The sequence below is a fragment of the Lactuca virosa genome, chromosome 5, assembly GCF_052849685.1.
Source record: "Lactuca virosa cultivar CGN04683 chromosome 5, Lactuca_virosa_CGN04683_v6, whole genome shotgun sequence".
Classification (NCBI taxonomy): Eukaryota; Viridiplantae; Streptophyta; class Magnoliopsida; order Asterales; family Asteraceae; genus Lactuca; species Lactuca virosa.
In genome coordinates this window covers 400826430-400898518 of record NC_136430.1, presented here as the reverse complement: position 1 = coordinate 400898518, position 72089 = coordinate 400826430, and the positions used below count along the sequence as shown (strand labels likewise).

The following is a 72089-nucleotide window of genomic DNA, read 5'->3' as shown; positions in this document are numbered from 1 at the left end:
GTTATGTGATAGTTATATGTTATGTGTTATGGTATGTGGCAGTTTGGGGGAGCTCACTAAGCTTCGTGCTTACGGTTTTAGTTTTGGTTTCAGGTACTTCATCTAGCAAAGGGAAGGGCTCGGGTTGATAACATGGCACACACCACAGTCTTTTGGCCTGGGAGATTACTCTGATGTTCTTATCATATATTTCGATTACATTATTTGACATGGTGTTTTGAGATACAGGATACATGGTTTATGATTTTTATACTATGGTGATGAGGTTTATGTTTTGATAATGATTTTAAAAATATAAGTTTTGGACCGTATTTTTGGGATGTTTCAAGTTGGTATCAGAGCCTTGATTTGAGGGATTCGGGCACACGTTCGGGTGTGTCTGAACTCAAACTAAGGAAATGGTATAAAGATTTTCAAAAAAAAAGTTTTTTAAAAAGCAAAAGAATTTTGGAAAAGAGAATTTTGAAAAAAAAAGAGTTTGAAAAAGATAAAAGGGTGTGGTGCATGCAATCAGCCGAGCTCAAGTAAGCACTCCCAAAGTACCCATACAAGTTTATGTTATGATATGTTTTTCAACTTTATGAGAAAGGCATGCTAGATTAGGACTAAGGATCTAGGAAGGATGCCTTATGTGCCTGTTATATGTGTATCAGCTCTAAGAATTGCATGCTAGTACAGATTATATAGTATGATAGCCGAGTAGTATATGCTTGATTATATGTGCTCAATGCCCAAATGCTGCTTGCTTTGTGCTTTTAGGAGTTCTAGTTGTCTTTCACTAACTAGTAAACGAATATGTTAAGTTGCATATTGTGAGAACTAAATAATTTCAGAAGGTTAGGTCTAGCTCTATTGCGCAGCTCTTTTTTGAGTCTAACCGTTGTAGGGTAGGATCTCTTATTCGAAGAATTATCTAGTCTAAGTGATATGCAATAGTATTCACGAGCTAGTTAGGGGAAGAAAACAGGGACTTCTTATGCAGCTGATGGCGGAGCATGGGATAGTGATTTCCCTAGGGAAAGCCTAGGATAGTATGAGATCAGCAGTAGTAATAGTAGAAGGGACTTGGTGGAGTCGAGGCAGTTCTTGAGGAAAGTACGGATAGATGTGGAAGGTAGTAGGGGCCCATACTACTGAAAGCATAGGATCTGTACTTGAATCAAGGAAGGCTGAGATAAGACCAAGGAACTTGTAGTATATATGATCCCTCTAGCTATGATTAGTATTCTGACGTTGTTACGATTTGTTTTTCATAATGGTGGTTTTACGCCCTAGACCAGCAGTCGGCATTTCAGTTGTCGGGGAGGGATCGGGCTCAGGCTCTGGAGCCGAGCAGCTAGATGAGCAGACCAGGGAGTTTCTCTCCTCAGAGATCACTCGTAGTATACTTGAGTAGACCCCTGTGATCTTCGGTTCAATCAAGGAGGGTAGTCTGGAGCTTATGGATGAGAGATTGAGTGTGTTTCGTACTGAGGTGGCGGCCATGATGGGGTCGCGCACGGTCACCTTCAGGGAGTTCAGAGCATGTGGAGCTCCCGATTACCATGGGGCTCGAGACCCCATTGCTAGTACCAGATGGTTGGCAGATGCCGCCAACGCATTCCGCACCAACAGATGTCCCGAGGGGGACAAGGTTAGGCTTGCGTCCTGTCTTCTAAAGGACAAGGCACATGATTGGTGGGAGGAGGCTGGGAGAGCCATAGCAGATGATGCAGTTTTGGATGCGATGACTTGGAGTGATTTCACGACCAGATTCAGAGCTGAGTTCGCACCGGCTATTGAGGTGCAACAGCTTGCTAGGGAGTTCCAGGATCTCCAGCAGACGACGGAGACAGTGGCGGAGATTACCGCCAAATTTAGGGAGAGAGCCCTCCTTGTTCCGCAGTATGTGGCGGACGAGGAGATGAAGAAGGCTCGGTATCACGAGATGCTGAGGAGTGATATTAGACAGTTTGTGAGCCGCTCCAGCTGCAAGACGCTGGAGGACATGATCGACAGGGCTCGAGAGAGGGAGTTGGATTTAGAGATGGAGAAGTAGAGGAAACCCGAGGGGGTTCAGTCAGGTGGTTCGGGCAAAAAGCCCGAGGTAGAAGACCACAGATCTCAGAGCCAGAAGAGTCATGGTCGTTGTGGCAATTGCGGCAGGATGCACGAGGGGACGTGCAAGGCGGGGAGTTCGGGCTACTACAAGTGTGGCCGAACTGGTCATATGAGCCGACATTGCACAACCACTACTACCACCATGACAACATCGGATCTGATTTCCTTTCAGTGCAATCAGAGGGCACACAAGCGGTCCCAGTACCCGAGTTTAGCAGCAGCAAGGAAGGTGGTGGCACCTTCTCCTGCCACATTGAGGATTACAGATGGCCGTCAGGGCCGGGCTAAGGCACCTATGGTGCAGAACAGGGCTTTTCAGCTCACTGCAGAGGAGGCACGAGCAGCTCCTGACGTGGTGACGGGTATGTATCTTTCTCTTATCTCTTTATTGATATTGTCTATTACTCATGATTTCTTGTTTGGTTATAGGATCGTTCCTAGTGAACGGTATATCAACCTTAGTACTATTTAATTCGGGTGCCACCCGATCTTTTGTGTCGCTCGCGCTCAGCAAGCGGTTTGGAGGAGATCGAGGGGAGCTGGGTTGTCCACTGGATGTAGAGATAGCAGATGATAGGACAGGGTCACAAGGGTTCACAGCGGATGTACCCTTCAGTTGTTTGATCAGCAGTTTTCAGTGGATTTGGTTCCTATTCCCCTACGAGGGAATAAGGTTATAGTGGGTATGGATTGGTTGAGCCCCAATGGGGCAGTGATATATTGTGAGCATCAGTTGGTTAGAGTTCGCACTCCTAGTGGGGGAGATTTAGTGATCCAGGGCGAGAGACCGCAGCGCGGACCGATTCTCTGTTCAGCAGCGAGAGCGAGTCGCTACTTTTAGCAGGCTCACGCAGGATACGTCGCCTATGTCATGGATACCCGGGATAAGGGTAAGTCAACAGTGGATGATGTACCAGTAGTGAGAGAGTATCCGGATGTATTCCCGAAGGATTTTTCTGGAATACCTCCTGAAAGACAGGTAGAGTTTCGGATTGACCTGGTCCCTGGTGCGGCTCCTATAGCCAAGGCACCATATCGTTTGGCTCCTCCGGAGATGCAGGAGTTGTCTACGCAGCTGCAAGAGCTGCTAGACAAGGGTTTTATCAGGCCGAGCAGTTCGCCATGGGGATCCCCGATCCTATTTGTAAAGAAGAAGGACGGGTAACATCGCATGTGCATAGATTACCGGGAGCTGAACAAGGTAATGGTGAAGAACCGTTATCCACTCCCGAGGATAGATGATTTGTTTGACCAGCTTCAGGGAGCATCTTGGTTCTCCAAGATTGATCTACGGTCCGGATATCACCAGATGCGAGTCAGAGGTGATGATGTGCAGAAGACCGCTTTTAGGACCCGCTATGGTCATTATGTGTTTGTGGTGATGCCTTTTGGGCTCACCAATGCCCCAGCCGCGTTCATGGATCTCATGAACCGTGTGTGCAGACCGATGCTGAATCGGTCTATAATAGTGTTCATTGATGACATCTTGGTTTACTGCAAGACAGAGTAGCAGCACGAGGAGCACTTGAGAGAGGTACTAGAGACCCTGAGGAGGGAGAGACTTAATGCGAAGTTCTCCAAGTGTGAGTTCTGGTTGCGCGAGGTGCAGTTCCTTGGGCACCTTGTCAATCAGAAGGGTATTTTAGTAGATCCGGCCAAGATAGAGGTCGTGATTTAATGGGAGACTCTGAGGTCTCCAACTGAGATTCATAGCTTCCTGGGTCTGGCAGGGTATTACAGGAGATTTATTCAGGACTTCTCCAAGATAGCAATTCCGTTGACCCGACTGACCAAGAAGTCAGTGGTGTTTCGCTGGGGTCCTGAGCAGCAGACAACCTTTGAGACACTCAGGCAACGATTGTGTGAGGCGTCGATTCTCACCCTGCCAGAGGGAGTAGATGACTTCGTAGTCTACTGTGACGCTTCGATCACAAGTATGGGAGCAATGTTGATGCAGCGAGGTCATGTGATAGCTTATGCTTCTAGACAGCTAAAGCCTCACGAGGCTAACTATCCAACACATGATTTAGAGTTGGGGGCTGTGGTGTCCGCCCTCAAGATTTGGCGGCACTACCTCTACGGGGTCCGGTGTACCATTTACACGGACCACAAGAGTCTGAGGTACCTCATGGATCAGCCGAATTTGAACTTGAGGCAGCGTCGGTGGTTAGACGTGGTATAGGACTACGACTGTGAGATCCTTTACCACCGGGCAAAGCCAACATAGTGGAAGACGCCCTGAGTCGCAAGGCGGTAGCATCCCTGATCTGAGACATCTGTATGATGATGACAGTGATTACACCATTACTGGAGCAGATTCGAGAGGCGCAGGTTGAGGCCCTGAAGGAAGAGCGTCGGAAGTGCGAACGGATCGTAGGCCAGTTGGCCTCATTTGACTATGACAGCCGCGGATTGTTGACCCTGCATGGGAGGGTCTGGGTACCGTACTGGGGCAGGGTACGACAGATATTGATGGATGAGGCCCACAAGTTTAGGTTCTCCATCCATCCAGGGGCGACGAATATGTACAGAGATCTTCGACCCGATTAATGGTGGCCCTGCATGAAGCGGGACGTTTCTTGGTATGTAGAGAGGTGCCTGACCTGCAGGAAGGTCAAGGCAGAGCACCAGAGGCCGCATGGTATGATGCAGCCTTTGGACATCTCCGTGTGGAAGTGGGAGGACATTACTATGGATTTTATCACTAAGCTTCCCAGGACCGCACGTGGGGTCGATTCGATATGGGTCATAGTGGATCGGTTGACCAAGAGTGCCCATTTCATACCGATCCAGGAGAGAATCTCGGCCGAGAAGATGGCCGAGATTTATGTGCGAGAGGTAGTGACACGTCATGGAGTGCTTGTCTCGGTGGTGTCAGACCGAGATGTTCATTTTACTTCCAAATTTTGGAAGCGGTTTCACGACGAGATGGGTACTTGTATCCAATTCAGCACCGCTTTCCACCCCCAGACGGACGGACAGAGCGAGAGGACGATTCAGACTCTCGAGGACATGCTTCGGGCATGCGTTCAAGTTTTTGGGGGCAGTTGGGATACGTATCTTCCTTTAGCAGAATTTTCGTATAACAACAACTACCACTCCCGTATTGACCGGCCTCCCTTCGAGATGCTTTACGGGAGGAAGTGTAGGACCCCAATCTGCTGGGGCGAAGTCGGTCATGTTGGGTTTTAGTATACTACAACATCCTATGGTGTACATGCAACCCTAAATACCTTGGATCTATGTTTTCTCTATTATACATGCAAATATGAACTTTCCAAGGTATTACCCTATCTAGCATACAATCTTTGATACTTGGGTAATAAAATAGATAGAATACATACCCTTTTGATGTAACTTGTCTTCATGAAGCTTGAGTGCCTAGTGCCCTAAGTGTGACACCTCAAATGGTTCACACAACACCATGAACACTTGGAATAACCTTGAGAATAAGGATACTTTGGTTCTCTCTAGTGAAATCGGCCTTGCCCTTTTGTGTACACACACTAGTGCCAATTTCACCAACCAAGGACATCTTTATATAGTGTGGAGATTAGGGTTAAACCCATGACCCTTCATTTCATATGATCCATGGGTTAAACACTCCATGGACTATCCATGAAAGCTTAGCCCAACCTAAATGAACTTGGCCCATCACACATATATATCTAAGAGTTCATATTTAATTAGTTCCTTTTGATCACTTAATTAATTATAAATTAATTCTTGATCAATACTAATTAAATAATATGATTATATATTAATATATTAGAACTTATAATATATTAATATAAATCACTAGTATCCTTTTTTTCCTCATCTTGTCTATCCAATTGTCCCGATGCCATGCAACCCAAATGGACCATGACGGGTCGGGTCAAGTACATACCAAATATAGTTATGGACTTAGACATTAATCCAACAGTCTCCCACTTGGATAAGTCTAAAACTATTATTGAGTATGACTTCAAAACCCGACTAGCAATCGTAGCTCTCAAAAGCTTCTGTCGAACTCTGACGTGTTAACTAAACTCTGATCTTGTCAATGACTTGTCCATTAGATAAGGGATCATATATTCCTCCATTCTAGATATCATATGGACTGAGACATGGATTATAAATCATTCTCTCTGTCCATTTGTTGTTTCCCGATTTCCGATTTATGACGACTGACTGATTGAACAAATCAAATCAGTCCTGGCTTGGCCAAGCACTCACATGTGTCATCACTAAATCATCGAGGGGCCCACAAATATCGATTTTATCCCGAAGGTAAAAGGAATGGATAAACTTCGACTCATATGGCTTGTTCTACTACTTGTTGAATCATACACAAAGGCATGTTTTATAACATCGAGTTACCAATGCGTTTTCATGCAATCAATGTATAACCAACTCATAGTAACAACTCATATCTCTAGGTTTGAAGAATATAAGATATTATCGTCTCATGATCACTCGTGATAAAATCCATGAAGTGATTCAAATGAGCGCGGGTTGAATCCAATACTCAGAACTTATGAGCACTCATGAGTGTTGTAGCACCACTTTGTCCAATATCTTAGACCTCTACAAGCGAACCCATGACAGTCTTGATTCATATCTACTTCCAACATATGACCGACTGTGGATGGTTTGAATAACTTAGTCATTCGGGAAGAATAACCTAGTTTATTCTGGAAGTCAAAACATGCAAAATGAAACACAAGAATAATTGAATCCAATATGGTATCAAAACCTATGAATATAAATAAGACACTTTTATTTATCACCATATTGATTACTCATTATTCATTGTTTCAGTTTTATCAACTTTATACTTGAATTAAAAAACACTAGTTGTCCCATGCTCCAAGCAAGTACACTATGTTTTTCAAAAAAATAGCTTTGCCATACACCAAGTATGCACTCTATGTTTGTCTATGATCCTTACTTTGTGAACTAGATCGATTGAACATACTTTCAATGATTCTTTTTTCACACTCCCAACTCCTTATCAAAAAATGTAAGAATTCCAAATTCTTATCATTTACTAAAATCTGTTTAGATTTTAAACTTGTATGCACTGACCCTCTTGTAATGAATATGTACAAGGTCATAAAGACTTGTCAACAGTCATTACAGGGCATTCCAATGAAGATCAACTCCATGGAAACTAATTCAAACAACATTGCTTTGAATATCCTTCTTGCATTAAGTTTTCTAAACTTACACAGATAACTTCCACCAATGGAGACAACTCCATATTCCCATTTTGACTACTACTTCTGAATAAGAGTTGCCTCTTTTCAGACTATGTCAATATGGTCCTCTAGAATAACACTATACTTCCAACTGTCCCTGAGCAACCAATCTTTGGTAAACCTTAGATTGTCCTCGACAATTGCTTAATCACTTTAGTCATATCCACTTCTATACCTTTTCCCCTTCTTAATGCCCCAAGGCATTTGGAAAATTTATAAAGGATAAATATTATAGCACATGTAATCGATCTTGTACCCAAAGCAAATGGGACACGATTCATGATGTCTCACAAAAAGACATGATTCTAGACCAGTCTTTTGCTACAATATTTTTTGTTTGCCATGTTCTCAAAATTTGACTATGAAGAGGGATGCCGTAATCATAATCGAATTTTGAGAACGCAATATATATAATTTCCTTAAGTTGAACCAATCCAACATGAAATTCATATATATATATTCTTGACTAAAGATGATTAAAATATCTATCTAAGCCTTTTAGAATTGAAATGAAGTATAATATCCTCTCCCTTAATTATAGCAAAACAACTTTTTCAACCCCTGCAACCTCATGGATTGAAACTTTTGCTTTCCATAATTAACATTGCTAACACGCAATACTTATCATAATTATCATGCTCCCACTATACATGATGATTACTCTACATCACACTTCACTAGCTTTGACATGTATCCAGAAATTATCATGCTCCCACTATACATAATGTCGGCCCGTTTAGATGATAGTAGTTCTGGAGTTCGATCCGATGTCGGGGTTAGCCCGATGCAGTTTATATGTTTCTAGACTTCGGTCTGATGTCGGGGCGGTCCCGGGAAGTTGTTATGTATGCTTGATGTCTTTGTGATTCACGCATGTTATATGTTATGTGTTATGTGTTCCGGGGTAAGCCCGATGTCGGGGCAAGCCCGATATATGTTATTTAGTATGCCATGCATTATATGTTCCGGGGCAAGCCCGATGTATGCTAGTTTATATGTTATGATTATATGTTCCAGGCTTCGGTCCGATGTCGGGGCAAACCCGATGCAGATCACGTTATTATGTTATGTGTTTATGATATATGTTATGTTGTGTTTGTGCCGGGGTAAGCCCGATGTCGGGGTGAGCCCGATGCCCGATGCGGTCGGATGTCGGGCAGAAGTCCGATGCCGGGATTCGTATCGATGCAGTTGGGAGTAGTCCCAAAGTTATGTGATAGTTATATGTTATGTGTTATGGTATGTGGTAGTTTGGGGGAGCTCACTAAGCTTCGTGCTTACGGTTTCAGTTTTGGTTTCAGATACTTCAGCTAGCAAAGGGAAGGGCTCGGGTTGATAGCATGGCACACACCACAGTCTTTTGGCCTGGGAGATTACTCTGATGTTCTTATCATATGTTTCGATTACATTATTTGACATGGTGTTTTGAGATACAGGATACATGGTTTATGATTTTTATACTATGGTGATGAGGTTTATGTTTTGATAATGATTTTAAAAATAAAATTTTTGGACCGTATTTTTGGGATGTTTCAACACCCTAACACTGTTCTATTTTCCTTGCCACTCTGGTTCTATAATTCCTGGGATCCTCGATACCCTACCTTGACCCTACGGTCTCTACCAGGTCCCATCCGCGCTGCTATAAGTACACGGGCCTCGCCCACGGGTCTGACCCAAACTATATTTCGGAGCGACCTCTCCCACAGGTCTCACCTATCTAGGGCTATGCAGGCCCACTCCTCCTCGAATCTCAGCTTGCTTATCCTTTCTTGACTCTTATTATGCTAACTAGGAGATACGGGCCCCCGCCCACACTCCGCCGACTAGGAGATATGGGCCCTCGCCCACACTCCTCTAACTAGGCTGCTAATGAATGCTATGGCTTACCCGCAGTCTTACAACACATCACACCCTGTCTAACTGCTGGTGATTGCTACGGCTATCCCGTAGTCTTACATCCTGACTAAACTTGCGTCCTGCCGGGAAAAATCTCCAACCTGGTTTCCCAAACCTGTTATCGGCTAATCGTGAATACACGAACTCAATGTCGGGAAGTTTCCCAAACTCCGAACTCACGCGCTCCTCTATGAAAACATCCACTTGGGTTGTTTTCCTTCCCAACCAAGATGCGAACCCAACCCAGTTTCGTACGTACTTCCGCTTCTGATTACTCGGGTGGTTCTCCCCCACTTTGATCCAACTAATTTCTTACCGCTCACAGCTTGGAAAGGATTCCCAATCCTTCTTACCATCCAATGATCGATCTACTGGCAATCCGCCGCTTACCACTACTAGTGATCTAACTGAACAATACTAATCAATACATCTCTTGAAAACTAGCGAAACACATCCCGAGTTCCAAACACACTTGCTACAGTTACTGCATCCTGAGAACCTGCTCTAAAAGGGGACGTCCTCAAACTACTACCCTATAATCCATGGTATGCAGATGGCATATAACTCAATCATAAGCAGGAAACAGAATTCTAAAGTTCATTCACTAGTATCGATGCAGTACCATAACAAATAAATCATAAATAAAAATTGATAGGAAAGTAAGAGATACACACCTGCAACATCGGAAGTTGCCCGTGCCTCCCCTGTGGTCATCTGGAAAGCCCTGCTCCTAGCCGAAGGTGCCTCTGCCCGGCCCTGACGGTTGTCGGTGATTTTCAACGTCGCAGGGGCAGGTGCTATCACCGGTCCTGCGGCAACCAAACTCGGACATTGGGCCTTCTTGTGGCCCCGCTGACTGCAGTGAAAGCAAATCAGATCTGATCCCTGGGTGGTGGTAGTAGTACAATCCCTGCTATAATGACTGATCCGGCCGCACTTGAAGCAGCCAGACTCACCATCACTATCGCTCCTACACGCACCCTCGTGTGTCCTGCCGCACTTACCGCATCGACTGCGGCCCTGATAATATCTCGACCTCGAATCTGACCTCTTGGGCCTCTTGCCCAAACCCGCTAATATTTGTGCCTCATCCGGCTTCCTCTTCCTCTCTGACTCCAAATCAATCTCCCTCTCTCTGGCTCGAGCGATCATATTCTCCAGCGTCTTGCAGATGGACCGGCTCACAAACTCTCTGATGTCGCTCCTCAGCATCTCATGGTACCGAGCCTTCTTCATCTCCTCGTCCGCTACATACTGCGGAACAAGAAGGGCCCTTTCCCTGAACTTGGCGGTGATCTCAGCCACCGTCTCTGTAGTCTGATGGAGATCCTGAAACTCCCGTGCTAGCTGCTACACCTCGATCACTGGTGCAAACTCGACCCTGAACCTGGCTGAGAAGTCACTCCATGTCATCGCGTCCAACGCAGAATCGTCTCCAATGGCATGTCCAACCTCCTCCCACCAATCACGTGCTCTGTCCTACAAAAGACAGGAGGCGAGTCGGACCTTGTCCCCCTCGAGACATCGGCTGGCACGAAAAGCGTTGGCGACATCGGCCAACCATCTGCTGCTAGCAATAGGGTCCTTCGACCCATGGTAATCTGGAGCTCCACATGCTCTAAACTCTCGGAACGTGAAGGTGCGTGCCCACATCATGGCCGCTATCTCAATACGGAAGGCTCCCAGCCTCTCATCCAAAATCTCCAAGATGCCCTCCTTGACAGTGCCGAAGATCAAAGGAGTCTGGTCCAATATACTGCGCGTGACCTTAGACGAAATAAACTCCCTCGTCTGCTCATCATCTGCCTGGCTCCAGAGCCCGAGCCTGATCCTTGTCCCACGCCTGAACTGCCAACTGGTCTGGTACGTAGCGTCACCATTCTGCAACATATCATAGATCTATCATAATAATCATCACTATCGAGGGATCACACACGCACTACAAGTTCCTTGGTTTTATCTCAGCCCTCCTTGAATCGAGTACGGATCCTCTGCTTTCAGTAGTATGGGCCCTTACTACCTTCCAAATCTATCCATACTTTCCTCAAAGGTTGCCTCGACTCCACCAAGTCCCTTTCACTACTACTATTGTTCCCAGCACTAATCCCATCCTAGGCTTGCCCTAGGGTATCCTCCAACTCACTATCTGCCATCAACTGTATAATAAGTCCCTGTTATCTCCCTTAACTAGCTCGCAAATACCATTACATATTACTAAGACCAAATAATTCATCGAATGAGTGGTCCTGCCCTACAACGGTTAGACTCAAACGAGAGCTGCGAAATAAGGCTAGACCTAACCTTCTGAAACTATTTAGTCCTCGTAATATGTAACTTAGCATATTCGTTTACTAGTTAGTTAAAGATAACTAGAACTCCTAAAAGCACAAAGCAAGTATCATTTGGGCATTGGGTAAACAAAACCAAGCATATCCTAATCAAGCCATCATATCATTGACTAATCAGTACTAGCATGCAGTTCATAAAGCTCATACACATATAACAAGCATTTAAGGCATCCTCCTAGATCCTTAGCCCTAATCTAGCATGCAGTTATCATATACATATCATAGCATAAACTTGTATGGGTAATTTGGGAGAACTTACTTGAGCTCGGCTGATTGCATGTACCACACCCTTTTCTCTTTTCAAAGTTCTTTTCTCTTTTTTAAAAATTCTTTTGTAAAAATGATTTTCTTTTGAAAATTTTTTCATACCATGTCCTTATTTTGAGTTTACACACCCGAGAGTGTTCCCGAATCCCTCAAACCAAGGCTCTGATACCAACTTGAAACATCCCAAAAATACGATCCTAAAATTTCTTTTTAAATCATTAATAAAAACCATAATTATCAATTCATTTCATTCATAAACAAAAGTCGTTATTTCAAATCAGAGTATCATCTCAAAACATGTTTCTTTTATCAGAGTAAAACATACCAGGCTAAAACTTCTAGGTGTGTGCAGCGCAGTCATCCCGAGCTCTTCCCTCCGTTACCGGAAGTACCTGAAACCAAAACTGAAAACTGCAAGCACGAAGCTTAGTGAGTTCCCCAATCTACCACATACCATACACACAAGCACATACAATGAGCCCGCCCGCTGCATCGGGACTTGCCGGCATCGGACTTGCTCTGGCATCGGGCCCCGCCCAGCATCAGGCCCCGCCTGGCATCGAGCCCCACTCGGTATACATATATGTTTCTCTTAGGCCCTGCCTATCTCTGGGCCTCTCCCGCTATACACATACAATAACATAAACATACTAGCACATAAAGAAACATACTCTAATGTATTCAAGTTCTATGGCCTCGCCTAACTTGGGCCTCACCCATGTCCTGCTACTGATGCGTCATGCAACCCCATCCATGCTCCTGATGTAAGTGAGATACGGGCCCCTGCCCATAATCACTTCTCTCCTACCACGGGCCCCACCCTTGCTCTGCTAATGATGAGATATGGAACCCCGTCCATACTCAGCTAGTGATGAGATATGAGACCTCGCCCACACTCACCTCCCTACCAGGCACATACAAGTATCACGTAGACAACATGTATAATCTAACATGCAACGTATAAAAGTTCCTCGGGATTGCCCTGACATCGGACCCTAGTCTGGAACATTCTACCATATAAGCATTCCTCGGGATTGCCCCGGCATCAGACCTTAGTCTAGAAACTACAAATACTGATACATGCAAGAATCACAAAGACCTATAGCATACTAACATTCCTCGGGCCTCGCCCGACATCGGATTGTAAACCGCAACACATATCATAAAATGCCTAGGGCTAACCCCGGGTCTTCCTACTATACGCAAACATAATGGGCCGACATTGTGGCCGTAGACCCATGCACACAGTGAGGAGACTCACCTTGCACTGCTAAAGCCCTGTTGATGCTCTTCTGGCTGCTAACTTGAAATTCCCCGAACTGCTACTCCTTCGGCTCCCTGAGCTATCAGTACCAAAATAACACTTAGACCAAAATACCCTCAAAAGTCAAACTAAGTCAACCTTGGTCAAAGTCAAAGTCAATGGTCAAAGTCAACGCTTTGAGTTGACTAAACTCGCCGAGTTTCTCCATCAACGCGTCGAGTTCTAAAACTCAGATTCCTGAATTCGCGATCCAACTCGTCGAGTCATCCCCTGACTCATCGAGTTCCCTGACTACTCATGGTCGCGACTTATCACATCAACTCGTCAAGTCATTCCTCAGACTTGTCGAGTTCTAACATAGCAGAAAATGGGACAACTCACTTCGACTCGTCAAGTTCCTCCCTGGACTCGCCGAGTCCCTCAGTCTGTTTGGGCTATCTTAATGGATTAAGCCCCTACACTTCAGAACTAATTCCCAAACTTCGTCTACATGCTGGAAATGACCTCTTAAGGGTAAAGTGTCCAACTTTACCTATTACGAGTCCTTCTTAATGGGTTTAGCTCAAACCCTAGCTACTTAAGACACAAATGCTTGTCCAAAACCCTTAATACTCCAAACCAAAACAGGAGGACCAAGATCTAGGCCCTAGACACCCAGTAAACATGTAAAGCTTCAAACTTTACTTCCATGCATGGCCCTTTGGGGCTTAAAAGGCCATATTATCATCCTTAGGGTTTGCATGGGACTTCAATGGCATAAAGTTTGCACCTTTATGCCTTCACAACCTTCAAAGACCTTAGATCTGAAAGTATAACCAACTTGGGACATCCATGACCTATAAGTCAAGCTCCTTGAACCTTCAAGCTCATTCTTCTTCTTCAAGGCTTCAAGAACACACAACTAACTCAATAATGGCTCACACACTCAATGAAGGCTCTAGGGTTTCGTGGATTAGGGTTTTGGGATCTGGAGGCTAAGAATGAGGCTGATGGGAGGAGAATAAGATGCTTAAATAGGGTACTAAGACCCATATTTAGGGTTTCCCAAACCCAGACCAACTCGCCGAGTTGGTCCTCCAACTCGTCGAGTAGGCCACTTAACCGGCAACCCAAAATTCGCTCCTACTCGTCGAGTCATCCCCCAGGCTCGACGAGTTGCCTTCTTGCCTTGAAGCTTTTCTTTTCCTTTCTTGGTCTTCTGGATTCTGGGTGTTACAACCCCGATGATGGTCAACATGTGAGGCTCGAGTATGCCCAGCGTACCTTCGGAGTACGCCCCGCATACTCGTAGTGGGTCGATTCAGTTGAGTTGACTCGGTTAGGTTGACCCAGTTTACTTAGTGGGTTTGACCAGTTGACTTTGACTTTGACCAAGATTGACCAAGTTTGACCTTGAGGGTATTTTGGGTATTTTGGGATTTTGATGGAAAATAGTCATTGGTGGGATTAGGTGCCAGTTATAGAGCTGAGATTCAGGGTCAGGACCTCATCAACTTTTGTTCAGTTTGTGAAGTGAGTTTCCCTCACTGTACTTACGGGTCGAAGGCAGCAAGGCCGTCCCTTTGGATTTGATATCATGTTATATATGTTATAGTGTTGTAGTGATCTGTTAGATTAATATCCTGGTATATAGGATGTTGCTATGCTTAGTGATCGGTTGATATGTCTGTTGTCTGTTGGATGATTATATGTTTATCTGTTATGTATATATGCACATACTTGGTTGGTGGTTGAGGCTTTACTGCTTTGTGCATGAGCCAACAGACTGAGGACATTCCAACCAAATGGTTGAGTGGGCCTGAGGGTATTTCATCCCGAGGATGACATGACCCATTGTGTATTGGCATTCCAACCCGATGGTTGAGGGGACTGGGGTATTCCAACCCGATGGTTGACTGGTCCCATAGTGTATTGTCATTCCAACCTGATGATTAAGGGGCCTGGGGTATCCCAACCTGATGGTTGACTGGACCCGACATGCTGTTATTATATATGTTATTGTTTGTGTGTTGGTACTTTCGGGGATCTCACTAAACTTTGGCTTACAGTTTTGGGTTATGTTTCAGGTACTTCATATGACCGCGGAAAGGCGAAGGCGTGACCGCACATATCCTCATGTTTTGACTTATGATTTTGGGAAACTCTGATGTTGAAATGTTTTTGGAAACTATATCTATAAACATTTTGTGGATTAAGTTGGTTTTAGAAAGTTTAAATTTATTATGATTTTTATGAATGTTACATTAGTCCACAACACTTTCCATGTCTCTCAGCTGCAAAAGTGTTTGGATGATGATTCTGAAGTAGTTCCATTGGAGGATATTCAGGTGGATGAGCGTTTGAACTATGTGGAGAGACCAATGGTGATTATTTATAGGAAGACTAGGGCCTTACGCAACAAGGTAGTGGAGCTGGTGAAGGTGCAATGGCAGCACCGTAAGGGTTCTGAATGGACATAGGAACCCGAGGAGGAGATGAGAGAGCATTATCCCGAGTTATTTGCAGCAGTGAACTTTAAGGACGAAATCTGATTCAAGTGGGGGAGAGTTCGAACACTCGTTCCTCAGGTACATTTCCTTATATTATTTCAGTTTATTTTTTTTTGGGAATTATGGCTCTACACGGGGCATAGTTCGCTTGCTACGCATGGCGTAATTCATTAAGCCCATGCATGGGTTTTATGCCCTACGCAGGGTGTAACCGCGCAGAGTGTAAACTCTAATTTTCGGGGGTTTAAGCCATATTTAAGGGCTCTAACCCCTTGAGGTCATTCTTACCATCAGCCTCCACCCTCTTTGACACCTAACTCGAAACCCTATTCCTCTTGAGCAAAATTTGAGCCTTTTTGGTGTGTTTTGAAGAAGGAGAAGTCCAAGCTTGTGGATTAGTGACGCTTAAGCTTGTAGATCCAGAGCCTACATTGCATTACTCAGCTCCAGAAGGTATAAAGCTTGTACCTTACTGGTCCATGTGTTAGATCTCATTAGCTTCTTGGTTTTCATGTTGTTTTGTCCCATAATCTTGACTCTTGTGAGTATGTGTTACTCCAGACCTTGTGGTTGTCATTTCTTGTTGTTTCTGAGGTTGATGAGACGTAAATATGGGATATTGGTTGTCTTCATTCAATTATGCAAGAGTATTGGGTCATTAGTAAATGTTATGAGACTAGGGTTTGATTTTGAGCTACATATAGCCATGCAAAGGCATAAAGTTATAGACTTTATCACTTAAGATGTTTATTAGGACCACATCTAAGCAATCAATGGTTGGTATTTATGGATTAAGAGCTAAAAATAGAAATGAATTAACTGCGTGGTACGCAGAGCGTAAATTAGGCTACCCCCAGCATAACTTGATTTTTCCCTGATCTTCCCTCTAAGGCTCTACGCAACGTGTAGAGCATGATATACGCAAGGCGTGTAACACCGGAGAGTGTAATTTGTCAAAATTAGACTTTTGGTTAAGTTGGTGGGGCTAAGTCATGGAAGGGTAAAATGGTATTTTACCCTTCAAAGAAAGAATGAAATTAGGACCCTTGACTATGGATTACCACCTTAATTGTTAATTAGGGTTTGGTTTTGGTTATGTTTAGTGGGAGGGATTTTAGCGCCGATAGCTCGTACGTGAGATCTATTCGTTTACCGATTGAGGTGAGTCTCTTCACTATACTCGTAGGTCGAAGGCATTAATGTTGACCCACTTGATTATGTTTGTAGAATGATAGTTGTCTTTGTGGCACTTGCTGATATACATGTATGCGATAGTTGTCTTTGTGACACTTACGGATATGCCTGTATGTTCTTATTGTATTTGTGAATCTTGCTAATATGAATGCATGATTTATGTATGTGGGGTGAAATAGACCTGTTCGGTTGGAAAACACTTGTTGATTTGAAATAGACTCAAGGGTGAAATAGACTTGTTCATGTTGAGTCTAATTGTGTTGCGTCTTGGGCTTTATGTTTTGTATCCGGAATGGGCCTGTCCATCCGTGATTATCTGATAGGGTTATACTATAAATATACATGCATGTATGCGTAAGAGGTTGTTGATTATTACGTTCATTGTTTTGTAACCCTAAACACCTCTACAGTCGAAGTTCTTAATCGAGCTCTTCTGAGGTGTTGAAGTTTTAATCATTCGACATATTCAAAGCCATTCTTGTGTTCTTGATTACGTTCTTAATTGTTTGCTTGCATAGAATCTAACGATCCTAAAAGAACCGTGTTCTAACAATTGGTATCAGAGTAGGAGACTGTGTGATCAATACGCATTCCTTCTGTATTCAGAATTCTTTAGGGTTTCCGCTTTTATCGTATAAATAGAAGTCGTCTTCTTCGTATCGACGGCAACTTTGTTTCAGATAAAACCCTAATCCCAAGTTTACAGGTTTGATTCTATCAGCTCACCATGTCTCACGAAGATTCGCAAACAAATCCCATCAACATCTCAAACAGCATTGGATCAACAACCAGGATACCCATACTCTACACTCAAGACTATGAAGTATGGGCGCATCACTTTGAAGACTACGTGGTTGGATCTGAAGATAATGGCTATCTCATCTGGGAAACTATCACACTTGGGCCGTTTGTTCATTCAGGAATGAACACGACAGTTAAGTCCCAAAAGGAATATAACAAGCTGGTGGCGGATGTAGAGAAGATGCCACAGGATGAGAAAGACAAGTTGCTGTGTAACGTGAAGGCCATGAGAATGATCAGATTCGCCTTGCAATCTGACACTTTTCGATTGGTTGGATCATGCACGACGGCCAAAGAAATATGGGATAGGTTGAAAGAACTTTATTCAACTGATGAAGATCTGGAACACTCCATTCAAACCTTGCTGTTGTCAGAATTTGGAGTTTTCGAACAGAAACCAGAAGAAAAACTCATACAAACTTTCGATCGGTTCAATCATCTCCTAAGTAAGATGATCAAGCATGGAATAGAAAGAAAGTTGATCGAGCAGAAGGTGACCTTCATGAACGGTCTGAGACCAGAATGGATGGCTGTGGTTTCAACCGTGAAAGCGCATGAACAGTTTAAATCTTACTCGCTAGCGAAACTTGTGGGAATACTTAAGTCCCATGAGAGTGTAGTAACCAAATAAGCGAAGGTAGTTTCAGGTGTGGGATCGTTAGCGCTTGTCTCAAAAGGAAAAAAGCATTGCAGAAGAAGAAGAAGAGTCTGATATGTCTGAGTGTGATCTTACAAGCGAAGAGTATGCTATGATGGTCACCAATCCAAAGAAGTTTGCACGAAGAAAATTTCCTGTCAACAAGAACCGAAACTGGCAGGGAAGTTACAGTTCTGAGAAGATGAAGGATGAAGCGAAAGTCTCTTCTTAAAAGGATGAAGACAAGAAGGAGAGCAAGCTTGCGGGAGACTCTGGGTTCGACTGCAATTACTGTCACGGCAAGAACCACTTTGCCAAAGATTGCATGCTAAGGAAAATGGCTGAGAAAAGAGATGGTGAAGATGATGAGGCGTACTATATGCGCAAGTTGGAAGAGATCAAGAAAAAGAAGGCGACTAATAGTTCTATGAATGCCTTAATTGTGCAAGAAAATACAGATAAAGATGAGTTCGGTGGCGTTGAAGTTTGGTTAACCGACTCTGAAGATGAAGAGGTGAGAAAGCCCACTCATGGAAAGGCTTATGTGGAAAAGGAAGTAGGTTCGGCTGGAAGGTGTTTAATTGTCACAGCTGGTTCATCAACCGAAAGTGCAAGTGAGGAACCGAACCTGACTGAGGACAAGTGTTTTGCGGCCAAGCCTGTGAGTGAGAAGATCAACGACTGCGATCAGTTGATCAAAAAGGTACAATCCATCCTTGAATCAGTTAAAGTTCCAATAACAGATTACGAAGAAGAATTAAATGAATTAAAATTTAAATTTTCTAACTAAAGTGGTAGTCTCATGCAAACTCTCTTAGTGAATTCTAACCTAACTGACCAACTCAGCAGGGTGTCTTCAAAAAGTGAGGAGAGAAGGATGTGGATTGAGCTGAAGGAGGCGGAGTTAATTAGGGCTAGGGATGAAAGTATTTATTTGCAAAGAGACAATTTAAAGTTTTTAAAACAAAGGAATGTTTTTTGTTTAATTGCTAAGTGTTTATACTTTAATATTGCTCAATTGCATTTAAGTTGTGAGATAGGAAAGAAGATTCATAAGATGATGTTACCCTTCCTTGAATTTAAGGAGGATGAGGTCATAGCAGAATGTGAATCAGTAGTATCATCAGAAGAGACATCCATGTCTTACAAAATAGGTCTAGACAAGATAGAAACCTTCATTGATTCTAAGGAACACAAATGTATGCTCAAAAATATTTTAGATGAAAATGATAGGTTAAAAATTAAGTCTGAAACTATTCAATCCTTTGACTCATCAAATGCCAAATTAACTTCAGAAAATAAAATGAACTTAGATAATACGTCTGAATTTGATGAGGAAAGTGAGATGAGTGAAATCTCAGTAGAAGACGAAGTTGATTGCTCTGAGTTCATGAAGAGTGAAACCGAGAATGAGAAACCCCTCATTTCTGAAAATTCGGTTGAATTCGCTCACTTGTCAAAAGAAAAGCCACAGAAACTTAAGGAAAAAGCTATGGTCTATCAAAAGGTTCAAACTGTGCTGAATCAGGTATATGCAGTTACAGGGGTCACTGCTAAACAAACGGCAGAATTAAAGATCTTGGTCGACAAAGACAATGCTGAAGGATGTGACGATTATTTCTGGTCTGTCCCTATTGACAACGCAGACGAAACCGTAGGCTTATCTGAGCAAACTTCATGGAGGGTTAAAGGAAGATATGTTGCTGAACCCATCAACAAACCCTCAAGTTTCGACAAACCAAGCACAAGTGGAACTAAAGAAATCCCTGAAGAACCGATGACAGAACCAACTGTTCCAACAAATACAACCGAAAGTAAAAAGGAGAAGCCAAAGGCTAGCTTCAATATCCACAAATCACAGAAGGAGTTAGCTGAACAGAAACGCTTAAGAAATCAAAGATACGCAAGGAATCTGAATGAGCGAAAACGTCACTGGGAATCCCAAAATCCCAACTACGTACCTCCTAAGAAAGAATCAACGGATAAAGGAAAGGAAAAACTGAAAGGAAAAGAAAATTTCAGCCCAAATTCCTACTATTCCAAATGTCAGAACCGAAGATCTACTTTCGGTTCCCAAACTAGCGTACCAAACCGAAAGTCAAGCTTCGGTCCCCACATTGGCTCTCAGAACCGAAAGTCAAGTTTTTGTCCCAAGTGTAGTTTCGGTCCTTCTAACTCCCATAGCAAAACAAATTCAATGAAGGACATCAAAGGAAAGGGAAAGCTCGAATCAAAATCTGAGTACCATAATAAGAAAAAGTCAGCTAACCCTAAGATTCAAAAGAAAAGTCCCAAACCATCTAACAACACACCAACTAATGCACCAAAAATTAAACAAGATAAAACTAAAATCAAGGTGTATACCATTAAAAGAAAAGATCAAACCACTCTAGTAAAAAGAACATATTTAGTTGATATTTCTTCTGTACTTCCTTTTTCTGTGAAAAACTCACCAGGACCCAAGAAACTTTGGGTTCCTAAATCTGCTTGAATTTGCAGGTAATCAGTGATGAGCAGTTCGATGATGAATGGTATATAGACAGTGGCTGCTCGCGTCACATGACAGGAAGGAAGGAAGAGCTGAGGGAGTTTCGATCCCTAAAAGATGGTGGGTGTGTAAAGTATGGAAATAACTCCTATGGAACAATCAAGGGATATGGTATGATTACCAATGGAGATTTCTCGATTCGAAAAGTGGCGTATGTGGAAGGATTGCAGCATAACCTCATCAGCGTGTCACAATTAGTTGTGGGAACAGGTCTGAAAGTATCATTTGATGATGAGGGCTCTGAAATAATAGAGAAGCAATCGAAAAAGGTTCTGCTAAAGTCTGAACGCAAAGGAGAAATGTATCCTTTAAATCTCAACCCAATACGAGGAAAACCAGCAATATGTCTGCTGTCAAAGGCGAACACTGATGAAAGCTGGTTGTGGCATCGACGTCTATCTCACCTGAACTTCAAAGACATTAATAAGTTGGTGCTTGGTGATCACGTTCGAGGACTCCCTCTTCTCAAGTTTGACAAGGAACATCTGTGTGCAGCGTGTGAGATGGGCAAACAAAGCAGAAAGAGCCACCCTACACGAATCAATACAAAGATTGTTGAAGCTCTTGAACTATTGCACATTGACTTATGTGGACCTTCAGCTATTGAGCGCATCGATGGTAGTAAGTACATCCTTGTTATTGTAGATGATTTTTCGCGCTTCACCTGGGTTTTCTTTCTTAAACAGAAATCAGATACAACTCCCAAGTTGAAGACTTTTATCAAGCAAGTGGAAGTGCAGCTGAGAAAGACGGTGAGGAATATCAGAAGTGACAACGGTCTGGAATTCAAGAATAACGATTTTGAGGACTTTCTGGCTGACAAGGGGATAACTCACAATTTTTCGGCCCCCTATACACCACAACAGAATGGGATTGTTGAAAGACGAAACCGTTCTTTGTGTGAGGCAGCCAGAACCATGCTCAGTTTCGCTTCTCTTCCGTTATACTTTTGGGCTGATGCAGTTGCATCCGCGTGCTACACTCAGAACCGATCTTTGCTCAACAAGAGATTCTCAATCACTCCATACGAGATCATAAACAATCGAAAGCCCAACATCAAATTTTTCCATGTGTTCGGTTCAAGGTGCTTCATCTTTAATTCAAAGGAGAACCGAAACAAGTTTGACGTCAAAGCAGATGAAGGAATTTTTCTTGGTTATTCACTCACTTCAAAAGCCTACAGAGTGTTGAACAAACGCTCCAAACGAATTGAAGAAACATATTATGTCACCTTTGACGATAACTACATGAAGAAAGTGCAAAGGAGTGAAAGTGACTTAGATGAAATATTTCCGGAATCTGGACAGGTCTCGGTTCCAATATCCAACTTGTTTGAAGAGTACATTCGGTTATTCGATGAACCAGAGAAAGCGGCACACTCAGAGGCGAAAGCAGTAGATAACAAAATTGATAATCTCAAAAAGATCATAGATGAAGCTGCCAAAGAAATGGAAAGTGAACCTCCTAAAACTATAGGTGTTCAATCCTCAACTGACTCTCCCATCAACGGCTCAATATTCAAGGGAGAGAGTTCTTCAGCACCAAAGACAACCGAAATGTCTTTCGAGGGGGAGAGTCCTATTCTATCCCCAACTCCTAAAGGTCCAAGCGAGGGTGAACATACTGCTCCAAACCCACCCAATAGTAGTCCAATCGAGGGAGAGAATCCAACTCCCACAAAGGATGCAAATTCTGATGCTGCCACAGGTTACACTTCGCCAGTCGAGGGGGAGAAAGAGAATGCAACTGACGAAGGCGAAGGTGATCAATCAGAACTTGAAGAGGAAGTGAATGCTGAATTGGATCCAGCATATGACCCAAATTATCCTCCGTTAGTCAAATGGACCAAGGACCATCCCAAAGCTCAAATTATTGGAGAATCATCTGAAAAAGTACTCACTCGCTCACAGTTGAAAGCGAAACAAACTGCATTATTCTCTAAAGTTGAATTCTGTATGTTTAATTCGTTCATATCCAAGATCGAGCCGAAAACAGTTAATGATGCACTTGATCATTCTGATTGGGTTCAAGCAATGCAAGATGAGCTCCATGAGTTTGAACGCAACCGAGTTTGGAGGCTGATTCCTACACCAAAGGATGCTTCAGTAGTCGGCTTAAAATGGGTCTTCAGAAATAAATTAGATAAAGAGGGGAATGTCATTCGCAACAAGGCTCGGTTGGTGGTGAAAGGTTATTGCCAAGAGGAAGGGATAGATTATGAGGAAACCTTCGCTCCAGTAGCTAGGTTGGAGTCAGTTAGAATCTTCCTGGCATATGCTGCTCATAAAAACTTCGAAGTTTTCCAAATGGATGTCAAATGCGCTTTCTTGAATGGGGAACTAGAAGAAACAGTGTATGTTGAGCAACCTCCCGGGTTCGTGAATGAGAAATTCCCTGATCATTGCTATGTGCTGGATAAAGCGGTATATGGTTTGAAGCAAGCACCGAGAGCATGGTATGAAACTTTAACTCGCTTTCTGAAAATGTCGAAATTTAAGCAAGGTTCGGTTGACCCAACCTTCTTCCGAAAGAAAGAAGGCGAACATCTAATGATAGTTCAAATTTATGTCGATGACATCATCTTCGGCTCCACGAATCCTAGCTTAACAGCTGAATTCAGGAAGTTGATGGAGACTAAATTTGAAATGAGCGCAATGGGTCCGATTAATTTTTTCCTTGGTTTGAATATTAGACAGGGACCAGAAGGTATTTTTATTAACCAGGAGGCATATACAAAGACCCTGCTAACAAAATTTGGCATGACAGGAGACTCAAAAGTGAAGGTTCCTATGGCATTTGGCACCAAGTTAACACCTTCTCTGGAAAAACCTGCTGTTGACATAAACACTATATCGACAAATGATAGGGTCCCTTATGTATCTAACAGCTAGTAGACCGGACATTATGTTTTATGTTTGTTATTGTGCTAGGTTTCAAGCTAATCCAAGAGAACCTTACATGGTGGCGGTGAAAAATATTTTTCGTTACCTGAAGCGAACCTCATCTCTCGGTCTCTGGTATCCTGCTAGATCTGGATTCTTCATTCAAGCCTTTTCTGATGCTGATCTTGGAGGATGTGGTCTGGACCGAAAGAGCACTACAGGTGGATGCCAATTTCTTGACGAAAAACTGGTTAGCTGGCAGTCCAAGAAGCAAACCTGTGTGTCACTTTCAACAGCCGAAACTGAGTATATAGTTGCAGCATCTTGTACTTCTCAAGTCATATGGATTCAAAGTCAACTAAGAGATTACGAGCTAAGTATGAAGAAGATTCCTGTCTATTGTGACTCAGAAAGTGCAATAAGGATATGTCACAATCCAGTACAACACTCAAAGACTAAGCACATTGCACTTAGATATCATTTCATCAAGGATCATGTAGAAGATGGGAACGTGGAAGTGCATTTTGTTCTATCCTCTGATCAATTGGCTGACATATTCACTAAAGCCTTACCTGAAGCGAGTTTCAATAAAATTATGCAAGGCTTGGGAATGATGGAAGCAGAGTCGGTACCGAATCCTTAATTCAACACCTAAAAATTAGACAAGCGAAATGGAGCGAACGCTCGGTCTATTTCGGCTCCATAATTTTCGGGAACCGAAATGAACCGACTGCTCGGTCTATTTCGGCTCTGGAATTTTGAGGAACCGAAATGAACCGACCGCTCGGTCTATTTCGGCTCCATCATTTTCGGGAACCGAAATGAACCGACCGCTCAGTCTATTTTGGCTCTGGAATTTTAAGGAACCGAAATGAACCGACCGCTCGGTCTATTTCGCTTCATTCCTTTAAGATAAGGTTTCGGTTGTACATTTTGTTCAAAGAGTGTTTTATGCAACTTTATTTTTTTTTTCTGTTTTTATTATTTTTCAGAAAAATTCAAAAAATCCAAAAATATTTTCTCTTTCTGTTTTTATTATTTTTCAGAAAAATTCAAAAATTCAAAAATATTTTCTCTTTCTGTTTTTATTATTTTTCAGAAAAACTCAAAACATAAAAAAAATTTGTTTGTTTTTGTTTGTTTGTTTTGTTTTTGTGGTGTGTTCGTGTGCTTGTTCTTTTACATAGGTCCCAAGTATACCAGTATAACAGAGTTTGGAGCTAAGGCATGTATAATCATTTACATAAGAACTAGTTAAGGGTCCCTAGAAGCATGTTGTTGCATGTTGACCAATGCCTCTACGACTTAGAGCAAGGCCTTAATGATTCGATCACTACCTATCGTTTCTTCCCAATCAGGCTGTTAAAATCAACTCAGTCTAGAGCTACCTTACTCTTCTCATATGAGTTCAGAGTTTTCCTGCTTAGTCACGTCTATATAGCAGCAGGTACTTTCGGTTCTTTAGCCACCCTCCTTATATTCTCCATCTACTTTCGGTTCACCAACTGTAACCCTTGAGACTCTCGGTCTTTACCACTGAGGTTTATGGTTGCACAAAATCTGTGTTTATGATCTTAGATATGTATACCACGTACTGAGTGAAACCCACAATCCAACACCAACAACGAATTGACGGTGAATTGTCATATTCAAGATGTTACTGGTTACCGAATGAAATCTCATTTTTATTTTTGAGTGATCTTTTATGAATTTGTCTAACACCAAGGCTTTTTCTTCCCATAAAGATCCTGTTTCTTTTTGTTTTTGAGATTTCTATATCTTCTTTAGTCACTATAAAATATATCCCACCTACTTGTTCAACAGACCACATCGGTCTCACAAGTACTTCTTCCAATGTTCGGTCTTATGTTAAGCATCGACGTTCGGTTGAAGATAAGCCACCTTAAGCCTATAACTTAAAAAGAAGCCTTTCAATGTTAAGCATCGACGTTATGTCACGGGAACCCACACAAGCACTTCAAGTCTCTCTTGACTTTGAAGGAAGCGATTCTTGCCCGGAATCCCCTGCTTTCTGTCTTATAATGAGACATCACTCACATCCAATACACATTTGCTTTATTTCTTTATCTTTTGTCACTCTATTGCACGAAAATTTTAATTTTCCAACATTCTGGTTGCTTTGGTTCGATTTCTGTTTATCTTTTGGCGAAACAGGGGTAATTCTACATCTTGGAGCGAAAATGAATTTCAAACGACGATTGAGGATAAGAATTTGGGCGCGTGAATTTGAACGGTCTCAATACCCACGCGTGTTGACGTATACCTGGGAGTAACCAACCTGTCACATCGCGCTTTTTCAGGCGACGTTTTAGTGACCGCGTCATTATCATGATGATTTTTCTCTCTCCTAGCAACGGTATATAAAGGATTTCTAATTTTATTTGTCTTTTATCAGCAACAAATTCTCTCAAATTACAAAGCAAGTTCAAACTGTTCATCTTCTTCCTTCGATCCACAATGGCGACTTCTTCATCAGTTCACGATCAGACTGCTTCGTCTACATTGCTTTCGATCAAGCCTAATCAGAACTTCATTATTGAACTCAATCCGTTTCTATACGACGCGTATATGCTACACGTGGTTGAATGTTTGAAATATTCACCATTAGTTATCGCCCTAACACAGGTGGAAGCTGTTCTGATGTCCCTTTTATCACAGGTTTACTCTACTGCTTCTTATGACAAGAACAAGGAACGAATGTACTTCCAAATCCACTCTCATAAAGCTTCTATGTCAAAAGGAAGATTTTGTTCCCTTTTGCACCTGGCTGTGGATTCATCTGTAATTTCACCCGACTTCATCACCACTACTCAAATTTTCTCAATGCTATATGAAATGGGCTACACTGACGTGCTTACCACGATAGCGAAGGTTAAGAAGTCATGCCTACCGTCTCCGTGGAATGGAATGCTTACTCTTCTTATCAAGAGTTTGGCAGAAAGAAGTGTTGGATCTGATGGCACTAGCAAGGGTTTTCTAACCCTTCTCTATGGCCTTTACAATGGTCTCAATCTCGATTATGGAAGTATTATCTGGTCTCAAGTGGTTCAAAGCCTCAACACATCAACGAGGCATTCTGAAATCTCGTGTGCACGATTCTGGACTATCGTTGCTACGTTTCACACTAAAAAGATTATAATTTCTGATCCTAAGAAGTTCCCTCACATTGGCTCTATCCCAGGGACAATGTACCGGTGTGTCACAACCGAGAGTAAACTCTTTGCTGAATATCGCAAGCTTCCTCCTACGGAACCGAGAGTCCTTTCTCCTGAACAAAAGGCTGCCCTAGATGCTGTTGACAAGCCTAGTAACCGAGGGAAACGGACTACTACCAAGAAAGAGACAACAGAGGATGCTAAGTCTAAGACCGCCAAGTCCAAGAAGCGAAAGTCTGAAAAAGGAGATTCTTCTAAGCCGAAGAAAATTAAAAAGATGGCGAAAAGATCCAAGAGTCCTACTCCTCCCAGTTCAGAACACGATGAGGAGAATGAAGAAGAAGAAATTCATCATGACTCACCGAGAGGTAAAACTCCTCCCCGATCTCCTACTCCAACCGAATCTCCTCATAACAAACTTCCAACCCCACCTCCATCACCGAAACAGACAGTTCCAGTTTCGGTTCCTCCTATTCCCCCACCTACCACATCTCCAACAACAACTTCCTTACCACCACCACCACCAGTTTCGTCTGTTCCTATTTCTACAACTCCCATCTCAACTCCTATTTTTTCCCAATCCACTACAACCACTATTCCTGAACCGATAGTAGGAGTCAACATATCTAATACGGGGGCGACTACTGAAACAGAACCACCAGTTACTTCTACACCCCTTTCACCCTCACCTTCAACCGACTCCGGTGCCACTCTCGGTGGTGCTAATGATGAGTATGATTCTACATACTTCAGTCCCTATAGGCTTCCTACTGATGAGGATGATGATGCTCCAGTCACGAGACAACACCTCCAGAGCATTCAAGAGAAACTTGATAGATTGCTTGAGGACAGCAAGTCGTATAGTGGTGTTGTGCTTAAAGCATTTTTGGACACTGCTCTTGAACAATACACTGAGTCCATTGAAAAATCCACCAAAGCTGTTAATGACTCTACCTCCTCTTGTCAAAAGGCCACCACTGATGTTACTAAAATTGTACATAGTACTCAGATCTTTCTTGAGTCACTTAAAGGTCATGCTGATGCAAATGCAGCAACGGTGAATGCTTCTGTGGATTCTTTGTCCAAGTCTCTTCAAGAAGAACAAACCAAGTTTGAGGATGTTCGTTCTTCCATCCAAGCCGAGAACTCTTTACTTATCAGTTCGGTGAATTCTCGACTTGAATCTCTTCACGCTGATTTGGCAAAAGAAAGTGCTCTGAAGGAAGAACTTGCTCGCCAAACATCCATGGTTGAAGTACAGAAAGTGCAGCTCGCCCAAGCAGAAAAAGAAATTTCTTTGTTGAAGACCGAAAGAGCTGTTTTTTGCAGCTGTGCAGGGGATGTGAAGGATATGCTCACCAACATTCTTGGTGCTCATGATCCTATCCTCACTTTGACCATTCGGAATCATCTTACAACAAAACTTCTTCCTGCCCTTGCATTGTTACACGAGATGAAGGGTGTTTCGGAGAACTTCGTTGCTCCAAAACAAGGGGGAGAGGGTGCTCATCAACCGAAGGTTAAGACTGAAACCGAAACTGCTCAACCGAAGGTCAAAGTTACAACCGAACTGAAGGATGATGTAGCTTCAGGTTCTGGTCGACAAGAAAAGCAAAAGGAGATTGATGATGATAACAGTAACGAATCTGGTGAAACTATTGCTGAGGCTCTTAAGCGAAAGAAGAGAGATAAAGAGCTTGATGAAACCTTGAAGATTGCAAGGGAAGCAAAGGAGAGGGAGAGGAGAAACAAGGAAGAAGAAGAAGCATTGAACTGCAAGAAGGCCTTGTTTCCCCTATGGACTAAAGAGGCACTTATCAATCAAGCTATAGAGTTTCCAAGTGTTTATTGGTTGGAACCTGTTGCTTCGTTTGACTGTGATAATTCTAAGGACTCGCAGTTCGACATGCCGATAACAAGAAAGGCGTTCATGTTTCACTGTTTCGATTCGACTGCTGAGGTTCCTTTTCCTCATCCAAATGTTGACCGAGAGCTTATTGATTTCTATATGAAGTATGGACAACCGCAGTACTTGACATGGAGCGCACAGAAGATAATCACTGTCAAGGTACTGAAACTTACGTCTGCTGGGAAATTTATAAATGTCAATTTTAAAATCACACGAGGCTCTACAAACTCGGTGTCGATTATTTCCCTAGCAGACCTTCCAAATCTAAATCCTCATGATTGGATTTTATTATTCAATATTTTGCTCACAAATCCGAGGGAATATGAACCGATATTGGAGCACTTGAAGAGGATGTTGGCTTCTTACATCCATGAGGTTGCAGCTATGGATCAAGAGATAGCGAAAGTAATGAACAAGAAACTGACCATCAAGCCAACACCGAAACCAGGAGATGTGAATAAGATGAAGATGGGCCAAATAGATTCAAAACATCTCACTGTGATGTTTTACAAAAGGCGATGAACAATGTTTACAAAAGGCGAAGCTCACTGACTGCTTGGAGCACATCATCAACATTGTTCATCGGTGCAAGCAGAACTCAGAAGCTGACAAGAAGAACTTTATTGACATGCTTCGGTGGTACATAACGTTCCGTCATCATTTGCTGGCTATCATTCCGAAGGTGTTCAAAACAATAAAGAAGTCTTCTGCAGCTCAGCCGAAGTGAGCTTTCGGTCCCATTGACGCAAAGGGGGAGATTGTTGAGTCTAATTGTGTTGCGTCTTGGGCTTTATGTTTTGTATCCGGAATGGGCCTGTCCATCCGTGATTATCTGATAGGGTTATACTATAAATATGTATGCATGTATGCGTTAGAGGTTGTTGATTATTACGTTCATTGTTTTGTAACCCTAAACACCCCTACAGTCGAAGTTCTTAATCGAGCTCTTCTGAGGTGTTGAAGTTTTAATCATTCGACATATTCAAAGCCATTCTTGTGTTCTTGATTACGTTCTTAATTGTTTGCTTGCATAGAATCTAACGATCCTAAAAGAACTGTGTTCTAACAGTTCAGTTGAAAAATATTGATTGAGTTGAAATAGACTCGAGGGTGAAATAGACCCGTTACAACTTCGAGCTGATATGTATGTATGATATGGGGTATTTTGGTGAACTCACTAAGCTTTGTGCTTACAGTTTCATGTTTATTGTTTCAGGTACTTATGGTTCCAAAGGGAAGAGCTCGACGTGATTGCATCGCATCCACCAGTGTTCCACATTCTATGATTTGTTTTGTACTCTGATAACTATATGGCATGTTTTATACTTTGATTGAGTTTTGGAATGAATGAATGGTTGTTTTGGATTGACTCAAAGAAAATTTTCATTTATTATTTTTGGGATGTTACATTCGTCGTGATTTCAATCATATGGGTTGATGTTTGCTTTCAATTTATGTCTAGTGAATTTGATTGTGTTTTAATTAAATGTTTGCTTCTAATTGTAATTCTTATTGGCCAATTGAATTAGGGTTAGATCATTCAAGTTATCTAATTACAAAATCCATAATTGTTTTGTGAATTAGACTAGGTAACAATTCCATTGAATGAATTTAGTGTCCATCTTATTCATACATTATTATGCTCCCAAGTTTGTGAGGAGTATTGTGTGTTGTTGGGAACATTCACATAAAACTTAATGCAACATTTTGATTTCTATCTAAGAGCTTGTTTAGACATAAATTATAAGGTTAGGTTACTTTCAAAGAGCTTGTTTTTAATTTTACAATTTGGTGAATGGGAAGTGTAACATCCCGTTTATTAAATAAATAAATAGATAAAAATTAATAAATGAATAATAGCCCTAAAATCCATAATATTTAGCGGGGTGTTGGTTTCGGGGAGCCAAATGATATAATTTGGGTTTTCGGGGTTAAAGTGTAATTTCGAGATTTATTCTGTAAAGATTTTCAGAAGTTAGGGGGTGTTTGGTACAATATTGGACTTAATTTGAAGGGATTTTGGAATGTTGGGGGTTGAATGGTAAATTAAGTACTTAAGTTGAAAATAATTGTCATAGAGGGGCTGAAAGTGTATTATGGGCAGAGATCTTATATCAGCGGGTATAAACCCGTCACCTTCCCAAACCCTAACCCTAGACATCACTATTCAGCCGCCACCCTCACATCAACCATTTTTGGCGCCGCCAACTCCACCGTTGCTGCCACCGATTAGCGTCGCAGCTGCCCTCCGGCGAAAGTGAGTCGACGACGTAACTGTCGAGTGTGTCCGCTGCCACCTTTCCGCCGTCCTCCTCCTTCTTCTTCTTTTCTGTCGCCGCTCACAGCCGCACTTGGCTATTGTCGGTTCCGTTCCGACCACCCCTCGCTTTTGAGCTTGTTCCACAGTAGCTAGCCGCCACCACCGCTAGTACAACCCACATTTCAGTTGTTCCGGTCGAGATTCACCACCGTGAATAGGGACCAGCAGTGGGTGTGTGTTCACATGAAGGTGTGTTACGGTGGTGCTTGGATATGCGTGTGTGTGTGCTCGTTGGCCGGAAAGCATGGAAAACCACCATGGTGGCTGCTGCCACCTTTTCTCTTTTCTGCCGTCACCAGCCACCGTGAAGGTTGGCTCTGTGTGTGTGTTTTTGTGTGTGTGAGAATGTATTGTATGGGTCTTTATGGGTGTGAAGTTGTATATGCAATATTTGGGTGGCGGTGTGCATTGCGTGTGATTGGACTGATTTTGGGATGCTTGGACATGATTTGGACTAGAATCATAACCACCACCACGAGGTGGTGGCCGCCGCCGTGAGCCGCCGTTGACCACCACTACCCGGGGTGGTAGTGGGTGGTGCCCGGCCTAATGAAACCCTAGTTGACCTAATGAAACCCTAATTGATCTAAAAGCCTAACCGTTTGACTAATTGGCATGTGCTTGGGTTAGAAACCCTAATTAGGGTTTGGAAAACCCTAATTTTGGTTGGGCCTTGAGTTGGGCTTTTCTTTTGGGCCTTGGTGATTGGGCTATTGATGGGCCATCCCAGAACAAGTATATGGACTAGGGTTTTGAATGGGCTTTAGGGTAAGGCCCATGTGAGGGGTTTGGGCCCAATTTGGAAAATTGGGCCATAGTTGGGCCTTGGTTGATTATTTGGCTTTTAGGTATTCAGAGTGTGAGTTTGGGCCTTGGTCTTGGACCAAGCTAGGTTAGGGGTAAAATGGTCCTTTTACCCCAAGTGTGTACTTATGGTTATGTATTGGAACCCAATTATTAATTGGGTGTTGTTTTGATGTTGACAGTTTGGGGATCTGTTAGCCAGCAGCCACAACTTTATCCGCGAGACTTCAGCAGTGTGAGGTGAGTCTCCTCACTGTTTGCATGGGTCGAAGGCACCAATTCTGGCCCATTTGGTTGATGCACGGTAGGAAGACCCGGGGGTTAGCCCTAGGCATTATGTATGAAAGATCAGGAGGCGGCTCCTGGCACACTGTATGCTATTATATATGGTAGGAAGACCCGGGGGTTAGCCCTAGGCACTATGTATGAAAGACCAGAAGGTGGCTGTTGGCACACTGTATGCTAATTGGCTAAGTAGAGTAGTATGTATGCTAGTTGTCTTTGTGATGCTCGCATGGAAGACCATGAGGTGGCTCTTGGCACTTGTCTGTAAGACCGAGGGGGTGGCCCCCCGACTTGGCAAGAAAGACCACGTGGCGGCCCGTGGCAAAATGGCAAGACTATGTTTTGGCCCATAACATTCTATTTGATTATGATATATGAATGATATGTATGGATCATGGTTATGTATGAACAATATGTGATTTATGTGCTTATATGCTAGACAGTATCTGGTTGAAAGAGACCGAAGGGGTAGGCCAGCACTCAGATATGCTAGGCAGTATGTTGATATGTATGGTATGTGGTATTTGGGGAACTCACTAACCTTCGTGCTTGCGGTTTTCAGTTTTGGTTTCAGATACCTACAGTTTTCAAATAAAGGAGTTCGGGACGATCGCAGCACATACACCTATGTTTTCCGCAATATGTGATTTCTGGGAATAAACTCTGATAAATGTTTTATTTGAAATGCTTTCAATGTGTGAACCAAGTTAAAAATGTGTTTTTAGTTATATTAAAAATGAAATTTTTGGTCTTGAATTTTGGGACGTTACAGGAAGTGTTAGAGTTTGTTAACACTTTCAAGTACCAACTTAGGTAGAATTGAGTAGATATCATGTCATCTTTGAATCCCATTGCTAAGTTGTCATATATAGAGTTGGAATCCTTATAAAGTTTGGATCTACTTTAACTAATTCATCATTTACTCATTTCTTTATTCATTTACTTGAATTGTTGCATATACCCCCCCCCCCCTTATTTCTTTTTTGGTAACCAAAGTACCTTACACAAAAAGGTATAGACATTAGCCATTTGTCTTTGTGGATCAACTCTGCTTATCATGTACTACCTTTTACTTATCATGTACTACCTTTTAGTGCAATATGGTAGTGTTCTTTTGGAATATAATGTACCCCTATTGTTTGTTGGGTTTGGCACCCTAGCAATATTATCATACTACAAAAAATAAAAAACTAGCATAAAGCTATTGACAAGATTTATGTGTGTTTCAGACATGTTTTTTTATGTACCATATTTTTTCTTCATGTTCCTGACACGTTCATCGCATTTTGGACATGAATTCGTGTTCCATACACAATTTCTAGCTCTATATAATTTGACACAATTTTCTAGCTCTATATAAGTTCTAATTGTTCCTAATAAAAATATTACTCTTACAAAAGGCCTAAATAACAACAACTACCACTTCAAACGAAATATTTCATAGATATTCTTATGTTTGACTAAATTTAAATCAATAATATGCTTAAATAACATATTGTAGAGATAATTTAACCACAAAATTGTTAGCTCTTCACCACTAGAATACATTTTCATATATATATATATATATATATATATATATATATATATATATATATGGGCTAGGTTATAATGTGGATGATATATATTGTGTGGATGTAGGGATGAATGTGGACCAAGGGTTTTACTTATTTTAAGAAAGTGATTTTACCAATATTACTAAATTAAAGAAAATCAAATAATCATATAAATCTCATTATAAGGGTATTTCAGTCAATTAAGCTACATTTTAAAAAATGGAAATTTTCAATTTTAAGAGATAATTGATTTTCTTAATTATAAAAATATGATTTTATAGGATAATATTTCACTTAATTCAGACATTCTGATAAAAGATGTTAGTGAATATGGTATGCATTCTGAAAGAATATACTTATTATATGATATCAAAAATTTCTTATAGCACAAAAACCATTCAACTTTTTATTTTTCATAAAAAAGTAATTCTTGAAAGAATTTAATGTACAAAATCCATTTCTTGAAATATTAATATATCGAGTGATTACATTTTATAAACATGATAAAAAAATATTCTTGAAGAATAACAACATTCTGAAATAATAACAAAAACAATTCTTAAAGAATAACAACATTCTTAAGCGTGTGATCAATCTTTGATTCCTTATCAATCCATTCCTATAAGGCCTGCTTAAGATGCTTGATTGTTGATAAAACATATGAACCAATTCAGGAGATTGGTGAAAGATGTGGTAGTACTAGTCCATGAATGACTTGCCAAATTGTATTTTTGCTTGTGTAGCAACTGCACATTCAACATATAAATATTAATTAAAATTCTATCAAAGTGAAACCGTCAGATTCCTAAAAAAATTCTATAGAATGCTGATATTGCCATATTTATACATATTTTTAGGCAATATTTATTTACATTTTTACTAATAATTTGGTTATTTGCATAGAATAATGGTACTTATAAGCTAAAATTATATTTTGCAGCCAAATAGAAGCATTTTCGAAGATAGGGACTGAAATTGACAAAACTTGGAACTTTGGAGGCTTGAAGGAAAGAAGAATGGAAAATTCAGCAATTATCGTACTCACGACGTGAATATTTCATGACTCACGACGTGAGTGGAGAATTCTAGAAGATATGCGTCCGGATGAAAGAGTCCTTGCCGAATACGCTTATCTCATATTCACGACGTGAGACTTATTGGCTCACGATGTGAACGGGGAAAAAATCAGAAATTATATATATCCTTGTCCATTACGACTTGGGGGACTTTTGGCTGATAGAAGGAAGACCTGGAGACGATTTTCAGAGAAAAAGAAGTTCTGGAATAGGGTTTCAACACCAAGGAAGAAGAAGTTCATACTTTGATTCATAGTTTGGTACACTTTATTATGTTTTTTATTATGGATTTTGTTTGCTTAGTTGCTAGGATATCCAGCTAAATCTAGCTGCTTCTGTTAGCTAGATGAAGCTTGAACTCATGGAGTATTTACTTTAGCTTTGAATTACTAGTTGGTTAAGACTTGTGTTGGATTGATTTTACCTAGCATGTTTGTTTTAGTAGTTGATTGCTTTGATGTCTTATTTTGTGTAGTTGATGACCATCAAATTGCATGAATTAGAATACCTGGTAATTTAGTGAATATTAAATTATTAGTGCTAGAATTAAACCAATCTTAGTTAAGCAATTAATTATTAAATTAGGCTGCGCTAGAAAACTCAAATTATGACTGTAATTGTGTTTTATCAAACCAATCTTACATAGCTCCAATTTTATTTAATAATTTATTCTGTGTTAACTATTGTGTGACCATACATAGATTTACATGAATTGATTAAAGTTAGTAGATTTAGAACTAAATTGCTAATACTGTCTTAATTGGTAACCAACAATAATTGTCATATCTAATTTATAATCCATTGAGTGAAAGCGGATTCGAACTAACAGAAATGTTTGTTTATTGATTGAGTTTGTGTTAAAGAATTAAGTTCATCTAAACTTGCAAAATTAGATAAAACCCCTTCCTTTGTTAATAATTAGGTTAATTTAATAGTAAGTAGATTAATTAGTCAATACCGTTCCCTGTGATCGACACCCGACTTACCCAAAGCTATACTATAGTCTGACTTGGTACACTGCCTAGGTGCAATTAGTTAGTTAAGGTAGTTAGGTTATAAATATAAAATTAGGTGTAACTATTTGTACGCATCAAATGCATTATTCACTAGTAATACCAGTTAAACATAACCATTTGGCTGAACCAAAATTATCATCATACAATTACAAATTACTATATTTGTAACCAAAATATATCTTATATAAATCTTAACAAGCAATCTTAAAGAATCATTACAACTAAAATGCAATTATCAATTTATATGCTGACAGAATTACTAATGTTATTATTATATATATATTAAAGTTGTGGAAGAAAGGAATAGTAAACTTGGGATACTTTGTCAAAGTTTGGTCCCTTGATTTATATATCCGGTCCCTGTACTTCCTTAATTAATTTATTCATGTCCTTTTGTTTGTGTTCCATTCAACTTCCCATTTTTTTGGCAGAATTGGTCCCAATATTATTGTTGGAAGTTAGGAATACTAAATTTGGATGTTTTTTGACAACTTTGGTCATTATTCTTTACTCATTTTGACACTTTTGGTCCTTGCAATCAATATTTTTATACTTTTTTAAACCTTTTAATATTTAAAGTTTGGCCACAAAACTTTAACGGTTTGACAACTTCGATCCCTTTTCTAAAAAGTTGTTAATTCCTATCCCTTTAATTCTTTAGCCATTTTCACACTTCTGGTCCTTGCAGTCAAAACTTTTACATTTTTTGTCCGGGGCAAAGCCCGGACTTTTCATCCTTGCACTTTCTATGTCTGTCATATTTATCAATTCGGAAACAACATTGAAAGCAACAACATTGAAAGCTTCTGGCCCCCGCGTAGCGGGGTAAACTTTCTAGTTGAATATAAATGAAAATATACAACGAATTTTGGTTAAGCACAAAAGTTCACACATCTCACAAATTTTACAAGTGAATAAGCTCACCACATAACTACAATATAATCAATAAACTAAAGAATTTGTAAAACAACAAACAAAAAGAAAAAAAAACAAACAAACAAACAACATTTTTTTGTTTCCACCTTGTTGAATCAATAGCAAAAACATACAAATAGAAAAAAAAAAATACTTCTTTGCTCTTATTCTGATTTGTTGCCGAAGTGAATGCAGGAACCAAAGGGATAAGAAAAAGTTATCTTTTTATTCTTTTAAGCATGTCGATCCATCAGAACTAAACTAATTTTTTGTTATTCCATTTAAATAACACGCATAAAAAACCATTTCAATAATTTTAGAAATCGACAGGTCTTTATAAATCGGCTTTACAATCTATTTTAGACTCGGAATTGGACAAAGCGTGAATATACTTACCGTCGATTTCAAAAACCGACATTACACATTTGATTTTACCTCCTAGGTTGCGACACCATCATCGGTGAAGGGGACCGGATCCGGAAAAACGAAGTTAAGGGAGGCGGCTGGAGGACGGGCGATGAAGAGGGTTGCCAACGATTTTTGGCCGACGATTGTATAAAATGTGTTATGCAGCCGCCGATTCTTATAGAAAGAGGGGGAAATTGAAGTTGACGTCTTCTATGTTTTATGGTGGTGGCTTAGGGTTTATATCACTAAAGTAATTTACCTAAATTAAAGGGCTGTATAATTTAACTTTTAATTATCAAAATTGGTGGTGGCTTAGGGTTTATATCACTATAAATTAAAGGGTTGTATAATTTAACTTTTAATTATCAAAATTAATAGTTATGATTACAATTTTACCCTTATTTATATTTTTAAATTTATTGCTTCACATTAATCCCTACATTCACATAATACTTGTCCATCCAAATATGAACCTAGCTCATATATATACACACACACACACTTTGAAATGTTCGATATATATATATATATATATATATATATATATATATATATATATATATATATATATATATATATATATATAGACACACACACACTTTGAAATGTTCGAAATAGAGGATAAATGGAATTCGAAATGCGATTCTGAACTAAGTTCTCCGAAAACACTATATACAGGGGACCAAGTAATGAATCAGGTTCACCATGCGGGCGACCCAACCAAAACGGGTCTATAATATCCGATTATGGAGTTGGTGGTTATTTTGCAAAACAAATGTTTTTAGGTTATTTCCTTTAAATTTACATCAAATTATGTCTAGTTTTAATTATCAGTAAAATCTTCAATTATAATCGTGTTAGTGAATAACTCTTAATTATGTATTAATATTGCCAAAAAATATAAATTTACAAAAACAACCTAATTTCTTAATGACTTAGCCAAAAATAACAAACATAACCGGAGATGAGACTAACACACCTACAATTTCGTCACCTCCTTGTTTGACATAGTTTCTCGTTTGCGGTTTCGTCAGATGGGTTGCAGTTTCGTGGTACATTAGTCCAATATAATTAAACCTTAAAAATTTTTACCTCATTTTTCACACTCAATGATACAATAATTATGTGTCTTTGATGGCTGGAAAAGTCGTTCAATAAAACAATGTTTTAAGTAATCTTATGCATAGTTTTTTTATCATATAAGTTGAAATTTAGAAATAATTTGTATAAGGTTTGCATGGGAATCAGAAAAATGATGAATGAAACTGTCACCTGCGATGATACAAGTCTTTAATGCGTAGGGCGTGCATCAACAACTTGTACATTCACATACAACTTGAGAGAAAACCCCAAACCACTTGAGAGGAAACCCCACACTACTTGAGAGAAAAACACAAATGACTATATGACATCGCGATTTCGTGTCTTCGAAAATGGGCAAAATGTTTTTTTTATAAATAACACAAAATCGAAAGTGAGACGATGATTGCGTAGACGAGTTGATGAAACTAGATGCGTGTTTGCCTCATATATGGTTTCGTTGGTTATTTTTGGCAACCCTATTTTTTTACAATTTTTTACTAAATTACTAAAAAATTAGACTATCTAAGCAAATTTCTTTAAAAAAAATCATTTATCAAGGTTGGTTGAGTAAAGTGGAAACCATAAATACACATTAAAGTTTGGTCAAATGTGGGTGGCACTTCAATACTTCAACTAATTGGTCCTTTTTCTTGCTAAAAAAGGCTGCTAGGGATCAAAAACCACGGGCGACGATTGCACCAGTTGGTGTAGTGTTAGTGGGGTAGTAGGTACGGTGAGTGACATACATATATTATAGTTCCTCCAAAACCCCCCATCTTTGACCCATTGGATTCATCATCTACTCTATTTCTGGCTTCTTTCTTCCTCACTTCATTCCCACACCTTCTGGTATGTTACGTCCTTCTTCCACCTGTTCTGATTCTTCGCAGATCTGTTACACAACTTATTATTGTTTTTGTTTACTTTCAGGTTGTGGATCACTAACTGGTGGAGAAATTTGAGGTAATGCTACTCCTCTATGGTTTCTGTCGGATTATTTGATAACTGGATTTGATGTATCAACGCTTAAGAAAGTTGATTTTGATTCAGAAGTTGTTACGAAAAAGCCTCATGATCTATGTGCACATTTAGGATATTAATTCGGAATGAAAGCAGTTTTCTGCGTCCTCACCATTAGTAGTTGGATTAGTATTCCAACTAATTACATTCTTCTATTCGGAGGTGAATGGTTTAGGGAATCGACAGGATTTCTGATTTCCTTTTATGCGATAACTGATGTGTCTTCTTCCAAAATGTGGATTTGATTTCGTAAATTACTAATAGTTTAACACTTGAGTTTACATCTTTATGAAATATACATGCATATAAAGTTTTCACACGATTATGTATCTGATTTCCCTGCATTTCATTTGTTAAGTTAGATTACAGAATTTGCATAAATCTGATCTGGTGGAAAGAAGGTTCGGATCCAAGAATAATGAGTGGTTTGCATGGTGTGTTTGTGACATAAAATTGATTTGTTGTCATGATATCATTCAAAGAAACTTGTAATTGCAAAACAAAAAGCACATTGTTCTTGTGGAGAAGTAATGATAGATAATATGCTTTTGGTTTCATCAACGAAACTTAAAAATCTGAAGATGCTACAAGTAGCATCTATTTATCATCCCAACAACCTATTTTTTTATACTGATATATTTTTTGAAATTGATCCCTCATTAGGTTCTTTGCCTATTTGCTGAGCAATGGAGTTCTTGCAAGCGCCTGAGATCCAAATTGGCATTGGTTTTGCTGTTGTCATTGTTACCCTTGTTGCTTTCATCCTTTTCTCCTCCAAGAAAACCAAAGGTTCCTCATACTCCATAAACTCACTTTCTTTTATTATTTTTATTCCAAGTTCCATTTTGGCTCATGGGTTCCATCTGGTTTATCTGAAAGACTAAATCATAAGTTTATGTGTTGTTGTGAACAAACAGGGTCCATAGATCCTGAAAATTTTAAGCAATTCAAGCTTGTTAAGCGCACACAACTTAGCCATAATGTGGCCAAGTTCAGATTTGCTCTTCCTACACCTACTTCAGTCTTGGGACTTCCTATTGGACAGCATATTAGTTGCAGGTATTAATAGCAAACTGGTTTCTCCATTTCAAATTTTCACCAAAATTGACATGAAATTTTACAACACTAGAGAAATTAATTGTGGTACATGGGAAAAATCTTGGTTTTAATTGATAACAAATGCATATACATTAAGGCTGAATGCAAGAAACACAATGTACTTATGTTTATTTGTGTTTTATAACTTTCATTTCTTTCTATTACAGAATTATGCTTTCAGTTTTTTTTGTTTTTTTTTCTTGTTAAGAATTTTTATGAAAATCTACCCAAATCTATCAGTGTAGAGTTTTCATAGTACAATGCTGAAAAAGAAAGAACAACAGTAGGATGCTATAATAAACAAATCAATGAAAGTACATTGCTTTTTTTGCTATTAAACCTATAAATTTTAATCTCAAAATGCATATACATCAGGGAGTGTTTCTTTTTTACCAATAAATTTGCTTGTTTTTTATTTGATTCTTTAGGGGTACAGATGGACAAGGTGAAGAGGTTATTAAACCATATACTCCAACCACTTTGGATTCTGATGTTGGATATTTTGAGCTTGTTATTAAGGTACATAATATATTATACAAATTTGTTTACACTTATCATTTATGTTATATATTATACAAATTTGTTTACACTTATCATTTATGTCATATTGTGATGTGTAAATGTAGATGTATCCTCAAGGTAGGATGTCCCACCACTTCAGAGAGATGCGTGAAGGTGACTATATGGCTGTAAAGGGGCCTAAGGTTAATCAAGTCATTTATACTTGTTCTATGTCTTTCTATTTTTTTTTTCTTTTCTATAAATCTGTGTTTATTGATGAATCATCTGGTGTGATGTTAGTTAAATGATGAATTGAAACTAATCTTATTTGTAAGTAAGTTTATTTATTTGTTTTGGACTTGAGCTTTAAAATATTGTAAATTACATTTTACAGGGGCGTTTTAGGTATCAACCAGGTCAGGTTACAGCATTTGGAATGATTGCTGGTGGATCTGGCATCACTCCAATGTTTCAGGTGTTTATTTATTTATTTTAAACCTTATCAAGTCCTTTTTTTTTAAAATAAGATGGTAATTTATATTTTGTGTTGATAATGTTAGGTTGCTAGGGCTGTTCTTGAAAACCCTTCAGACAAGACAAAAGTGTATCTCATCTATGCTAATGTCACATCTGATGACATCCTTCTTAAGGCAAGTAATTATATATACATAGTTTTAGTTTCTTATATTTAAATAATTTGATGATGGATTAATTAATTACACTTACAGGAAGAACTGGAGGGACTTACTTCTAATTACCCTGACCGCTTCAAAGTTTACTATGTATTGAATCAGGTAGCTATTCTTAGTAACTATAATAAAGAAATGAATGAAAGTAGGTTGCTGTTTGTTGCATTGAATTGAACCCTAATAATTCAAATGTAGAATGAATCTTTCATTTTTGGGTTTATTATAAAATATAAATTAAAATTATCGGCCTGGTTTTGTACTTGTGTAGCCACCAGAGGGATGGACAGGTGGCGTTGGGTTTGTATCAAAGGAAATGATCCAAGACCATTTACCTGCACCTGCATCTGATATCAAGGTATCCTATTCTATTCCTTTCATTCAAACATGTTTTCAAATTTTATTCAAAAGTCGTAAAAAAAAGGTCAAAACCTAAATAAAATACATATTTTGTGTGTGTGTGTGTGAACAGATTTTACGGTGTGGGCCACCACCAATGAACAAGGCGATGGCTAGTCATCTTGAAGCTTTGGGATACGAATCAGATATGCTATTCCAATTCTAAATCCAAAACCTCCTATTGAGATTTGAGATTACTGTGTTAGATTTTGTTTGTTGTATTTGGGATTTTGTTAGTGGGATTTGTGTGTACTCTATCTAGTTGAATAAACTTTAGTTTTTCCACCTCAAATTGATTGACTGACGCGCTAACTAAGATGGTTCATGATTGTGAATTGTTGCATGCAAGCTCAAACTCAAACATACGAGATGCTTAGGTTAAAAGCGTCTTTTTTTAAATCCTTCTTTCTGCACCAAGTTAAAATGAAACACTAATATCCAAGTTTAAGTCGTTCATTTAGCTCAAATCTTCATCTTGTCTTTCATTCTTTACATACACAACTTTTCTATAAGCATCGTTCCAACTTTCTTCAACATTCCTTTTTTTTATTTATAAGTAATTTCAGAACCCATTATCTTGTAGCAACACTTTTAACTTTCCATAATAATTGCGTCATACATACTTTTAATAGCAAAAAGGTGTGTGGTCTACCAATATCAAGTGTTGAATTGGTGCCCCTCAAACTTTGGTTGAGGGTTCAGATCAGGGGTTTGTTGCAAGAATAACAGTTAGATATGAAAGTCATAGAGACAAGTCCTGGTTTAAATTCATTTGCATTTACGTTTGTACAGATTTGAGACCACAAAATTGGCCTTTACTTGTTTACATTCCCCTTCTCTTTTGTGAAATTCAAATCACTTTACAACCGGGGCAATCTTAACATTTCATCGTTTTAACATATTATACGCTGGCAAATCTTTGACACTTGTGACATCTTCAAGTGACAATTCTCGCTCCAGTTGCATTCTTGTGGATTTCATAACCTCCTACAAATCACCACAATTTTAGTTTTACAATTTTTGGGTAAAAAATAAAAACAATATTAAAACTTGTGTAATTGCTCACATTGAATTCCATATATGAAGCACGTTTAGCAAGCCAATGAGCATCCATGAGCTTAAAGGCAACACAGTACAGCTCATCAAATGCCAACTCATTGTTACTCAGAAATTCCAAAAACCGTATCCCTGACATAGATGTTGGCTTTCCTGCAAATCATCATAAATCTCTTAATACAACTTAATAGAGAAAGTCAAAAATGAGGGTCAACTTTTTAAATATATCATAATTCATAATTTACAAATTAAGGTACCAAAATTTGGATTTATGTACCTGATTGAAGTTCCAACAATTGCACCAACATGAAAGAAATATTGATGCCAGCTACAGCAAAAGGATACTCCCATTCAGATCTATCTCCTTCATTTTTGTTTAGAAGGTTCTGGAATGCTTCCTGTTCATGTTCATATAATGGAAAAAGAAAAAACAAATTATGCAAATTTAATAAATAGTATATTTACGAATTGACAAACCACCTCCTAAAGTAAGGGAAAAGACACTTTTCCCATTTGTGTCGTAACTTTTTACAATTTTGACCTCATTTACTTTTAGGCTAAATGCATGAAATAGCAACTTTAATCAACTTATTTGGTGTCTTTTTTAAAAATCTACCTAATTATAGCAGTGAAAATCACTTTATATTTATATGACATAGTTACAATTGAGTAATTTTGCAAAGTAAAATGCTGTAAATAATATATAATGCTATATAGTAAACATGGCCTAAATATTCTGGTAAAGAAACAAACCGGATATTTCTTGGCAAAGAAGATAAGATTCTCTAGAGATATAAATCCTCCACCCCTGCAAAAATAGCATTCAAATTTATTTATTAAAATATTTAAAGCATATAAATTTTGTTACATGGACTTTAACAATGTTATTTTTACCTGAAGTCTGTAGAAGGATCAGATCCTTGCCACCCCATCTCTTTCCATACCTCTGATTTAAGCCCAGGGAGTTCCCTATTTGGATATGCTGACCTCCATAATTGCCTTAATGCATCCTGCCACTCAAACACCCAGACTTCCATTATTCTATCAAATTCTAAGAAAAACAAAAATCCCCAATAAATGAACCTTTTTCAACAAAAACAACAAACAAGATACTTACTTGATGCTCCAAACATGAACCATCAAAAGGGACTTCCAATCTTTTCTGCAGACTTCTCAGTCTTGCCTCCTACCCAAGAGAAGAAAAGTAACAAATGATAATATATTTCATGTGTAGAATTGTGTATTTTTTCTTATTGATTTTATTTATACCTGTAATGGAGTAAGTAATGGTGGAAGAAACTTCTTTGTTGGGCCACTTCCTGTTGTTGAAGGCAAAGTCCAAATCCGTGCAATAAATGATCCGGATCCAAGTAGAACTCTTGCTACAAGAAACAAAATGGAAATTTTCTCATCAATTAAAACTAAACATTACAAAAAAACGATTCTTGAAGTAATAACTCATACCTAACCATTGTGCCCATTCTGAAATTATATTAGAGAACAGAAATGCCCAGTGGAGGTTTTCTTTTCTTTTTTCATCATACATAATATCTTCATCCGTTTGTACCTAAAAAACAAAGATTAGATACCCATCATAAATATCATATTATATATTGGGAATTGGGAAGATGAAATCACCTGTAATTCTTTAGCCTTGTTGTCATCGTTATTCCCAAGTAAAGGTTCATTTAGGTCATCCAAATCTGCACCTATTAAATGCTCATGTTTTTTACCACCGACATCTCCATGATGGAGTCTTCTCCTTATCGTTCGTGATGTCATTAGTCCTATTATGTTTAATCTGTCTGACGCCTGTTCAATTTTATCATGAAACCACGATTTTAAGTTTCAATTTTATATGCTCAGAAGCTAATGTAGAACTAGGTTCATAATCTTTAACTTCTGAAGTCAAACTACATATCTCAAAATCCAAATTTGATATGGATTGTGAACTGTATGCCCAAATTGATTAGAAAATCTTTCTATTTGTCATGAAAATTCACCAGCAATTATATTTTACTTGAAGATCTAGAGCAATTCATACGAACTTCGAAGTAAAAATTCACTAGGGTTGACATAAGTATACGACTTCGGAAGGTGTACTTGATATGTTATTAATCATCGACCAATTCACTAGGGTTGACATTAGTATACGACTTCGGAAGGTGTACTTTGATATGTTCTTAATCATCGACCAAACAGTCTTTCCACAAAAGCAAAATTATGATTCGGGCATGACGAGTTAACGATAAATCAATTTCAATTTAATGCGATTAACAGGTGATCATATGATCAAGAATGGATCTTACCTTGAAGGGAGAGAAGCGGATCGGTGAAACCCAAATCGAGTTCCAGGAAAATTATAACGAGGGAGTTAGGTGAAGAGTAAGAAACGAGGCGAAGAACACCCTTTCTCTCTTTCCCTCCCTGTCTCTCCCTAGGCGAAGCGTCAGAAGAAGGAACAGAGACTTCCGATCCTTTCTTTACATGTACTTCACGTTTCTGGACGTCAGCCTAAAATGTTATTTCTTCGAAACAGGGCACACCGCAAAATCAGCGAATTTCGTTAACACCGACTTGATTGAAATGGATGGGTTTGGTTCGGTTTCCATAAAAACCATGGATCAAACGTTTATATCAATCAACTTTTATAGTATTATTATTATTATTATTATTTTATTATTATTAAAATTGTGGAGAAAATGAACAGTTAAATTGAGTTAAATTGACATAGTTTGTCATTGATTTACATATCCGGTCCCTCTATAATTGGTTGTGTGTCACTTCTTTAATTTATTCATGTCATTATTAAAGATGTTAAAGATGTGAAGAATAGGAACAGTAAACTGCATGAGGGGTTGATAAAATCAGTCCACAACTTTCTATATTTTCAATAGTTCAGATTTTTGACACTAGACTTTATCATATTGCCAATTTAGTCCCTTAAACAGTACTTGACCAGATATTGTTTCTCGGTTACCACAAGGTTAAGCATTTTACTTCCCGATCCTTCCACCGTCTTCCTTTTATCTCCCACCGCTTCTTCATCTCGATCCTTCGACAGGGTTTCTCTTTAGAAACGATTGAGCACCGCCATCATTTCTATGCCCACCGCCCCTTTCTCCCGATCAGGTGCTCCACCGCTTTTCTTACCCAACCGGGTGTTCATCGGGTTACTGTCTACCATGGTCACCGCCTCTACCGCTTACTTCCTATGTACGATCCATCTTCTCCCTTCTAATATCCGTCTACCCGTTACCGTCTCTAAATGGGTGCAGCAATAACAGGTCGGAGAGGAAAACGAAGGAATCGCCAAGGTAGTCGGCGTGTGGTTGTGTCGAAGACTGATTCCTGTCGCTTCCGACATAAAGGCTTTTGGTATCGGTTATTTCAGGTACATATTTTCTTCAACGTCTGCTCCTATATCACTTCTTCTCCCGTCGTTCCTCTTATATGCGACAGATTTCTTGAATCCGTTTGTTAATGTGTTGTAAACCGGATACCCATATAAAGTCGAATAGATTTTTCAGTTTGGGGTTTTCATTTTACCTTCGCTTTGCTCTTTAGATGTCTGTGGCATGCAATGGCAGAACGCCTTCTCCACCCTGTATCACCCCATCAAAACCGTTTCTGATCCTCACCGCCTTGAACTGCCATCCTAAAATCGTAGATGTGAATTTTTGTTTGGCTTCTTTCCGCAATCGACTGCAGATGCTTTTATTTCTAAAAACCGTAGACTTTCAGATGGTGTTTGCCTGGGCTGGAAGATGTAACACGAACTGTGGATACCGACTGGTTGTATCCAATACAAGTGAAGGCTGTAAGGTTGCATGTTAATTTGATTTCGCTGTGGATTTCAGTTCCTATTACATGTTAATTTCATTTCAATTTTGTGTATGCAGTGCATTTCAGTACTTATGTAGACGATTGAACCCTACCATTTCGTCCTTTTCAATTAATTTACAATTTAGTTTTCGGTGTGAATCAATTTACAGTTTGGAGTGCTCATTAGCAAAAGGAAGGCTACATATCGACACAGGTATGACTCTTTTTACTTGGTTACTCTCTGTAACTCTAATTTCTTATTGGTTGTAAGTCACCGTACCACCACCATAATCCAGGTCACCCGTTAAACGTGCCTGGTTGATACGTGTTCTATTTTAGGGCTTTTCAAGAGGAACCCGGGTAAGAGAATCGTCCCCCGCTCTCCGCCGTATGCCGTCGACTCCCATGTGAAGCCTTCGACCAGTACTGTTCTTCGATTTTTTATAACCTTTTTTGTTTGTTACTACTATAGTTTTGGCAAAGAGATTTCAATAAACACAAATTTAATAAATAGATCTTATATAACATAAGTTTTTATGCTGATTGATTACACTATCTGTTCCCTTCCGGTTGATATGCTCATATCATGTAATCATAAATTCCAGTTTAAATAGTAGGGTAAAGTTTATAAGTTTTCTGACTTCATTCATTTGCTATTAATTTAAATTATTATTACAATGCTTCTTCTATTTGTTTTTCTCAGGTTCCATTCTGAACCCTTGGGTTAAGTGTCTTACTCTTTTTCAGCCAAGGAACCTAGGAATGGAATCACCAATTCCATGGATCAAGTAATGATGGGAGTGGAGCTTGAAGAAGTGGACGAGCAACCATGAATCTTTACACCTACACCTATCTTGATGAGAAACCATCAATCAAATTACATACTATGTTCCGAAACATTTTTATTTTGGTAGTTTCTTTAATGATAGTTGTCTCATCTTTTTTCATTCCAGGAAATTTAGGTGGAGATCTGCATTATACAAGTGATAATGGTGTTGACGATTACAGTTGCACCTGTTGTATCTCTTGCTTCATTCGTTACTCCTAAACCTTCTTTTTCGTCGTTGGTACGCTTAATAGGTTTTTTAGTAAAACCTAAAATTTAGTTTTCTAATCTAATTTAATAGCAATGAATGTATTGATCTATTTCTGGTGTTTGTTGTAGTTGGATTATCTATGTTTCATCAAATAAATAAATTTTATAAATCAGAAAAAAAAATTCATAAGATACATTTGAGTTTAAATTTTGGGTTGAAAATTTTGATTCGTTAATGAATTGTTTTAATGAATTGTTGTGAGGATTACACCCGACACCGGTTGTGGGGTGCGTATGTTTTTATTTTCAATTCTTTCTGAATGTTTTTTGTTTGATTTAGGATATTTGAAAATTGTGATTTTTTTTCTTTTTTGGCATTGTTTTTAGGTAGCAAGTTTTGGTCCTTATCTATGGAAGAGAACCGGGTGGGTACTGGGTCCCGATGACATTTGGTAAAAAAAACATTTTATTTTATTTATTAATTCTTGAATTCAACAAAAAAAATTATATATATATATATATATATATATATATATATATATATTTATTATAGGTACAAGAAAATCGAATCGTGTGAGTCCTGAAAGTGGAGGTGATTAGGTGGTGTTTCTTGAACGACTTTATGATGCGGTCCCACCGAGGATAGTTAGCGGTTTGATTCCGAGTCTGTCGGTTGAGAAATACATAGAGGATGGTAAAAAAAATAGAATATACATGAGAATGGTTATAAACGGATGAATGAAATGATTAATTCTAGAAGGTATCAGAATGTAATGTATATGAATACCGCTTTGGAAGGATTTGTAGTTGGAATTCATTCCTCCAAGTTGTGGCTTATGAATGTTGTTCCTACTTCTGCTGAGGCAAATACTCTTGAAGTTTATTTACGAGTGTGGCCTCAACTGGTATATAATATACAAATCTTTTAAAACTTGAAATTTATTAATTAAAAATTGATTATTAAATTAGAAAGACATTAATTAATTAATAAAATAATATTGCAGGTGTGAAGTCTTTTCCATGAATGCAAAGAAGGTATAGTAAGCACATTGTTTGTCTTTAGCTGTTCCATTCAGTTTGAGATTATAGACTTTGAAAAAAAATATAATAAAATCTCATGATTTATGATCATGGGTTTTTGCATGAAAGGGTTCTTAAATGTATTAAGGTTGTGAGCATAATCTCTTTCGGTTTAGCAATGTACATTCTTTATTATTATTATTATTATTTTATAGCATACTACAACACTTTGATATCTTTCCTTATTAACACATTGTCATGTGAAAATTCTATCCAATTATTGGATTGTATTTTCAAAATTTTCTTATTATAACATTTACACGTTTGTAAATGGAGAAATCTCCTACAATGGCAACGTATTTTATTGTGGCTAACAACTTAGGCAATGTACTTTACTTTGACGCAAAAGCAACACCTTCTGCCCCCCGCAACGCGGGGGGAAACTTTCTAGTTATTATTATTTTCCATAACTTTTCATTTAACTTTCTAATTTATCATTCTCATTTTGGTCATATGTTTAGCTGAAAATTATCTTTTTGATTCAAAAAGATTTGGAATAACACTGAAAGGTCTAAAGTTTTTATTTGTTGTGAGTTTGATCCAATTTATTTTAAATTTTTTTAAAATGACAATTTTGCTTCTCATTAATTTTATTTTCTATTCTTTTTTTTTACTTTGTTATACTTTTGATTTAAAATTAGACACAAAAAAAAAGAACCCCGCCCCTCACTTTTCATCTTTTTTCCCTCCGATAAACATCACAACCACCAACGGTCATCGGGTTGGACACTACTGCTAAGGGGACTCCTCAGCCATACATGTCCTAAAGGCAACCATGAAGGGGATTGGAGTACGCCAATGAACATTTAGTTCATCAACACCTATAAGTTGCGAACTTGCTAGTGTACCACTGGACTGTCTAGAAAGGTCCGTGATCGTCATTTATACTCTGCTAGACGACTACAACGACAACACCAACAACAACACCGAGGCCTCTCATCATTTTAACACCCACCGACTATTTTGTCTACCCATGTTCTACCCAACATATTTGTAGATAAAATACATATACAGTTTAAAACTTGTATAAAACATCTATTCAACAGTCACCTCAAATAAACAATTAACATATTTACACATAGCACGTATTTTAAGCTAAATACTTCATATCTATGTGTAAAGTGAAAGTAACTACACACTCACATGATTTGATGATTTCGGGCAGCAATTCGTTTCCTAAAACGTTCGTTCCTAATAAAACCGAGAGTTTTATTGAGAAATCGGGCTCTGCAAAGGTCGGGCTTCGAAAACAAAAAGATAAATTTTTCGGGCTTCTCGGGCACTTCGTGTCGTATTCCGGGGGTTATAATCGATATCGGGGCTTCGGGGGACGTTAAAATGAAAGAAATATGGAAAGAGGGGCTAAAAGTGACAATTTTCCAAAATATACCCGGGAGGTCTCGCACCCTCCTATTTATAGGGGCGAGCCTCCTGATCCAACGGCTGAGAAAGCTCCAGGTGGTGCAGATCTGAGGGCTCGTAGCACCTGCTCGCACGTGGGCTCGCACATGGCTGCGCATGCGAAGGCTTGATGGCAGCTTCTTACTGGACCGAGGTCTAGGTCCGAAGTAAGGGGGGTTCGTGGCTTCATGCGAGGGTTCGGACACGTGATAGAGGGCACGCGTCGCCTTCTCACTGGACCGCTTCGGATCAGCTCAGCAACTCGGATGACTCAGCACCATTTCGGACACGTGGCATGTTCTAAGCGAGGACACGTGGCCGAAGTCCACCTATGCGAAATTCCTCGGTTTTGGGGATTTTTTCTCGTTTTTCGCGTCAAAACTTCTAAAATCCATAACTTTCGCATACGAGCTCCGTTTTTGACGTTCTTTATATGCACGCGTAGGTAAAATTACGCTCTACAACTTTCGTAGGCTAATTTTGACTTTAATTTTTATATTATTATTTTTAACAGACCGGGATAGGAAAACCGTTAAAAATTCATAACTTCTTCATCCGACGTCCGTTTTCGTCAGACTTTTTACCGTTGTGCTACTATTTACGAGACCTTCGATTCTCGTTTAGGTTGTGTCGGCTAAAAATCACTCGATCTAAAATTCGAGTTTTTAGCTGTCTACTGCTAAGCTGAAACTTCGAAAAATCATAACTTCGTCATACGAAGTCAGATTTGGGTGTTCTTTTTATACCTACTCTCGGTTTAACGAACACTACGAGTTTCATTTAGATCACTAAGGCTAAAAAGTAGTTTATCAAAAACTCACTTTTTACGACATTCAGCACCGTGCCGGTTTTGTCGTGAAACTTCGACAGGTCATAACTTCTTCGTTATAACTCGGATTTCGGCATTCTTTATATATCCGTAATCCTTGTCACGACCACTACAACTTTCTTAATAGTATCGGCTTTATTTAATATTTATTTTCGATGCTCATTTTTATTCTTAATTAATTAACTCCTAGTAATTAAGCATAAAACACATAAAACACATAGAATTCACATAATTCCTTTTTCATTTCTTCAAAATGAGTTACAAAGGTTAACCTAGACTATCATATCAAGATTAATGCCTAGGCTAGAAACACGAGTGTTACAATTCTCTCCCCCTTAGGATGATTCCGTCCCCGGAATCACACACCAACAAACAACTGCGGGTAGCGACTCATCATGTCACTTTCCGTTTCCCAGGTGAGATTTGGCCCATTCGTATGTTTGCAGCGCACAAGCACTAAATCAACCATCTTGCGTCGCAACTTCATAGTCTTACGGTCAACGATTGCCTCAGGTTCTTCAATCAACCTCTTGTTTTCATCCAACCTTAACTCAGAAATCGGAATTATGTCGGGCACATCTCCCGTGAACTTCCTCAAATAACACACATGAAAGGTGTTATAAATACCCTCCAGTTCTTCCGGTAATTCTAGCTTGTAAGCTCGATTCCCGATCCTCTGAAGAACTTTAAATGGCCCAATAAACCTTGGACTCAACTTTCCCCTTTTACCAAATCTTATAAGTCCCTTCCACGGCGAGACTTTAAGTATAACTGAATCTCCAACTTCGAAGGATATCAATTGTCTTTTCTTGTCAGCATAGCTCTTTTGATGATCTTGAGCAGCTAACATCCTTTCCCTTATTACTTTCAACTTTTCAGCAGTCTGATGGACTATTTCGGGTCCTATAAACTGCTTTTCCCCAGCTTCCAGCCAACATGATGGCGTTCAACACTTTTCCCCATACAAAGCGTGATAAGGTTCCATCTTAATGCTTGAGTGGAAACTATTATTATAGGAAAATTCTACTAGAGGTAAGTGTTCATCCCAGTTACCTTGGAATTCTAGGGTACATGCTCTCAGCATATCCTCCAACGTTTGAATTGTTCGTTCGCTTTGGCCATCGGTTTGAGGATGGTAAGCTGTACTCAAACACAACTTGGTACCCAATTCCTCTTGTAGACTCATCCAAAACCTTGAGGTAAAACGGCTGTCACGATCGGATACAATCGTTAACGGAACACCGTGTAGCCTCACAATTTCCTTCACGTAAGAATTCGCAAGTTTATCCATAGACCATTTCTCGTTAGCGGCTATGAAATGCACACTCTTAGTGAAGCGATCAACGACCACCCAAATCATGTCGTGACCGTTCCTTGTTCTGGGTAGTTTAGTCACAAAATCCATGGTAATGTCCTCCCATTTACCCATGGGTACACGTAAAGGTTCTAAACTCCCATACGGTTTCTGATGTTGTGCCTTAACCCTAGCACAAGTTACACACTCGGCCACATACTTAGCAACATCGAGCTTCATCGTCGGCCACCAGTAATAGGGTTTTAGATCCCTATACATTTTCGTACTACCGGGATGAATCGAGTACATGGTTTTCTGAGCTTCTTCCATCAGAAGACCTCTTACTCCTCCCGTCTTAGGTACCCAAATCCTATCTTTGAATACCTTCAATCCTTGACCGTTTGTATCAAACACCAACGTTTTACCCAAACGTTCCTCCTTCCGATCATTTTTATCCAAAGCTTCCTCCTGAGCTTTCTTTATACTTTCCACAATTGTCGAGACGACTTCAATTCTCAGCGCTCTTGGCCTTTTCTTTTCAAGATTTACCTTCCGACTGAGAGCATCAACAACATTTGCTTTACCAGGGTGGTAAAGTATCTCACAGTCGTAGTCCTTGAGTAGTTCTAGCCAGCGCCGCTGCCTTATGTTCAATTCCTTCTTATTAAAGAGATATTGAAGACTCTTATGATCAGTGAAAAGTTTACACTTAGTACCATAAAGATAATGCCTCCATATCTTTAAGGCGAATACTACCGCTGCCAACTCCAGATCATGAGTGGGGTAGTTCTTTTCATGCTCTTTCAACTGCCTCGATGCATACGCTATCACTTTATCCCTTTGGGTCAGAACACATCCTAACCCAACTCCAGAGGCATCACTATAAACTGCGAAGTCATCAACTCCTTCAGGTAACGAAAGAATCGGTGCTTCACACAATCTCTTCTTTAACTTTTCAAAGGCTTCCTTATGCTTTTCATTCCAAGCATAAGTAGCTCCTTTGTGGGTCAAAGCTGTTAATGGAGTAGCGATCGAAGAAAAACCTTGGATAAATCGGCGATAATATCCGGCTAGTCCTAAAAAGCTTCGAATCTCCGTGGGACTTTTTGGTTGTTCCCACTTCATTACAGCTTCAATCTTTGCTGGGTCAACCATTATTCCATCTTGGTTAACCACATGACCTAAAAATTGGACTTCTTGAATCCAAAATTCACATTTGGAGAACTTTGCATACAGCTTCTCCTCTTTCAGAACTTCTAGCACTTCACGCAGATGCTTTTCATGCTCCTGCTTGCTTTTCGAATAGATCAAGATATCGTCTATGAATACTATCACAGATTTATCAAGGTATGGTTTACAAACCCTGTTCATCAAATCCATGAAAGCTGCTGGGGCATTGGTTAATCCGAACGACATAACCAAAAATTCATAGTGTCCATATCTTGTTCTGAATGCAGTCTTTTCGATATCCTGCTCTCTCACCTTTAGTTGATGGTATCCGGACCTAAGATCGATCTTCGAGAAATAGCTCGAACCTTGCAACTGGTCGAACATGTCATCGATCCTCGGCAACGGGTACTTGTTCTTTATCGTCGCTTTATTCAGCTCTCTGTAATCAATACACATTCTCATGCTCCCGTCTTTCGTCTTTACAAATAACACAGGGGCTCCCCAGGGTGATGAACTAGGTCGAATGAAACCTTTGTCCAATAACTCCTGAAGTTGTGTCATAAGTTCTTTCATTTCGGTTGGTGCTAATCGATACGGCGCTTTGGCAATCGGCGTCGTTCCTGGTAACAAGTCGATACGAAACTCCACTTGTCGATCAGGGGGCAATCCGGGAAGATCTTCGGGAAAGACTTCTGGATAATCACACACCACCGAAATATCCTGCACCTCCTTCTTTTCCTTCTTAGCGTTGATCACGAACGCTAAATATGATGTACACCCCTTGGCCAAACACTTTCTGGCTTTCATTAGGGAAATGATTCCAGAATTTACTCTGCGTTTGTCACCATACACCATAAACGGCTCTTTCCCTGGCGGATTTACTTTTACTATCTTCTTCCTACACATTATTTCGGCATCATTGGCGCTAAGCCAATCCATTCCTAAAACTATGTCGAAACCATTTAACTTGATAGGCAATAATTCCTCGTGGAACTTATTCCCATCCAAGTCAATGAGGATGTTTTTCATACGATGGCTAACAGGTACAAACTTGCCACTAGCAATTTCGACTAATAAAGCATTAACTAGTCTATCAACAGGCAAAGCTAGTTTTCTACCAAATTCATGCGAAATAAAGGAGAAATTGGCTCCAGAATTAAACAAAATTTGGGCAGGCAATTCGTTTACGAGAAAGGTACCTGAAGCGACATCGGCTTCTTCTTTCGCAGCTTCGAGTGTCATCTGAAAGGCTCTCGCCTTCGGCTTTGGTGGCAGATTGGGTTTCGCTGCGTCTTTCTTCTTCGGGCAATCCCTCAAAATATGCCCTTCTTCATGGCACCCATGACAGACGTTATTAGTGAAGGTGCATTCATTGGCATAATGCCCTGGCTTTCCACACTTGTAACAAGTGATTCCCACGCTGCATTTCCCAGCATGTTTCTTCTTACACTTGTCACACCACTTGGCTTCGGCTCCTCCTCCGAATTTTCTCGAACCAGACTTCGACAATTTGTTCTTTTTATTGGAACCTGACGTTCCTTCAGACTTTCTCTTCTCGCCAACTTCAACCTTACTGGCGGCTCTCCCCTTAATCATATCTTCAACATACTTGGCAGCCCAGATAGTTGCCTCCAAAGTAAGTGCCTGACGTATTGGCACCGCATACTCCCATGGAAGTCCCTTTGCGTACCAGTTAATTTTTGCCAGCTCATCTGGGACAATACGCAAAGCAAACTCCATTTTGTCTGTGAAGGTATTCGTATACTCGTTAACGGTCATACTCCCCTTCTGCAACGTTAGAAATTGGTTTTCTAACTCTAGTACGTTTTGGGCCGAGCAGAACTTGCGCTTAAAGTGCACCAAGAACTCTGCCCAAGTCAGTTGCAGTGGCTCATTAGGGCTTAGGGTTTTCCCCAATGTGTTCCACCAACGAGCAGCACTACCCCTGAACTGACGTACTGCAAAAGTGGTTTGCAACTTGCCTTGGCAATCACAAGTCATGAAAGCCAATTCCATTTCCGAGATCCAGTCCATTACTCCGACATGATCTTCTTTTCCAGTGAAGGTCGATGGCTTGCAATTCATAAAGTCCTTATACTTGCACCCATTTCTCTCCACTCTACCCTCATGGTTATTCCTCCCAACCACAAGCGGTTCACTATGACCAACCGATCTGCTGTTGTTCCCTTCTTCAGATCGATCGTCATTTAGTTCACGTCGTTCAACAGGAACTGAAGGTTCATCCCTGTTGTTCAGCAACATTTGCCTCAACTCCTCCCTTTGTTCAACCAACATGGCCTGAATCATAATTCGTACTCCAGCCATAGTGATGGGTTCTGGTGCAGCTCCTACTATGGGCACCTGTTCCACCACTTGGGGTTGAGGTTGTTGGTTTCTGTTTGCATTTCCCGCTCCACTTCGAGTTCTTGCCATTACAATCTATATACCGAATAAGGCGAATTTAGGTCTTTATCCTTGTTAGACATGTCAATTCCCTTATCACTCCGAAACGTTTACATGTTAGTTCTAATCTCGTAATCATACACTTAGAATCCTACACACATAAGGTTTCTAGATCCGGTCGGCAACAGACCATAGATCCGAACAAATAATGGCATATATGGCAACATATAGCATTTAGCACATAAAGGCATTTTAGGCACCTTTCCCAAAATAAACTAGTGCTCGTGTCTAAAATATGGTAGACACTCACCTCACAATCATCACTTAGCATTCTAAGTTTAAGTCTAGAAATCCTACAATTTCTTAGTTCGCTTAAACTAATGCTCTGATACCAACTGTGACATCCCCTAATTTCTCGGTCAGAAAAGATCGATTTAATTTATGCTTTTTAAAATAAAATCAGAGAAATCTTTTCAAAAGATGTTGCGGAATAGGTCCCCAAAATAAAACATGATAAAAGTTTATCAAAACCTTTCTTTAAGAAATGTATAGTTTCATTTCATATCAAAACCTCGGGATGTCATGTACCGATACAGATCAAAAGCATAAACAAGACGTTATAAGCCTTTCAACAGTTATTTACAACTACTGGCCTATAATCCAAAAATCTCTCATCATCCTCCGACTATGCTCAGGGTCCACTACCTGTAATCATAAAAAGCTGAGTGAGTCAGGCTTGGGAGCCTGGTGAGCATATAGAGTTTTCAACCCACAATAATAATAACTTATTAAGTTCACCAATCAACAATAACCCTGATTACCCATTCCCGTTGTCCTCACTTTACGTCCCTAAACACCTCTCACAAGGGACCTATCCTAAGGAATATCATCGGGTTGGACACTACTGCTAAGGGGACTCCTCAGCCATACATGTCCTAAAGGCAACCATGAGGGGGATTGGAGTACGCCAATGAACATTTAGTTCATCAACACCTACAAGTTGCGAACTTGCTAGTGTACCACTGGACTGTCTAGAAAGGTACGTGATCGTCATCTATACTCCGCTAGACGACTACAACGACCACACCAACAACAACACCGAGGCCTCTCATCATTTTAACACCCACCGACTATTTTGTCTACCCATGTTCTACCCAACATATTTGTAGATAAAATACATATACAGTTTAAAACTTGTATAAAACATCTATTCAACAGTCACCTCAAATAAACAATTAACATATTTACACATAGCACGTATTTTAAGCTAAATACTTCATATATATTTGTAAAGTGAAAGTAACTACACACTCACATGATTTGATGATAATCGGGCAGCAATTCGTTTCCTAAAACGTTCGTTTCTAATAAAACCGGGAGTTTTATTGAGAAACCGGGCTCTGCAAAGGTCGGGCTTCGAAACCGAAAAGATAAATTTTTCGGGCTTCTCGGGCACTTCGTGGCGTATTCCGGGGGTTATAATCGATACCAGGGCTTCGGGGGACGTTAAAACGAAAGAAATATGGAAAGAGGGGCTAAAAGTGACAATTTTCCAAAATATACCCGGGAGGTCTCGCACCCTCCTATTTATAGGGGCGAGCCTCCTGATCCTTGTCACCGTGCCAGTTTTGTCGTGAAACTTCGACAGGTCATAACTTCTTCGTTATAACTCGGATTTCGGCATTCTTTATATATCCGTAATCCTTGTCACGACCACTACAACTTTCTTAATAGATATCGGCTTTATTTAATATTTATTTTCGATGCTCATTTTTATTCTTAATTAATTAACTCCTAGTAATTAAGCATAAAACACATAAAACACATAGAATTCACATAATTCCTTTTTCATTTCTTCAAAATGAGTTACAAAGGTTAACCTAGACTATCATATCAAGATTAATGCCTAGGCTAGAAACACGAGTGTTACACTTAGTTAGCCAAAATGTTGGTCTACGTCGGTCTTCAGGTTCGATAGAGAAAGATGGAGAGAGATGAGGCTTGACGAGACAAAGGCGATGTCTGTGGCTCGTGTTTCCAGACGAAACAACGTTTACAGATCTGGACGGAGGCGACGAGATCGGAGATCGGAGCAAGGGTTTACAGATGTACAGTGACGTTGTTCTCTGTCCCAAACGAAGAAGATGATGGTGGTCTATCGTAGGCGGTGGCGGCATCGCTATGGTGAGAGAAAGAGAAGGTCCGACGAGTAGCCTTCGTCGAAGCCGGGGATCCGATGATATGTTTACAGGTTTAGGAGGTCTGATGTATGTAATGTAGATAGATAGATAAATGGGGGAGAGTGGGGGATAACATACATTGTTTTTTTTTTTTTTTAGTTATTGTAATTAAAAAAATAGAAAATGAAAATATAAAGGGCAAAATTATCATTTTAAAAAATTCAGAACAAATTGGACCAAACTCGCTACAAAATGAAAACTTTAGACCTCCGGTGCTAGTCCATACATTTTTGGACCAAAGTGATAATTTTCACCTAACCATAGAGACTGTTTGTACAATTTTGTATTTTTTTTTCTTATTTTTAAATGAAACTCAAAGGAAAATCCTTATTTTTGCAAAGTTTATATTGTTTTATCCAAAGTTCATTTTCTTTCGGTTTTACTCCATAAGTTTTATACAACTTGTTGATTTTACTCATCTTACTTTCTTTCCCTTTCACATTGATTGTGTTTTTTTGTTGACATGGCATATCTCGCCAACGTCTTATAAAAAGAAATGGAAAGAATGGTAAGGAGGCTCAAACTTGATGCCTCTTAGAGGTAATCCATACAAATGGTTGCTAAACCATCAAGCATGCCAAACAATTAAAACTTAAGAGATCACTATCAAAGTAGACTCTACAAATGGTGTATCCATACAAATCAAGATGGTTGTTAGACCTTCAACTAGATCAAAGTGTTCAAGTTATCTTCCATGTCTATTCATTTTACCATGGCCGTTAATTTAGTGTGGGATGGAATCTTAAGGGTATGATAAAAAACTGAAACCGAATAACCAAACCGAACCAAATGATGTTTGGTTTATCTGGTTCGAGTTATTTGGTTATTTGGTTAATTTAGTTTGATTAACCGAACAAGGATACCTTATTTGATTTGGTTTTGGTTGAATGTTCATTATTTTGGTTAAACCGAATAAGATATTTAATTAATATATATTTTATAATTTATATCTATAAATTAACATTTTATATTTAAAATGATAGATTAGTTACTAAAAAATATTTTCATAACTCATTATTTAATTATTAACCATTATAAATTTATAATTGTTTATATATTGTATTAAAAAGTAACAACTAATTAGTTAAATGTCAATCAACCTTCAGTCATTTCTCACATGTTTATACGACTAAATTTATGTTAACTTCAAGACAACATATCGTGAAATACTAAATGTAATATGTTATGTATTATTGTATTTTTCTCATTTGTAAAAGTGTAGTAAGTTTTTTTTTCTTTTAGTTTAATATTTATTTTTACATGTAAAATCTTTTCGGTTAAACCGAATAAACCGTAACCAAATTAACCAAAACCGATTAAATCGAACATAATTTGGTTTGGTTATGGTTACTTTTAAGATGTAATAAAACAGAAAAAACCGAATCGATTAAACCGAAAAAACCGACCGAATAACACCCCTAGAATGGATGAGATTAGGGTTTGCTAACTATTTTTTATTTTCAAAATGACTCTAATGACTTCGTATATACATGCATCATTAGATAGCGCTTCCAAAGCCTTTAAAGTCCATCCAAAATTTATATATATATATATATATATATATATATATATATATATATATATATATATATATATATATATATATATATATATATATATATATATATATAGACTATTTTAACCTTTGTACTATAATTTCTACATTTTATTTAATATTTATTACAAGTTTAATAAACTCCCCACCCCCACCCCACCTTCCCTTCCATGCGTGTATAGGTGGCGCAAGAACTTCATAAATTTTGAAACAACCCCACCCTCTCGATTACAATGAAAAAGTAAAATGAAGAACATAAATGTTTTTTTTTTTCATTTGATATTTACAAGTGTGTTAAAAGGACGACGAACAAAGGCAGGTAGAATTATTTCACACGGGTATAAAATTCAAGAAAAATAATGATGCACCATCAAAAGAAATTAATGAACATGGGTGATTGCCTCTCCCCACAAACCACCCATATTGGTATGGAACTCAAGTCGATAAACACACACATTTGGAAAAGAGTCGATGGACACATACACACACCATCACAACCCCTCTTATCACCAGCTATCTTGCTCTGGAACTCAAGAACACAATAAACATACACATCGTTTCTAGATTTTCGATTTTCTACAAATCATTTGAGTGTTTGTGCGTCTACATCCAGATTAAAAACTCAGATATGTAAATCATGATGATTGATGATCATTTGATTTATGGAAAAAAGATGAACAAAAACAACACGTTGATATATGTTTAAGAAGACACCTAATTTTAAAATTCAAACATGGGTTCTTGTGTTCTTGATCAAGAAAGAGGATAACAGATTACAAAAAAACCTTCACATGTCTTCATATACATCCTCACGCCGTATATGGTGGCTCCGATGGTGGAGCCCACATCAACTCCACGCCAGAGAGGATACCAACTATCAGAGGAGGTCTAGTGTAGCATCCGGGATTTTCCAGGTATTATTACTATTCATCCAAATTGAGTGTGGAGTGGTTTGGTGTGGGCTTTGACCTTTGGGCCTTACTAGTGGGTCGAGGAAGCTGCGTACGCGGGGCGTACATTGCCATATATGCCCAGCGTACTCGTGGAAAGCAAACACAGAGGCCAAGCACGTACGCCCAACGTACGTGTGCAGCTCCTTAAACCCTAAAATTTAGGGTTTACGCCCTATATAAAGAACATTACCCCCGATTGTTCAGCCTCCACGAAAACCCTAGCCTACTTTTGTGTGTTCTTGTGATTTGAGAGCTATTTGAGAGTATTTTGGTGTAGTTTGGTGCCTTGGAAGAGAAAGAAACTTGAAGAAGGAGCAAGGATCCACCAAGAGCTTGTAGATCCAGAAGATTAGCACCATTTCTGACTTATTTGAGGTATCAAGTTCCAACCTTGGCCATTATATTCTTAGATTTGTTTATGGGGGTGTTTAAAGTTACTTTTGGACTCCATTGTTGAGGCTTCTTGCATCTTAATGATTTCAAACCATAATAGCTGTCCTTTTGGGCTCTTAGAGGCACTAAGAATCATAAAAACCGGACCTTGATGGTTAAGCCACAACCATGCAAGTGTTTATGGGTCTTAAAGTTTGTTAAAATGACCAAAATCATGTTTTGACCCCAACCTTGCATGCAAGCACATAAAGTTCGTGACTTTATGGTTTAGGAGGTCTTAAAGGACCTGGATCTGCATTTTGGACGTAACGACTTAACAGATTAAGTCATGAATGAAGTCCCAAAGAAGCTGGCCAGTACGATGGGCGTACTCCTTAGTACGCCGCACGTACTGGGTCAACTCCCCGTTCTGGTCAAGGCCAGCGTACGCTGGGCGTACGTGCCAAGTACGCCGCGCGTACGCATGCATAATGAATGTTTTGGGCTTTTGGGGGCCTTAAGAAATGGGCCTGGACTTTTGGACCCCGTGGCCCACTGTGAAGTAAAATTCTGGATTTGGGAATGTGAAATTAGAGTATTGGGCCTATTGGGCCATAATTGGACCCCTTTGGAATTATTAGGACTTGAACTTTTGGGCCATTTGGGGGTTAAGGCCAAATTCAAAAATTGGGCAATTAGTGGGCCCTTAGGGAGCCCTTGTTAGGCCATAAGACGGTTGGGCTTCATAAGCTAGAATTGGGACTTATGAACGTTCCAATTGGACCAAGGGGTAAAATGGTCATTTTACCCTAAGCAGTGTTATGGATTCAGATTGAGTATTATTATAATTATGATAGCTGGGAGTCATCGGAGCAGCTGATAGAGGTTACTTCCTGTGAGATTCGACACTCAGCTTTACGAGGTGAGTTACCTTCCAGTAGTGGTGGGTCTACGACCACAATGTCGACCCATTAGTAGGGGTTGTATGTTAGATGATTGTCTTTGTGATATTCATCTAGGTTTGTTGCTACCTGTTATGTTTTATGAGCTAGCATGATATGATGTTACGTGATGATGGTAGTAGTAAGGGGAGATAGTCCCCAAGTTACCGGCCGATAGGGCCGAAGGGGTAGTTTAGTACCCAACTATGCTAGACTATGATTACGTGATAGTATGTGATAGACCGGTCGAGAGGACCGAAGGGGTGGGCCAGCACCCAGATATGCTAGGCAAGGTCACCGGTCGAGAGGACCGAAGGGGTAGGCCAGCACCCAGATATGTCTGGCAGTATGTATGTTATGTACTTGTATGGTATGTGGTATGGTGGGGGAACTCACTAAGCTTCATGCTTACAGTTTTCAGTTTTGTTTCAGGTACCTCTTCAGCAAAGGGGAAGGAGCCGGCGCGGTAGCGGCACATCACACTCACGCATAATTTCCGCATTGAGTTTTCTGGGATTGTACTCTGATTTTTATTATTACCCGATGATATGTTTTTGAGACACGAAGTAATGGTTTTATGAATTAATATAATATTAGCAATGTTTTGACAAATGATTTTACATGTTACCTAATTAAAAATGAAAATTTTAGCCTTGAAAATTGGGATGTTACATCTAAAGAAATCTGATTTGGGATTTCTATGGCGTCGTGCAGAAAAGTAGTGAGAGTGAAAGGGAGAGAGGGGTTGGTGTGGGGTGGGGATGTGATTTATTTTGTATATTAAAATTATTAAATATTAAAGAAATTGTAAGAAATAACCGATAACGATAAAATTGTTTTTTTTTTTTTTTTTTTTTTTTTTTTTTTTAATTTCAACATGGACCAAATCCACAACAAAACATATAACTATTTGCAATTTTGAAACAATGAGGACCTTGCAAATTTTCATGATATGCATTCTAGGTTAACATTGAACGGGCCTTAAGAAAAGACTGTATATTTTGTACGAATGTGTCGGTAGGTGGCATGAGATTTGGTTATATATTTTGTACGAATGTGTACAGAATTTGAGATGCAAAGTTTTAGGTAAAATACATAAATATTCTACAACTATTATGAGTATTACCTAATATCATATATTACAATATATGATAGTTGTATCTTTAAGATTATATACTTGGTTGTTAAGAATTGTAACTCTTCGCTTGTTGTGATTGTATTAGAGAATGTTTTAGAGTATTGGGTGTGGGCAACAAGATGCAACACCAAGTTGTGCCACCTCACATGCCACATAAGCACATGGTGTTATAACACCAAGTGGGGAAATGGGCAACAAAATGTAACACCAATTTTGAGAATAAATATTTTTTTTTATTTTTTTTTTCGAATTTGATTTTTTTTCTTTTTACTTTTTCGTTTTTTTTTTCTTTTTCGTTTTCTTTTTCGTTTTTGTGTTTTTTTAATCACTAACATGAATATATTTTTATAAAACATAAAATTTTAAAAGCAAAAAAAAAAAGACATAATATTTAAAATCTAAAATGACGATTACAATTAAAAAAAACATAATTTTAAACCTAAAATCATAACTAAAATACCATTCAAATTACTCCTAAAATCCTAATTAACCCAAATATTGCTTCCTAATTTGATCCTTCATCGCTTGTAGCACCGCTAGATCAGCAGGCGCCAAACCCTCCTCGCTCGTCCGAAGAATTGACAACTGATGTGTCATTAGTTCCCTCTCTTTTTGCGTCTGCTTCTCCCGTGCCCGCCTTTCTAGAAACTCCAAATGATGACGTTTCAACTCATTTTTTTCTTTTATTAATAAATTGTGCTCGTCGAATTTCGCTCTCATTTCCGCCGCATCTTTTGCTTTTGCCTCAACCTCCTCTGCATGCCTTGCAGCGCGCCTCGCTTTGTCGCGTCCGGGCGGTCGTTGTGGTGGGGATATCTCCTCGATATCATCCGGGATCTCATCGGTGTCGGCGTTTAGGTCGATGTGAGTCCGTACGTCACGTCGACCGAGCTCGAATTGTGAGACCTTTTGGATTGAACCTCCGACGATGTAGGCATTTTATTCCACCTTGGATTCGTTCGCAACAACTCCCATGATTTTTCAAAGTCGAAAACATGTCCCATTGTGACCCGATATTGTTCCTTAGCAGATTTGAACAAATCAAAGTCGTTGGTTCCGCTTTGCTGTTGCGCCTGAATCCGGTTGTAAATATCGTTGAATTTGCTGCACCGCTTAGTTATTTGACCCCATTTGCTGCTCAACATGTCATTGTTGCGATACTGATTTTTCTTTAAAATAGCGTGAAACTTGTCGAGCACCGCCCCCCTATAAGCTCCTTTTTTCATTCCATTTCCGCAGAGTTCGTCTTTTGAAGTAGCACACCAAGCCGCCGTCAAAGCATATTTCTCATCCGGTGTCCACCATTGTGGAACGTCTGCATTTTCTGTTTCAACCGCTATTGATTTCCCTTTCGATTTTCCTTTCCCTTTCCCTCTCTTACTACCTCCCGCTTTCACTTGAACCGATGGTTGTGTTGTAGGCGATGATTGGTTGGTTGTAGGCGATGGTTGGTTGGTTGTTTGTTGCATCGAAGCAAAAGTAGGGAAAAAATTTTGTTGTAAATTTTGGTTTTGACCAAATAAATTTTGTTGAAGGTAAGGTGAGTTGGGAAATTGCAGTGACGGTGAAGCGGAATTGAAAGCAGCGCCTTGGTATGAGATTTGTGGTGAGCCTTGAGACGATAAAATGTTGAAATAATTTTCATAACCCGCGAATCCGAGAGGCGAGGTTGTGTTTGAGTTTGATGATGGAGGGGGGGTTTTTGGGTTTTGCTCCATTTTTAAAAAAATTTAAAGAAAATATGTGTATAAGATATAGAGAGAATGAGAGAAAGGTTTCAAAAAATGGTTTAAAAGTAGTATTTATAAGTATAAAAGGTAAAAAAAAAATTATTTAATTTTGACCGTTTGCAAACGGTCGAGTGAAGAAACGTTCGAATTTTATACGTTGCAATCCGTCTTAACGCCCACGAGTTTCGCCATAATGAGCTTCAACGAGTTGGGGGGGGGGGGGGGGTGTTCCCCGCGTCGTGACGCCGTTTCCCTCTTCCACCTCAGCTCCGTTGCTTCTCGTTCTGGCCCATACCACGTCGTCTTAACTGATGATGAGTTCAGACATGGAAATGACACAAGGCATATGCCCAAACCACAGCGTATGCTTGAAACAATAAATGAAAAGGCAGGACAACATATTTTTATGGTTTTGTCTATAAAGCACAGAGCTATAATTGACTAGATTTTTCAAAGTGCATTAAAAAAAATACAAGTACAATGTCTGAATGAAAAAAAAACGTACAATGGTGCAATAGGATGAAACTAAAGTATGATGCTGTAATAAACAAATATAGAGAAGTACGTTGGCACATAGAAAAACCATCACTATGAGAAACAACTTCAGGCTATAAATCAAAATGTTAAATGTATGATATCCCAAAATTAAAAATTGAAAAAAAAAAAAAAACAAACTTACAAGAAATTACAAAATCAAATTATGGTTGCTTCCAAATGTCTTTAGGAGACACCACGATGCCCACGGCCACCACATTCAGAACACATGATGTTACCGGTTCCTCCACAACCTACAACAACAAAAGCAGCACATGAAACATACATACATACACACCCTATTTGCTCTGATACCATGTTAGATATATCTGGAGTCCAAAATTGTCTCCCAACATATATACACTTATATATGAGATCCAATAACAAATTTAACAAGGAGTTTGGTTACCTAGGCATCGAACTTTGACAATGATGCCCTGACTCTCCATTATAGAGTCAACATATAGTCCAGATCCAGTGCAAGTGGCACAAAGAACAGCACCCTTGGCTTCACAACCATCACAACGCCTTTTATTCCCAATCTTCTTTTCATCTACTGACAACCCAACTGGTTTCTCAATTATCTCCTCTGGAACAGATTTATCATAACAGAAAAGGGACTCAAGACTGCTTAATCTTCTGTGCATATTCCCAACTGCATTCGATGAAGACTGCAGATCAAATATCCATCACCATCAGCTAATTTTTACACCCAATTCACATAAACTCTCATGTTTCAATTACTTTAACCAGATTATGCAAGCAATTAATTGAATAGGTTACATAAAAAATTCGGAATTTCTAGGGTTTAGTAGGACTAAAGTGCTAGCTGGATTGATCTTATAACAAGGACTATATCTGGATAACAATTTTGATTTGCTCAACAATTCACAATTATTTTGTTTATCGAAGTAAAGAATACTAACAATCTGCGAAGGAGAGGGATGAGCTGCACCATTGTCTGAGGTAGCTTCCATCTTGAGAAAGAAACGGCGTGTTGGTTTATCAGCAAAACAAATGGATTTCCCATGAAGATGTACGGAAGACGGAAGAGGAACAGATAAGCTCGTATATGGTGAAATCCTCGAAGCACACTCCATTATACGATAAAAATGATTGAATTCTTAGGGTTCCGAAGTAAGAATCGACTTATGGGGATTTCAGGAGGAGGAGAAGAGCAGTTATTGGGTTTTGGGGAGCGATCGATGATTTCTTTACCTTCCACCTCGTTGTTAACGACGAACGGATACAGCTTTGATTACGTTCGACCTTCCGACGCAATTTGCAAAGCCAATTTACCAAAGAGAAGTCCTCGTGTTTTGCCCATATCTTCGAAAAGGCCATCCTTCTTTTGTTATTGCATTAAGCCACAAAAATTAAAGAAACTTTTATTTTTTTATTTTTTGAGCGAGGCGGACTAAGGGCTTTTATGAAATCGAGAGAAGGGATAATGATTTGTAAGGGTAATTAGTTTTCACTTTTATACACATTTAGTCATAAAGTTCATTTTTATGTTTGATATACCTTTGAGCTTGTTGAAACTATTCAAAAAATACCAATATGGCCGTGTATAGTGAGTTTTTCCAAACATCTTCTTTAGCCAAACATGATTTTTCCGATGAATGAAGTTCTTGAATGACACTTTTTTTCGACTTCTGTGGAGTTCTAAGATCTGGAACATGAACACAAACAAATTCCGAGCTTCAAATTTCAAGATTCCTTTCAGATTTTAAATTTTCATTTCATATTTCGAACAAGAACAAAAAAACACTAAAAGATTTCAGAATCAAGCTTATATGGAGTTCATTTCATATTTCTAGCTTCTTTTGGAGCCTCATTTTCAGATTTCGAGCTTCATTGTTCTTCTCCCACACAAACACGCATACAGAGAACCCATCCATTTATGGTTTTTAATAAGGAAACCATCGATTTAGATTCGATTTTGGGTTTTTTTATGAAAAGGAAACCCATTGGTTTAGGTGTAACAACCCAAAAACCAAATAAAAAAATTTCATTTTTGAAAATAGACATACATTCATAATTTGTTCCCAAAATCCATTACAACATATCATATCAATTAGACAAAATTGCAAGAATGGTCCCTGTGGTATGTCGAAAATTGCCACTTTGGGCCAAACAGGTTTTGACTAGCACAAATGATCCAAAAGTTTCCATTTTGTTGCTAGTTTGGTCCATTCTGCTTTAATTTTTTATAAAATGACGATTTTGCCATTTTTATTTTCTTTTTTTATTTTTTTATTACAAAAATAAAAGAAGAAAAGAAAAAAAATATCATTCCTCTCTCTCTCTCTCTCTCTCTCTCTCTCTCTCTCGCTCCCTCCCCCTCTCTCTCTTTGTTTCTCTCTTTCTCTCTCATGTTATTAATCCTAGACACATCTTCTTACCCATCTTCTTCTTCTTCCTCAAAAACACTCAAGAACATCTACCATTACCACCTTCCGCCACCACCACAATCCGTCACCACCATCGTCCGCCACCACCCACAGATAAACAAACACACATGAAATCAGATGAACATACAAACACATGAAATCTAAAGAACACAAAAACAAATCAACACAAACATCCATCGATTTTCAACCGATTCAACACAAACACACTCACACACAAATTAAACACACACATACAAAACCCAAAAATCGATTCTCTCTCTCTCTCTCTCTCTCTCTCTCTCCCTCTCTCCCCCTCTCTCTCACGCACACGCAGATCTAAAACGCCATTTTTCTTCTTCTTCTTCTTCTTCTTTTTCTTTTTCTTTTTCTTCTTCTTCTTCTTCTTTTTCTTTTTCTTTTTCTTTTTCTTCTTCTTCTTCTTCTTCTTCTTCTTCTTCTTCTTCTTTTTCTTCTTCTTCTTCTTCTCCCTCTCTCATACAGATCTGAGGTGGTGTTTGAAACCAGACTTGGGTAGTGTTTGTCATAAATTTGGTTTTGCTAAGGGTCTCGTCGTGGGTTTAAAAAACCCTAGCTTCGTCGAGCAGTACATCGCAGGTGTCTCCGCCTCGATTTCCAGTAGCGAAACACCCATCTGAAAACCCTAGCCACCAAGAAACCCTAACTTCAGATCTCGATCTCCTTTCTCTCGTTATAGGTTGTCGAGGTTCAAAGGGAGGGCATCAACGATCGAAGCTCGTGTTTGGGGCGATGCTACCTGACCGAGGAGGCGGAGGGGCAGCCTAGTCCGGCGACAGTCGCCGATTTCTTCTTCTTTTGTTGGTGGTAAGCAAGAAAAGAGAGAGGGAGAGAGAGAGAGAGTGTGTGTGTGTGAGTGAGTGAGTAAGTGAGTGAGAGAGAGAAAGGGTTTTTTTTCTTTTATTTTTTCTTTTATTTTTTCTTTTCTTCTTTTATTTTTGTAATACAAAAATGAAAAAAAAATACAAAAGGGCAAAATCGTCATTTTATAAAAAATTAAAGCAGAATGGACCAAACTAGCAACAAAATGGAAACTTTTGGACCATTTGTGCTATTTAAAACCTGTTTGGCCTAAAGCGACAATTTTCGACATACCACAGGGACCATTCTTACAATTTTGTCTATCAATTATCAGAGTAACAAATAGATAAATGCGTAAAGTGCTAGAGAGTGAATGCATCACCATCAAGCCGTGCCCTTTCCCTTAGTAGCGGAAGTACCTGAAAACACCAAACAAACTGCAAGCAAGAGCTTAGTGAGTTCCCAAAATATCACATAACATACAACCACAGAATACCATGCAAAATACATAAAGCTGCCATGGGCTACCCTCATGGTCTTTACTTGGAATTCCATAGGCTACCACCATGGTCTGATATCCAAGTGTCATGGGCTACCCCAATGGTGTTTACCTGAAATGTCATGGGCTGCCCCCACGGTCTAACATCCAGGTGTCATGGGCTACCCCCATGGTCTTCACATAAATGCCACGGGCTACCCCCGGGGTCTTCATACAATCAATGCATAACAATTAACAATCCACAAATCAGATAATGGGCCGACATTGGTGCCTTTGACCCATTAATATAGTGAGAAGTGGGGATGAAAGTGGGTCCAAACCCGAACCGGATAGACCCGGACCCGCACCCAGAAAACCCAGAATCGTTTAACTGGATTTTGTAGAATCGGAAACCAGACCGGTATATAGGAACTGGTTCCGGTTCGGTTCCGGGTACGATACCGGGTAAAGTGGGTCTAGAACCAGAAAACCAAGATTCATCAAAGTGGGTAGATTGGAACCGGATAAAGTAGGTTTAGAACCGGAAAACCCGGGAAAACCGGAATTTTTTGGTAATTACTTACTACTTAGTGGGTTGAACTTTGAAAATTTTCATATTGATATCCCAACTTTGGGGGACTGTAATCATTGAATATGAAATCAAAATTGACAAAATTATAGTCTAAAATCATGTACAAACTCTAAACTACACTCTGAAAAAAACCGCATGTCAATCCGAATTTAAACGAATGAGATATGCATGTGTTAACATTTTCACATAATACAAAGTACAAAAACAAATAGCTGAAAAGTTGAAAATTTTCAGCTTTGATATCCCGACTTCGGGGGACTGTAAATCATTGAATATTAAACCAAAAATGACAAAATTATAGTCTAAACTCATGTACAAACTCTAAACTACAAGTTGAAAAAACCACATGTCAATCCGACTTCAAACGAATAAGATATGCGTGTTTTAAAACTTTCACAAAATACAAGAAAACTCAAAAACTAAAAAATTTCAGCTTTGATATCGCGATTTTGGGGGACTGTAAGTCAATGAATATAAAACTAAAAATGACAAATTTATAGTCTAAAATCATGTACAAACTCTAAACTACACGTTGGAAAAAGCCGCATGTCAATCGGAGTTGAAACAAATGAGATATGCATCTTATAAACGTTTCACAAAAATCGGTTTCGGCCCTAAAAGTGGTTCCGGTTCCTAACACCGGTTCCGGTTTTTAGACCCGGTTTACCCGGACCCGATGGACCCAAACCTGGATTACCCGAAACCCGGATAAAGCCAATTTTTAAACCCAAAACCGGAACTGGTTCTATATATTCCAGTTCTAACGGTTCCGGTTCCGGTCCGGTTCCGGTTTCGGTCCGGTTTTTCGGTTCCAAATCTCATCCCTAGTGAGAAGAATCACCTCGGTCTGCTGAAAACAATAGCTGCTCGGCTACCAATTCAAAAAATACCACACTGTATAAATATACAAATAACCCTAAATAGGATTATGACACAACCTAGCCAAGGGCCCAAAATCCTAAGTCCAAATTCCTCTAATATGGGCCAAAAGCCTCTCTTCCTAAATGGGCCTAACATCCAAGGTCCAAAACAATAATGGACCATAAGGTCCAATAGGCCCAACCATGCCACATATGGTCTAAAAACTCCTAATGGGTCCAGGCCTAAGACTGAAAAGGGCCCAAATAGCTCAAAATCCCAACGAAGCCCAAACTCCACTGGGGAGCGTACGCCCAGCGTACCTCATCAGTACGCTTAGCGTATTAGATCCTTTGGCTGTACGCGCAGCGTACAGATCTTTACGCCCATCGTACAGACAACTTTTGTACAAAAGTTCATTAAGTGCTTAATACTTGAAATCTCAATGTCCAAATCCAGATATGAGTCTATTAAGATGTCTCAGGGCATTTTATGCCCTTGCATGCCACATGGGAACCCAACACCTCATTTTTCCCATTAAGACCCCTTTTAAGACCTTAAACCCATGCATGGTCTCACTACAACCATCAAGTTAGCATTTTTATGCATCTAGCATGCCCAAAGAGCTTAGATCTAACATTTATAACCTCTGGAGTTGATCAAACTCACAAGAGAGGGTCTATGGACCAAGAATGGACTCCATAACAAACCCTAACTCAAACTAGAAAAAGAAATAGCAAGGTCTAGACTTTTTACCTCCAGAAGTTCCCCAAGATGAACTTGATGCAGGATCTAAAAGCTCAATAACATCCAATACTTGATCACCACCTTCTCCTTCTTGCAAGCCCACTATAATGGCCACCAAAAACACTTTTAAGCTCAAGGATCACACTCTTAGCAAAAACTAGGGTTTTGGGACGATAAGAGGCAATGGAGGCTGTTTAGAGTAAGGTCCAAATAGCATAAGAGTGTTTAAATAGGGTCCTTGCCATAAAATTAGGGTTTTGGTCTTAAGCCACATACGCCCCACATACTGCTTGGTAGGCCCCGCGTACGTGGTGTATGCCCACATCCAATCCTCCCTAGTACGCTAAGCGTACACATATGTACGCCCAACGTACGTAGGGACCCTCCATGCAAAAGAAATTTATTCTAAGGGTAGAAAGGGTAAATACCTACATTTCGACCGTTACAAATCTCCCCCACTTGAATTAGACTTCGTCCTCGAAGTCTGCTGATGCGAATAAATCTGGGTAATGCTCTCTCATCTCGTCCTCCGGCTCACAGGTCCATTCGGAGCCCCTCCGGTGCTGCCATTGCACCTTCACTAGCTTCACCACTTTGTTATGAAGAGCTTTAGTTTTTCTATCCAGAACTGCAATGGGCTTCTCAACATAGTTCAGGCTCTTATCCACCTGAATATCATCAAATGAAATTGTTGGATTGGGTG

The 72089-nt window shown here is 39.4% G+C and overlaps 3 protein-coding genes across 5 annotated transcripts; 1 reads left to right on the top strand and 2 right to left on the bottom strand.

Annotated features, from left to right (window-relative positions):
• Positions 1–38904: 38904 nt before the first annotated feature.
• LOC145111075 (NADH--cytochrome b5 reductase 1-like) lies at positions 38905–42216 on the top strand. The gene is made up of 11 exons (XM_079047378.1): positions 38905–39069; positions 39151–39183; positions 39904–40029; positions 40158–40299; positions 40767–40857; positions 40965–41042; positions 41234–41314; positions 41400–41489; positions 41568–41633; positions 41797–41883; positions 41998–42216. The coding sequence occupies exons 3-11, from the start codon at positions 39927–39929 to the stop codon at positions 42088–42090; spliced, it is 831 nt and encodes a 276-aa protein (XP_078903504.1). The 5' UTR covers positions 38905–39069; positions 39151–39183; positions 39904–39926; the 3' UTR covers positions 42091–42216.
• Positions 42217–42669: 453 nt separating this feature from the next.
• LOC145111074 (ELMO/CED-12 family protein) lies at positions 42670–45476 on the bottom strand. The gene is made up of 10 exons (XM_079047377.1): positions 45290–45476; positions 44619–44792; positions 44445–44547; positions 44250–44362; positions 44098–44166; positions 43875–43990; positions 43734–43788; positions 43258–43378; positions 42991–43133; positions 42670–42911 (listed from the first exon to the last, which is right to left on the bottom strand). The coding sequence occupies exons 2-10, from the start codon at positions 44760–44762 to the stop codon at positions 42810–42812; spliced, it is 966 nt and encodes a 321-aa protein (XP_078903503.1). The 5' UTR covers positions 44763–44792; positions 45290–45476; the 3' UTR covers positions 42670–42809.
• Positions 45477–65527: 20051 nt separating this feature from the next.
• On the bottom strand, positions 65528–66815 carry LOC145112736 (DnaJ/Hsp40 cysteine-rich domain superfamily protein). Of its 3 annotated transcripts, none has more exons than XM_079048871.1 (3): positions 66437–66815; positions 65891–66152; positions 65528–65735 (listed from the first exon to the last, which is right to left on the bottom strand). In XM_079048871.1, the coding sequence occupies exons 1-3, from the start codon at positions 66509–66511 to the stop codon at positions 65668–65670; spliced, it is 405 nt and encodes a 134-aa protein (XP_078904997.1). In that variant the 5' UTR covers positions 66512–66815; the 3' UTR covers positions 65528–65667. The 3 variants fall into 3 exon arrangements, with proteins under 3 accessions (XP_078904997.1, XP_078904996.1, XP_078904995.1); XM_079048870.1 differs by having other exon boundaries at positions 65891–66136; positions 66437–66814; XM_079048869.1 differs by having other exon boundaries at positions 66408–66812.
• Between the last annotated feature and the right edge of the window lie 5274 nt (positions 66816–72089).

What these genes read in the sequence shown, in the direction of transcription:
- LOC145111075 (XM_079047378.1), top strand. Translation starts at nt 39,927, where the DNA reads ATGGAGTTCTTGCAAGCGCCTGAGATCCAAATTGGCATTGGTTTTGCT. An exon ending in ATTTTGAGCTTGTTATTAAG is followed by an intron (nt 40,858 to 40,964) that starts GTACATAATATA and finishes GTGTAAATGTAG; the next exon opens with ATGTATCCTCAAGGTAGGAT. An exon ending in TTTACTATGTATTGAATCAG is followed by an intron (nt 41,634 to 41,796) that starts GTAGCTATTCTT and finishes GTACTTGTGTAG; the next exon opens with CCACCAGAGGGATGGACAGG.
- LOC145111074 (XM_079047377.1), bottom strand. Translation starts at nt 44,762, where the DNA reads ATGACATCACGAACGATAAGGAGAAGACTCCATCATGGAGATGTCGGT. An exon ending in GTTCATGTTTGGAGCATCAA is followed by an intron (nt 43,991 to 44,097) that starts GTAAGTATCTTG and finishes TTTGAGTGGCAG; the next exon opens with GATGCATTAAGGCAATTATG. An exon ending in CTTCATATATGGAATTCAAT is followed by an intron (nt 42,912 to 42,990) that starts GTGAGCAATTAC and finishes GGTGATTTGTAG; the next exon opens with GAGGTTATGAAATCCACAAG.
- LOC145112736 (XM_079048869.1), bottom strand. Translation starts at nt 66,581, where the DNA reads ATGGAGTGTGCTTCGAGGATTTCACCATATACGAGCTTATCTGTTCCT. An exon ending in ATCCCTCTCCTTCGCAGATT is followed by an intron (nt 66,153 to 66,407) that starts GTTAGTATTCTT and finishes TTTGATCTGCAG; the next exon opens with TCTTCATCGAATGCAGTTGG. An exon ending in TGTCAAAGTTCGATGCCTAG is followed by an intron (nt 65,736 to 65,890) that starts GTAACCAAACTC and finishes TTGTTGTTGTAG; the next exon opens with GTTGTGGAGGAACCGGTAAC.